Source organism: Oryctolagus cuniculus, chromosome 7 (genome assembly GCF_051225735.1).
Source record: "Oryctolagus cuniculus isolate XC-2025 breed Fujian yellow rabbit chromosome 7, ASM5122573v1, whole genome shotgun sequence".
In the NCBI taxonomy this organism is placed as follows: domain Eukaryota; kingdom Metazoa; phylum Chordata; class Mammalia; order Lagomorpha; family Leporidae; genus Oryctolagus; species Oryctolagus cuniculus.
The window spans coordinates 160,514,301-160,583,329 of record NC_142873.1 but is presented as its reverse complement, the minus strand read 5'-3'; the positions used below and the strand labels follow the sequence as shown (position 1 = coordinate 160,583,329).

General features: G+C 51.4%; 1 protein-coding gene and 1 long non-coding RNA gene across 5 annotated transcripts; both read right to left on the bottom strand.

The window, feature by feature from the left end:
• Positions 1-16,373: 16,373 nt before the first annotated feature.
• ERRFI1 (ERBB receptor feedback inhibitor 1) lies at positions 16,374-31,887 on the bottom strand. Of its 3 annotated transcripts, XM_089299327.1 has the most exons (5): positions 29,947-30,086; positions 20,426-20,643; positions 19,783-19,970; positions 19,600-19,676; positions 16,374-18,729 (listed from the first exon to the last, which is right to left on the bottom strand). In XM_089299327.1, exons 3-5 carry the CDS (start codon positions 19,902-19,904, stop codon positions 17,549-17,551), a joined length of 1,380 nt encoding a protein of 459 aa, XP_089155453.1. In that variant the 5' UTR covers positions 19,905-19,970; positions 20,426-20,643; positions 29,947-30,086; the 3' UTR covers positions 16,374-17,548. The 3 variants fall into 3 exon arrangements, with proteins under 3 accessions (XP_089155453.1, XP_089155454.1, XP_051712843.1); XM_089299328.1 differs by lacking the exons at positions 20,426-20,643; positions 29,947-30,086 and adding an exon at positions 31,254-31,887; XM_051856883.3 differs by lacking the exon at positions 20,426-20,643.
• Positions 31,888-50,029: 18,142 nt separating this feature from the next.
• LOC149125852 (uncharacterized) lies at positions 50,030-57,793 on the bottom strand. Of its 2 annotated transcripts, none has more exons than XR_016236787.1 (4): positions 55,520-57,793; positions 51,572-51,636; positions 50,987-51,186; positions 50,030-50,361 (listed from the first exon to the last, which is right to left on the bottom strand). It is a non-coding gene; the product is annotated as an uncharacterized LOC149125852 (long non-coding RNA). The 2 variants fall into 2 exon arrangements; XR_016236788.1 differs by lacking the exon at positions 55,520-57,793 and adding an exon at positions 53,998-54,133.
• Positions 57,794-69,029: the final 11,236 nt, after the last annotated feature.

Here is a 69,029-nt window from a genome sequence, read left to right as displayed (position 1 = left end):
CCGATCCCGGAGACAGTCAGACGCAGCAGGGAGTCAAGTCAGGCAAGCAAGAACTCCGTTTATTGCATGTGTAGCAAAGCCTTTTAAAGCACAAGACCGCAGGATTAGTGGGGCAGGGCATAAGGACCAACCAATTACTTAAAAGGTCATTTTACAGGGTGATTTTTTACAGGACCAGCCATATGTCTGTACACTCGTCATCAGTTGTCACCTCCCCTGATGCTGCGCGGCCAATCAGCTTTGGTGGTAAATGACTTTGGGCACCATCTTTGAATTGCCATGTGTGCCTGATTTCCCTGCAGGCACCATCTTTGAATTGCCTCCTGTGCCTAATTTCCCCACATCCCCCTCTCATTTTGTACTCTGCCTTTCAAATCAATCAATAAATAAAGCTTTTATTAAAAATTTCATGGAAAATGGAATTGAAAGTGTGAGTTTGGGGCTGGTGCTCTGGCGTAGCAGGTAAAGCCACCACCCGCAGTGCTGGCATCCCCTATGGGAGTCCCAGCTGCTCCAATTCGGATCCAGCTCCCTGCTATGGGGTGGGAAAGCAGTGGAAGGTGGCCCAAGTCCTTGAGCCTCTGCACTCACGTGGGAGACCTGGAAGAAGTTCCTGGCTCCTGGCTTCGGATTGGCCCAGCTCCAGTTGCATCCATTTAGGGAGTGAGCCAGCAGATGGAAGACCTCTCTCTCTGCCTCTGCCTCTTTGTAACTCTGCCTTTCAAATAATAATAAATAAATCTTTTTTATTTAAAAAAAGGTACGACGTTATAGGTGCAAATTTTTTTTGATGCAAAACTTTTTTTCATAGCATAAAAACATGGCATGTAAGAACTATGCATGGATTTCAAAATTGTTTTTGCACCAGAATTTATATTTTTAAAAGAGATTTATTTATTTGGAAGAGAAAGAGGGTCTTCCATCTACTGGTTCACTCCCCATGGTTGCAACAGCTAGGTCTGTGCCAGACCAAAGCCAGGAACTCCATCCTGGTCTCACATGTGGGTGGCAGTCACCAAGTATCTGGCTCATCCACCGCCTTCCTGGCACATTAGTGGGGAACTGGGTCAGCAGTAGAGCAGCCAGGACTTAAACTGGTGCTCCGACATGGGATGCTGGCGTTCCAAGCAGCAGGTCCACCCACTGTGCCATAACACCTGCCCCTAATTTATAATTTTTATTTATTTGAGAGCCAGAGAGAGAAACAGACAAAGCTCACATCCATAGATTCAGTCTCCAAAAGCCTGCAGTGGCCAGGGCTGGGCCAGACCAAAGCTAGGAACCAGGGATGTCATCTGGGTCTCCCAGGTAGGTAGCAGGGACCTAGGTCCTTGAGCCTCCCAAGGTGTACATTAGCAGGAAGCCAGAAAAGAGAGTGGAGCCAGGATGTGGACCCAGGGACTCCGTTATGGCATGCAGGCCTCCCCAGATGGCCACAACAGCTGGATAATATTACCAGGAGGCTGGGACAGGAAACAGAGCCAGGACTTGAACCCAGGCACTCTGAGGTGGGTGCAGGTGTCCCCAGGTGGTGGTGATGTTGTTGTTTTGACAGGCAGAGTTAGACAATGAGAGAGAGAGACAGAGAGAAAGGTCTTCCATTGGTTCACCCCCCAAATGGCCGCTACGGCCGGCGTGCTGCGCCGATCAGAAGCCAGGAGCCAGGTACTTCCTCCTGGTCTGCCATGGGGTGCAGGGCCCAAGCACTTGGGCCATCCTCCATTGCACTCCCTGGCCACAGCAGAGAGCTGGCCTGAAAGAGGAGCAACCGGGACAGAATCCGGCACCCCGACCGGGACTAGAACCCGGGGTGCGGCGCCACAGGTGGAGGATTAGCCTAGTGAGCCGCGGCACTGGCCCCTAGGTAGTGTTTTAACCACTGTACCGAGTTTGTCTTTTCCATCCTCTTATTTTCCACCTGGGGGAGATACTACTCCCTGGCTACTGACTACTCATTGCTAATATTCTTTCTTGTCTACTTTAAAAAAATAAAATAATTTGAGAGTGAGAGAAAGGAGAGTGACAGATACCGCTCCATGCACTGCTTCATTCCAAAGGGGCCTGCAGTAGGCGGGGCTGGGACTCCAGCCAGGTCTCCCACACAGGGGCCGAAACCCAAGCCCTGGAGCCATCGCAGCTGCCCTGGGGTCCGCCGCAGCAGGGGCTGGAAACCGGAGCCCAGCAGCACACCGCGGTGCTCTGAAGGGGCATGTGGGCGGCTCCACCAGCCTCTGGGCGCTGGCCAGCCGCCTGCCCCCTCTCGTCTCCTGCTCCTCCGCAGACGAGGAGCCACGTCGCAGCCTCGCGCGCGTGGCAGACACAGTTTTGACGACGAAACAGAAGTAGACTGTGGAGAGGTCTGCGGAAGTTCTTCCCTGCCTCGGCAAGGCCCAGGTGTGGCTTCTTGCTCCTCGCTGGCTTCGGTGCGGATGCAAGGCCCGCAGGCTTGGCGTCCGCCGGGGACCCTCAGAGGAGGCCGGGAGACGGGCAGGGACACGGTCCCGCCCCTGCAGAGCCAGCACCAGCAGCTGCACAACAAGGGAAATCAAGACAGCGAAGGCAGGGCTGGGTCTGTGACTTGCACTCCAGGGCGGTCTCCACACACAGGCTGCCCGGGTCCTTTGTATATGGACTTGTTAGCGTCTCTGGATACCTCTTTTTAAATAGGAATTGAATTCATCCCCCCCACCCCACCCGTCTGCTTCTTGGTCTTGGTTTTCTTTTCAGTTTATGTTAAATTTTCATTTTTTTTTTTTTCCATTGGCCATTTAACATTTGTTTGCAAGTGGCTCGGAGGCTGTGTGTCCGGCTTCTGCAAGCCTGGGTAACGTCCCAGTCATTTCTCTGTGCGGTGTTCTGCTTTCTGCCTGAAGTCCACCGATCCTTCTGTTTACAGCGACCAGTGTGTCGACAACCCCATAAACCACACCTTTTCCCCAGATACTATATTTTTCAGTTCTAGGGTTTCTACCTTTTTAGTGGTTTTACATCACTCCTGAAAATGTCCTACATCTTCACCTTTGTATCCAGCTTTTCCCATAAACTGTTTAGTGTATTTATAATTATTTTAGAGTCTTTGATAATGAATTCTAGTTGGGTTCCCTGTGGGTCTGTTTCTTTTCTTTCTTTTTTTAAAAATTTGTTTATTTGAAAGAGGGGAGAGAGAGAGAGGGAGAGAGAGAGATAACTTTCATCCACCGGCTCACTCTACAAATAGCTCTAATACCCAGGACTGGGCCAGGCTGAAGCCAGGAGCCTGGAACTCCATCCGGGTCTCCCACATGGGTGGCAGGGGCCCAAAGACTTGGGCCATCTTCCATGCATTAACAGGGGGCTGAATCGGAAGCGGAGTAGCTGGGACTCAAACTAGAACCCATATGGGATGCTAGCACTACAGGTGGTGGCTTTACCCACCGTGCTACAACACCTGTCCCTTTAAAATCACTTTTTCTTTCTTTTTTGTGTGAGTCGGTTTGCTTTTTCTCCTTGATTATTGGATGCATATCCCTGCTCTTTGCACGTCTTGCAAATTGTGGTCACAGAGCGAACAGTGTGGAAGTAGTACAGCAGCCTCTGCCACTCACTTCTGTCTGGAAGTGAGTTCACCTTGACCTTGGGGCTTCGCTTCCTGGCTGTAGGACGACAGGTGCATGTCCTTTTCCTCCAGTTTGGGCTGGGGCCGTGGCTTCTCAAACACCGCCTTTTCGAAGCCTCTCTCTGCATTGCCGGGCGATGGGCAGCCCTGAAACCTCCGCTCAGTTTCTGGAATGTTCTTGCAGTCACTGGGCCCCTTGGAGTCTTGACCGCGCCGCACAGCTGGCGACTCAGCCAAATGTCCCGGGGCTCTCTGTGCCGGGCGCTGGGCTGCCCCTCCCCCAACTTCCAGCCCCCCCCCCCCCCCCGGCAGCCCTGAAATCCCACTGTCCGTTTGGTTGAAGGCTCGCTCTCCCCCCAACCCCCCAGAGGGTCAGGGAGCCGGTGCAGGAGGCTGGCCATGCACGGAGAGCCCCTCGTTTGTTTTCCTTCTTCTGAGGGCACTGTCTGCTTTCCAGAACCTTCCGACAGATGTGCTTCTAAAATATTCTGTCCCGAGTTTGTAATTGTCGTAGGCAAGATGGGTCATCGGATGCCAGTTTCTCTGCTATTACTCGAAGTGGAATTTGGCTTCTCAATTTTTAATATGCACTTAATAAAATTCAATAATGTCCCCAATTAATCAGTTCTTTTTCTTGAGAAAGGCAAGCCTGTCTTTGGTCTGCTTTCACTTCACTTCTCAGTCTCCTTCCTGATTTAATCTGGGATCCTGGTTCTTCTGTTATTCATTTTTTCTTTTAAGATTTATTTATTTATTGAAAGTTAGAGTTAGAGAGAGGAAGAGAGAGAGAATATGAATCTTCCATCTGCTGGTTCACATCTGATGGCCACATTGGGCTGGGGCTGGGCCAGGCAAAAGCCAGGAACCAGGAGCTTCCTCCTGGTCTCCTGCGTGGGTTAGGGGCCCAGGTCCTTGGGCCGTCTTCCGCTGCTTTCCCAGGCCATTAGCAGGGAGCTGGATCAGAAGTGGAGCAGCCGGGACTTGAATTGGCGCCCAGATGGGATGCTGGTGTCAGAAGTAGCAGCCTTACCTGCTGCGCCACAGCGCTGGCCCGTCTTATTCATGTTTTAGTGCTGCACAGTCACTTAAACTCAACCAGGGGTACTCACCAGTGCCCTGGACTGCCTGTCTCCCGCTTCTGGGAATGTTACTTGTGGGGCCAGGGGTGGTCTGAGGCGCCCTTTACAGAGGAGACCTGAGGGATAGGCTCTCCGGGGGTTGGGGTCTCCAGGGGTCGGGGTCTCCAGGGGTTGTGGTCTCCGGGGGACAGGATCTCCGGGGGTCGGGGTCTCTGGGGGTCAGGGTCTCCAAGGGACGGGCTGTCTGAGGGTTGCGGTTTCCAGGGGTCGCGGCGTCTCCGAGGGTCGTGGTCTCTGGGGGACGGGATCTCCAGGGGTCGGGGTCTCTGAGGGACGGGCTCTCCGAGAGTTAGGGTCTCCGGTGGTTGGGGTCTCCGAGGGTCGCGGTCTCCGGGGGACGGGATCTCCGGGGATCGGGGTCTCCGAGGGTCAGGGTCTCTGGGGGACGGAATCTCCAGGGGTCGGGGTCTCTGAGGGTAGCTGTCTCTGGGGAATGGGGTCTCTGAGGAACAGGGTCTCCGGGGGACGGGGTCTCCGAGAGTCGGGGTCTCAGGGTCGCGCTCTCTGTAGGACTCACTGTTCACCTGCGGTGCTCTGAGGTGTGAAGTGCGTGGCTGCGTGGCCCTGTCTCCCAGTGCCCTTTGGGGACCTGCGTGCGCCCTCTTGTTGTCCGGAAGGTTCTGGCTTTCACGGAGCTCCCCCCACGGGAAGGCCTTTGCCCTTCTGCAGGGCTGGGACGTTCCTTCTGTTATGTTCTGGTTTCTTCTATGCCGCCCCATTTCTTTCCCAAATCCTAAATGTCTCGGAACTTCGTCCCGCTCCGTCATTCGGTGCTTAGACACCCCCGCAGCTGTTCCTGTTTCCTGGACATACTATTCTGTCCACTGCCCGGGAACGGTTGTAAGAGGTTTGCTTGTGAAATGCTCCGTGGGCTTACTCTTCATTTGTTGAGTTTCAGGCCTTTTTGATACTAATTTTCCTCAAATGCTCGCTGTTTGGGAAAAGACCTATTTCTTTGAAAGGCAGAGTAACAGAGAGGAGGGGCGCGCGCGCACACACACACACACACACACACCCCTTCATCCTCTGGTCTACTCAAATTCCTGCCACAGCCGAGCCTGGGCCAGGCCAAAGCCAGGAGCAAGGAACTGCATCGGATCTCCCACATGGATGGCAGGAACCCAGGCACTTGAGCCGTCCCTGCTGCCTCCCAGGGTCCAAATGAGCAGGAAGCTGGATGGAGGGAGAGCTGGGCTCCAACCCAGGCTCTGCAATGTGCGATGTGGGGGTCCCAACCGGCAGCTCCCCCTGCTGTGCCGCGACACCACCCCTTCATTTTTTATGTAACAGTTTATTTATTTGGACAATGTCCCCCAAGTACTTTTTTTAAGAAAAGATTTGTTTATTTATTTATTTGAAAAGGAGAGTTACGGGGCACAGGGATGGGCAGGGGGCGGGCCAGAGAGAAAGAGATCGGAAGTGGAGCAGCTGTGACTCAAACTTGAGCTCATCTGGGTCGGCGGCATCACAGGCGGCGGCTTAACCCACTCTGCCACAATGCCGGCCTCGCCCCTTAGTTCTTTTTGAAATACTTTTATTAATCTGAGGGACACAGATGGAGAGACAGACAGAGGACTCGCATCCCCTGGTTCACTCCCCAGATGCCCACACTGGCCAGGGCTACGCCAGGAGATAGGAACTCAAAGCGAATGACAGGGACCCGAGCACTTGAGTCATCTGCTGTCTCCCAGGACCTGCATTAGCAGGAAGCTGGAATCAGAAGCAGAGCCAGGACTCGAACCCGGGCCCTCTGCTCCAGGTGCCAGCTTCCCAGGCAGTGTCTCATCTGCTAAGCCAAACACCTACTCCTCCCGAATTCGGAACTTGAGTGAAATCCCTACCTGGAGCCCATCATGGAGAAGTGAGGCGATGAACACCGCCAGCACGTTTACGTAGATGTCTTCTACGTCCGCCACAGCCTGATCAGCGCAGCTGGTGTGTACACGACACAGCAGCGTTTTATGTGCGACGGAGGGTGTGGCCTTTATGTATGATTCAGAAAGAATCATGGAGTTTGTATGGCTGGAATTGGGCACTTGGGTGGGGACCAAGCAAGGACAGGATTATAATGTGTCCTCAGAGGACGGGGGCACCTCTCCTTGCCCGTGCCACAGCTGTTCAGGGAAAACCCGAAGTCCACAAAACCAGTCGAGTGTGGCTACTGGCTCACATGGGCTTTCAGCAAGCAACTTAAGAAAAAAAAAAAAAAATTCCTGTAAGTAGGAGTTGTCCACGGATGCCGGCTGCAGGTTTTAGGGGAGGAAACTGGAGGCGAAGGTTCAGTTGAGCGACTCGGTTTCTGTGTGTTTCTGAGCGGCGTCCCGGGGGCCAGATGCCACGGGCAGTCCACCCTTGCTCAAGTCGCAGATTCTTGCAAAAAGGAACAATTGCACTGATTCAGCATCAACAAGTCTTGGAAGGGGAGAAAAATGTGGCTTCAAAAACAAAAACAAAAACAGATTTCTGGCTGCGGGCCTCCGAAGCCTCCCACACAGCTGGAGTTCCCGACAGGATCAACAGATGTGGTATCTGTCCACAGAGCAGCCGCGGCAGGAAGCTGCAGCCTGGAGATGCCCGCGTCCCTCGCGGGAGGGCCCGGGCTCCAGTCACCACTCTGCTCCTGACTCTAGCTCCCCGCTCCTGTGGACCCAGGGAGGCAGCGGGTGACGGCTCAAGGACTCGGGGCCCAGCCACCCACATGGAAGACCCGGACTGAGTTCCCGTTTGCTGGCTTCAGTCTGGCCTGGGCCGGCCCTTGCAGGCATTGGAGGAGCGAGCCACAGATGGAAGATCTCGGTGTGTCTCTCTGTCTCTCTGCTTCTCTAATCAACGTATAATGCACTAAAGAAGCTTAACTGAAGGGGAAGAAAGCAGCAGGCCTGAACGGCCGAGGCAGCTTTGATCCTAGTGGGAGTGACCGTGTTGCTGTGCTCCGTCCAAGGGGCCTTTCTGCGACACTGGCTCTCTTGGTTCCAGGGCTGGTCCTGACACCATGGTACGATGTGATTCGTGTACCCGGTGCCGTGCCTGGCAGTCTGCAGGCTCCTGACAAGTGTCAAGGCCATCTGCCCCCGAGTGCTAGCCGCTGGACTCCCCGTGTGATGGGACAGCTGGCGAGACACAGCCACACTGTGTGGACACAGAGCCGCCACCCTGCGGCCCCATGTGGGCCGGGCCACAGAGGCGACAGCAAAACCGAGAGGCAAGGGCACAGATCAGGGCTTGAAACTCACACAGGAAGCTCCGGTTGGGTCAACACGTGTGTTATCTCCTGAACGTGGGCCTTCAGGTTTGGATCTGAAGCTCGGAGGGGCCTGCCCCAGGCCGGCCCCCGTGCCGGTGGTGACACCGGGCCCTGCTATCTTCAAGCTCCCAGCCTGGGCGAGCGCAGGCACCTGGGCTCCTGCAAACACCAGACGTGTAATTAGAGGCCCGGGGCGGGCCGAGGCGGGGCGCAGGCAAGTCTCATCCTGCGCGTGAGCTGCTGTGGGCGCTCGCAGTCGCCCCTGCAGCCGGCAGCTGGCAGGCAGAGGCACCCATTACTCAGCCAGCGGCAGAAACCGTCCACCGGCTCCTGCTCCGCCAAGAACTCCCATCAATTACTGAGTAGAAACACTGTGTACAAGGACGCTGGTTCAGCCAAGAACATCAGGACAGCCAGGAATTCAAAATATACAAAATACAGCTTCCTGTGTGTTGCGCCCGAGGCAGCTCCAGGGCCCCAGCCAGGAAGACACGACTCATTCCGACTTGCACAAGAGGGGCGGGCCCCACAGGCGGGCAGTCCCAGGGGAAGGCGCTGGGCTAAACCCTCATGACTGCAAAATGAAGAAACACGCATGAGGCATGCGATTACGATGTTTATTTGACGCAGATCCAGAATTATTTCCAAGGAATGAAGGTGCTGGCTTCCTCCAGAGAGGGGACCGGTTCCTGGGGGCCAGTGAGTTTTCTCTTTGGTGTGCGTGGGGTCCAGGGAGGGGGTGGGGAACTGTGGATTTATGTGCCTTTGTGGGTGTGCTAGGGGTCTACCTGCTTGGGGTGCCTGGCAGGATCCTGGAATCACAGGGTCAGGGATGATGGCATGAGAGAAGCTGCCAAGCCAACAGCCCGCCGGCAGCACCTTTGCCAAGACAGGTGCAGACCAGGACTTGGAAGGGAGTGCTTCCTGTCCACACCTGAGCCCCTCCCCACACTCAAGCCCCACCTACTGCCGTGTGACAGAGGATGCTGGAGAGTGAGTGACAGTTACAGGGCTTCTCTATGCAAATGATTTCCACAGGGATAGATAAACATCCACACCAAGTATGTTTGCCACTCAGGATTCCGGGCCGATAACGTGAAAGCAGAGGCGCGTGTGTTTAAACATGCTCTCATAACAGATTCTTAGTGCTTAGGTAGAGGGATCGTGAAGTTCCATGCACTCAAGTGAAAAGCAAGCATGAAAATTCACACCCTTGCGACAATCAGATCGCATGAAACATGGCTGAGTCTTATTGGTTCACAGAGTTACAGCCAAGTTTGCGTGCATAAGTCCGTTGGTTCACAGATACAACCAAATTTGCATGCCTAAATCCTACTGGTTCACAGTTGCAACCAAAGTTTGGACAAGTTTTAATTTTCTCTGTTCTCTCCTACTCACCTCCCCCCTCACCCAACCCCCGATACACACACAAAAACCAAAACTTCTCTTAAAAGTTGTATGATTCCCATGTGGCCAGGAAAAGGGTCAGTGTTTGCCAAATGACCTCATCTGCAAGGAAAAGCAGTCCCCAAGTGTATTTCAGTTTCAACAAAACTTCTTTGCTTAAGGACAAGACTATCTCAAAGCTTTAGCCCTAGAGTAGAATTTATACTTCACCTCTGACGTGCTACACATTTCAGATTTTAAACACATGAAACCTCGAGGTTGTGCGTATCCAGAGGCCTCAAAGGAAACAGCATGGATGAGTTTTCCAGGCTGAGTGTCCCGAGTGGAGCCCAGCAGATCAGTCCTGCCGGAGGTCCCGGCGGGTCCCAGTGGCCCTGGGTCACTGTGTCCTCCGATACAGTGGCCACCATGTATTTCTGCATGGCATTCTATTTTTGAAGTTCTCTTAGGTTTTTAGCAAACAGAATGCAAAACCATCTTTTTTAAAGATTTATTTATTTATTTGAAAGTCAGAGTTACAGAGAGAGAGAAGGAGAGGCAGAGAGAGAGGGAGAGGCAGAGAGAGGGGGAAAGAAAGAGAGAGAGAGAGAGGTCTCCCATCCGATGGTTCACTCCCCAACTGGCTGCAATGGCTGGAGCTGCTCCAATCCAAAGCCAGAAGCCAGAAGCTTCTTCCGGGTCTCCCACACGGGTGCAGGGGCCCAAGGAGTTGGGCCATTTTCTATTGCTTTCCCAGGCCACAGCAGAGAGTTGGATGGAAGTGGAGCAGCCAAACTCAAACCGGCGCCCATATGAGATGCCGGCACTGCAGGTGGTGGCTTTACCCGCTACGCTACAGCACCGGCCCCAAAACTAATTTTTTAAAAGATTTATTTTATTGGCTGGCGCCGCGGCTCACTTGGCTAATCCTCCACCTGCGGCGCTGGCACCCCGGGTTCTAGTCCCGGTTGCTCCTCTTCCAGTCCAGCTCTCTGCTGTGGCCCGGGGAAGGCAGTGGAGGATGGCCCAGGACCTTGGGCCCTGTACCTGCATGGGAGACCAGGAGGAAGCACCTGGCTCCTGGCTTCAGATCGGCACAGCGCTGGCCGTAGCGGCCATTTGGGGGGTGAACCAACGGAAGGAAGACCTTTCTCTCTGTTTCTCCTCACTGTCTAACTCTGCCTGTCAAAAAAAAAAAAAAGATTTATTTTATTTATTTGAAAGGCAGAGTTAGAGAGAGAGAGGGAGAGGCAGAGAGAGAGAGAAATTTCCCATCCACTGGTTCACTCCCCAGATGACTGCAAAGGCCAGGGCTGGGTCAGACTGCAGCCAGGAGCCAGGAGCTTTTTTCAGGTTTCCTACATGGGCGCAGAGGTCCAAGCACGTGGGCCATCTTCCACTGCTTTCCCAGGCACACTGGCAAGGAGCTGGGTCAGGAGAGGAGCAGCCAGGACCCAAAGCGGCCCCAGTGCAGAATATGAGCTTTGTAGGCAGCAGCTTTAACCACTATGCCAGGACGCCAGCCCCCAAAACTAACTTCTCACTCATTTTTTAAAAAAAATATTTATTTATTTGAAAGGCAGAGATAGAGAGAGAGCGGGAGATACACAACACACACACACACACACACACATACACAGAGAGAGAGAAACAGACCTTCCATCTGTTGGTTCGTTCTCTAAATGTCTACAACAGCCCAGGCTGGGCTGGGCAGGGCCGGAGCCAGGAACCAGGAACTTCTTCTGAGTCTCCCATGTGGGTGAGGGACCCAAGCACTTGGGCCATCTTCCTCTGCTTTCCCAGGCACATTAGTAGAGAGTATTGGAAGTGGAGCAGCCAGGACTCGATCCGGCACCCATGTGGGATGCTGGTGTCACAGGCCATGGCTTTACCAGCCATGCCACAAGGCAGGTCCTCTAAATTCATTTTAAAAAGCAGGACCTAAGTTCATTTATTACAGGAGTGTGAGTGACGGAGAGTGAGCCTTCCCATCCACTGGTCCACTCCTCAAATGACCAGAGCAGCGGAGGCTGCACCAGGGCGGAAGCCGGAGCCAGGAGCGCACTCCAGGTCTCCTGTGGGGGTGACAGGAACTGAACTGCTTGAGACACCTGAACTGCTGCTCCCCCGCATCTGCAGGAGTCAGGAGGAGCCGGGACTCAAACACGGGTGCCCCGCGTGGGCACGGGAGTCTGACCGCCAAGCCACACACTCACTCCCCTCTAACAGTTTTGATAGTCATGATTTCTACAGGAAACGAGTATTATGTCAGTGCCAATTTCCTGGCTTTGATAATCAGATGTTATCACTGGGGGATGGTGGTAACAGGTGCAGGGAACTTCTATTTTTGAAATTTCCTGTGAGCTTATAATTATGTCAAGATAAAGGTAAAAAACAGAAACTGTGTGTGACGCAACTGTGCTGGGGAACTTGTTTATTTTTAAGATGAAGTTCCATCTACTCCCAAACAATCGTGCAGCGAAATAATCCAATCAGAGAATAGCTCATTATATTAATATTCTTGAACTAGTAGATATCTGGATATGGGTCTCCCGCTAGTCAACTATGACTGGATCCGGAAGACTATTGGGCCGGGATTGGGTGCAATGGTTAAAATGGCACTTGGGATGCCCACATCCCATATCGGAGTGCATGAGTTCAAGTCTCGCTTCAGCTCCTGAGTCCAGCTTCCCGCTGGTGTGCAGCCTTAGAGACAGCAGGGGATGGCTCAAGTACTTGGGTCCCTGCCACCCACGTGGATTGAGTTCTCGGCTTCTGGCTCGGGCCTGGCCCAGCCCAAGGTGTTGCAGGCGTTGAGGGGATGAACCAACGGATGGGAGGCCTCTGTCTCTCAAATAATAATAATAATAATAATAATAATAATAAAAGCCTCTAATGGTCTTTTAAAAATAAGGCTGTCTCTGTGAGAAAGCATTCTCTCAAAACTAGCTATTTCTTAAGAAGACATATGTATTTATTTGAAAGGCAGAGCTACAGAGAGAGAGGGAGAGAGAGGGGGAGAGAGGGGGAGAGATATCTTTCATCTTCCGGGTCACTTCCCAAATGGCAGCAACAGCCACGGCTCAGTCAGGCTGAAGCCAGGAGCCTGGAACTCCATCCGGGTCTCCCATGTGAGTGGCAGGGGCCCAAGTACTTGGGTCATCGTCCACTGACTTCCCAGGTGCATTGGTAAGGAGCTGGATCGGAAGTGGAGCAGCTGGGACCCAAACTGTCACATGCAACGCTGGTGTTGCAGGCTCTGGCTTGCCTGCTGTGCCACGACGCTGGGCCAGGTTCTTAGTTCTCAAAACATAGTTGAAGACATCCCTTGAGACCCAGAGAAATAAGCAACGAGCATTAAACTTCCACTAACATGTTTTTGGGGAATGTAATAAAAATAGAGGACAGGCAACAGATATTTGATTGTTGCAGCTTAGAAACGGGCAAGTTTTACTGCCAATGTCGACGCGATGGACAGGAGAGCCTCCCGGCCTCAGCTTCTGCTTCCGGCCACAAAGCAGCACCCCGTCGTCCACCCGTCAGGTGCCACGCAGAGAGCTGCTGTGGCAGTCACCTGTGTGCTGATGAGGACCTGGGAGGCTGAGTGACTCCTCCACCTGGGAAGAGACGCCTCCCCTGGACCGCCGGGACAGCAGTGCAGGAGGGGCAGCTGTCCCTGTCTCTGCAGCAGCTCAGAGTGCCGGAAGGGCTGGGGTTGGCGCATGCCACGGAGCCTGTGGACTCAACTTGCTGGCTGAAACCTAAGTTGGCAAATGGCGCTCTGGAGTGTGTGCTAATGGGCTGGCGTCGGCGTGGTGGCGGGCACACTGGCTTGGCCAGGCACAATGAAGGCAACAGGTACATTCTTGCAAGATCAAGGGAAAACTCAGGTAAGAGGGAGGCAAACGTGGAACGAACGAACAATGCGATGGGCTTTCAAAAGGTTCGTGGGAAAAGCGTGAGATGAAGCAGCTCTGCATGGTTTCACCACTGTTGAGGACCAGAATGAACGCACACGGGCCCGGTACAACACCCCCGGGACGTGACCTGGCTTGAGGCACCAAGGATAAGACATCAGTTGGAAAAGAGCCCCGCCAAAGCAGCCCAGGTTCTGTTGAAACTGGAGCAAGAACAAGCATCCAGTCCATGCTGATGGTTGGGTGGAAGGATGCTGAAATCCCTGGCGCTTTACTAAAAGTTAATGGTGGGGGCAGTGTTGTGGCACAGCAGGTTAGGCCACCCCCTGCATGCCGTATCACAGTGCTGGCTCGAGTCCCGGCTGCTCTGCTTACAAACCAGTTCCCTGCTAATGCACTTGGGAAGCGGCAGGTGATGGCTCAAGCACGAGTCCTTCCTACGTAGGAGACCTGGTTGGAGTTCCTGGCCCCTGACTTTGTCCTGGTCCAGCCCCAACTGTCGGGGTCCCTTGGGCAGTGAATCAAGGGATGGAAGATGGGGCCACCGCCTATAGTGTCAGCATCCCATATGGATGCCAGTTCCAGTGCCGGCTGCTCCACTTCTGATCCAGCTCTCTGCTAACGCGCCTGGGAGAGCAGCAGAGGACGGCCTAAGTGCTTGGGCCCCTGCACCCACATGGGGGACACGGATGAAGCTCCTGGCTTTGGCCTGGCCCAGCTTCGGCCACTGAGTCATTTGGAGAGTGAACCAGTGGATGAAGACCTCTCTCTGTAACTCTGCCTCTCAAATTAATAAATAAATCTTTAAAATAGTAAAAAAGGAATGAGACAGCACTGAAGATGAAGCCCACAGAGGCAGACCGTGCACACCCACTTGCAAGGAAAAAAATCCCTCGTTAGTGCCCGAATTAAAGAGGAACGGTGATTAACAGCTGAAATAGCCAAGACCACAGGCATCTCAGCTGGTTCTGCATAAAGGAGTCTGACGGAAAAATCAAGTCGAGCCACATCTCTGCCAACACTGTTGTGCCCAGATGGGATGCAGACAAGAGTGGAGCGCTCCACAGAAACCGTCAACTGGGACCAAGATCCTACAGTGTTTCTCAAAGCATTGTAACAGGAGATTACAACAGCCCCCCCCCCCGCCCCCCCGCCCCCGGTGTGATCCCGAAGACAAAGCTCAGGCAAAGCAATGGCTGCCAGGAGGTGGAAGCGGTCCACAGGAACAGCAAGGGCAAGCGTCTTGGCAGGGTTGGGGGATGCTCACTGCACTTTGCTTGTTGACCTTCTGGAGGGCCAAATGGTGCCATCTGCTTGTTAGGGGGTGTCTGGAGGGAGAAAGACAGGCAGGGGCCGGCGCTGTGGCACACTGTGTGGAGCCACTGCCCGCGATGCCGGCACCCCCATCCGAGTGCCAGTTCGTCCTGGCTGCTCCACTTCCAATCCAGTTCCCTGCTGATGTGCCTAGGGAAGAGGCAGAAGATGGCCCAAGTGCCTGGGCCTCTGCCACCCACGTGGGAGACCCGGATGGAGTTCCAGCCGCCTGGCTTTGGCCCCGCCCAGCCCTGGTTGTTACAGCCATTTGAGGAGTGAACCAGAGGATGGAAGATCTCCCTTTCTTTCTGACTCTAACTCTGCCTTTCAAATAAATAAATCTAAAAAAAAAAAAAAAAAAAAAAAAAACAGGAAAATGTCACCCAAATCCTTCTCTGCCACCAAGCTTCTGCTCGCTGTCATCACACAAGGGTGACTGCGCAAGTTTTGGGGAACTCCCTGGGCATCCACCTAGCAGGCCTGGGTGGTTTCTTTTTATTTCTTAATCTAAGACATCTCCGAAGGGTTGAAGGTGCCCATTTTTCTTCAGATAGAAACACACAAAACGCTGTGCTGACAAGGGTTAAACTCCCAGGACCCACAGTTCTTTGGGGATGGGTTAAGTGGCCGGCACCACTTTGAATCCTGAACTTCAATGGAATTTAAGTTGAGATAAAGCTTTTTATTTTTTAAATCTCATTTTACAAGAACGTGTGAAGCCCCATCTGTTGACCACAAAACAAAGAAAAGGTAGTGGGGGCACAGGAAGAGGCAAAACAAAAAAACAAAACAAAACAAAACACCTACAGAAGACGGCAGAGCAGTAAGTACCGCCATCAGTGAACAAGTGCCTGCCTGCGCCTGCGCCCCGCGGTGAGCAGAGGATGGGGGTGTGCCCCGCATGCCACCTCGGTGGTCTAGGGCCTGCCGCTATCATCTCCCAAGTATCCTTACAGCCAGCCCTGGGCTGAGGACTGCGACTGCCCCAGCACCCGAGCCGGCGCCCTGTCTCCTTTTGCTCTTCTCCCATCTGTTGCCCCCCGCAGCCACTGTCATCTTAAAAACAAACAAAAAATAACCATGGCTCTTTTGAGTGGCAGCCACTTCGCCCCCTATGCCTGCCGGGCCGTCAGCTTCTCAACACACCAGCCTCTTCCCCGGCCAGGGTCCCGAGAAACCCACCGCTGAAAATGGACATCAGGGCCAGTGTGCCACTCCTCTCCCCACGCCCACGGAGTCGTCCTGGGAGCTCACACCAGATCCGAGGTCACTCTCTTAATTGTTAGAGGTAAATACTAAGTTATTTTCGCTTTTGTAATATTTTGAATAAAGTTGCTCAAATTATTTGTCATTTCACAGAATTTCAAGTTTCACGTGTATATTGACTCCTCTTGCAGGTAAAAATGGCTAATGCTGGGCAGGTGTGGCGGGGCCCTGGGTGACGCTCTGCTTAGGAGGCCCTCATCCTGTGTCTGAGCACCAGGTCCGGTCCTGGCTGCTCTGCTTCCCACTCGGCTTCCTGCTACTGCTCCCGGGAAAAAGCTGGTGACGGCTCTAGCACCCGAGCGCCTGCACCCACGCGGGAGATCCCGACACAGCTTCTGTTCCTAGGCTTTCGCTTGCCCCAGCCCTGGCTGACTGGGGAGTGAACCAGTGGATGGAATATCTTTTCTCGCTCACTCAAAATAAACAAATCTAACAACAACAACAAAAGATAAGGCTATCAAATTGCTTGAGACATTTTATAAGAGTTTAGGCAAGAAACAGTATCAACGGTGTCATAAATAAGTATTATAACTTTATTAAAATGAAAAGACAATATTCAAAATAATGCAACAAAATGAATAAAATCCTTTGTCCAATACTGTACACATAATGCGGAAATCAGTGCATTTTCTAAAGCATGTTTTAACCTTCATTTAGTTCATACTAAAATATAATAAGCTTTAAATAGCTCAAATGTCACTCAGCAGTTGAAACTGTAAACGGCTTGTTTGACTGTTAAGAGAACATCGTGATCACGGACCTGTTAGGGAGCACCTTGTCTCTGCGCTTGCCTACACAAGATACATGCACGGCAGGAGGTGAGGACAGGACTGCAGCTCTGGGGCTCAGAGTCAGGGAGGCAGCGAGGCAGCCAGTGGGAGTTTCTAAGCAGAAAGACGGCTGATGTGACCTCTGGTATTAAGACATACTGCACTACTGGTCAGAAGTGTTTTACTTAACAAGCAAACAATCCCCAGCAAATACTGAATAGGAACCAGCAACACAAGGCCAGCTTGTGTTGTACTTGTTTATTAATACAGTCTAAAAAAAACCTACAAACAAAAACATATAGCACACGCCCCCACGCAGTGACTCTCCATCGCATAGCCTGTAAACTGACATCCTGAAGCCCACTGGCCCAGCAGGCTTTCCCGCCTGTCTGGGGGAAGAACGCGGGACTGAGCAGTGTGGACGAATTCTCTCGGCTGCTCACTCTGAGATGTGAGACACGCACAGGTGATCACATGGTTGCCAAGTAAGACTGCTTGCAAGATAAATGACAGAACAGAACTGGCTTGAGCCAGATATCTTCAAACTTAACAAAAATAATCTTTCTACGATTTTGATCTGAACAACACTGTTTCTCCTTTGATTGCTCGACTTTCAGTCTCAGGAGTCGTTTCTCCAGCTTGAGTTCTTACTACTCCAAGAGAGCCTAACTGGCTGACCTGCAACTACGGCTCGGGCTGGGCCACGACGTGTACACAGGCGTGTGGTGCACGCAGAGGAGCCGCCCCGCCCTCCCGCTCGAGTCGCCGACCTGAACTCGCTTCTCTCCAGCGCCGACAGTCAGGGACGCGGGCTCACAGCTGCCCCGAACCTTTCCGTTACGACACAGTTCACCGTACAGATCCTGCTGTGACCCTCAAAACTGGCAAGGCGAGAGCCACGGCTCCCAGGCGACGGGCTACGGGGACACCACGTAGGAGAGGTGTTTGCGCTTCACGTGGCCGCCCAGATCCACTCGTGTTTTTGAGTCCAGCTTTTCCACGGCTGAAACCACCGCGCAGTCAGCAGGGAGTGGCTGGAGGTGGGCGCTTGTGCTCGTTTCTTCCGCTTCCCTAAAAAACTTCTCAAACTTGTCCAGGTAGGACGGTTTCTCAGGTAGCAGGTAATAATGTGTGGAGCTCACCTTCTTCCCATTCTCAATGATGGGCAGGATGCAAGGCGCCTTGTTAGCGGAGCCCTCGCTGTGCTGTCTCTGCAGGGCCTTGCTGCTGACGTACTTGGGGTCAGGGGCAAAGCTCTGGGTCGGGGGCATGACCCCGTTGAGGTACGACGGAAGGCTCTTAGGACTCGGGGTGCGGGAGCTGCTCTGGGATAGAGGCTCTCTGGGGGGTACCTTGGGAGGCCTGTCCTCATCACTGTACGTGCTGGACGTCACCTCTGCCGACCACCTTCTATAATCGGGCTTCACTGGCCTGGGAGGTATGGGAACCCTGGGGGGAACCTCAGGTTTGTCTTCATCGGAGTTGGGAGACGCTCTGTGTGTGTAGCTGGATATCCTTATGGCTGGCTTGTGAAAGGAGCCAGCCGGTCCCGAATGAGACCTTCTTAACCTTCGGTGGGCTTGAGGGGGAGGTGGATTTGGATGTGGGACACTTCCGTTTTGGTCCGACGCGTAGCTGAGATCTGTGGCAGAAACAGCCGGGGTGTCAAAATACGCATAGTTGATCTGTCCACAGCCACGGAAGCTTCGCCTGCCAGGGACGTCGTATCTGAAGTCAGAAAGTGTACAGTCTTCTAGAAGGAAGTCTGTGTCCGAGCTGGTGAGAAACTCAACCTCACAGTCTGTCTCATCGAGAGAGAGGTCTTCGGAGAGCGGCAGCGGTGGAAGGGGCCTCGAACCCCGTTCCCCAAGAGCTGCGCCGGGGAAGAGGGAAGGGGGGTTTTTCATGGGTGTAAGTGGAGGCGTGGAAGCACAAACGCCATTCACCGAGAGCTTCTTAACTCCACACACAACCTGATCCTCTTCACGCTGCCCCACGCCTTCACTTGGGGGAATAATGAGAGGGGGCAGGCTGGGTCTTGCAGAGGGACCGTTTTCTGCAAAGTAGTGGCCATTCACCGGAGATTTCGAAGTGTGCCCTAGAATGAACACGAGATGTCAATGAAAGATCAACCCTCGCTCCACCTGTGCGACACAGCCCCTAGCTTTCCACCCGAATTACTGGTGAAACACCCGACTGCTGCAACCCTGAGAACACCCATGCAACAGCCACAGGTGTAATTAGAGACCAGGAGGTTGTTAATGCACGTGATCCGGTTCAAAGAACAAATTCTCTCTCGTGTCTTCTCTGGACGTGTGCACAGCGGACACCCACACATCTCAGGCAAGTTTGTGACGTGTGCAAAATTCACAGAGGATGAACAGCATATAATTTACGTGAACACCACAGGACATCGGCCTTGCCGTTTAAGACATGCGACCATACAAGGCACGAGGACACAAATGAGCTCAGACAAGGTCCTTACTGCCAGCCCATCACAACAGTGCCAGTGAATGGACTCGCTTGCACCACGCTCAACTGACAAGCAGCTCTTGACAAAAATCTAAGGAACAGAATGTTCACATTAAAAGTCCTATCTGCACACAATTTGCCAAGTTTTGATTAGCATTTGTACTACTTTCACCTACCGCTTTCGGCAGACAGACAGTGCTAGTAAGAAAGGGGAGATCTTGTCCAAGGTTTCTAAAAGGGAGGAATCCTCAGAGCTGGGATGAGTGTTCTCCATTTCAGAAACATTACCAGGGTGCTCATGAGCGAGCAGCAACCCAGGATAAAGATGGCAGAGTACCACAGTCTGATCCTCCGAACCTACAGCCACTAGGGTCACACTGTTGTTGGACATAGTTCAGCTTTCCTCGTTTGAAAGATAATGGAGAAAAGCCAACGTTAACCCAGCCTGCCGCTTCCTCTCCAAGGCTAGCTTCACGTAAACGTTCAGCATACATACCGAGAGCTGTCAGGTGCCCCTGAGCAGGCGAGTTCAGTCTGTAGGCCATCGTTATTGGGTCGATATTTAAGAAGTTACTGAAAGGAGAGGAGAACATCTTGGTCATAAAACAAGTATCTCTCGCATTCTCACCTTAACACAACGTACCGATACAGGTGCAGCTGTCAGTACTTCTGCACTTACTTCTCAAGCTCTCTCCGGCGGCCCCAGCAGGTCCTCACGCTCCCCATGGCCGGGCCATTATGCAGAAGCGCAGTCTTCAGCGGGCCCCGAATCTCCTGGGCAGCAACTCCCGCTGTTGACATTGTGCCTCACTCGGACGTCTGCAGTGCGTGACGCCAGGATCCGAGTCAGCCAGCAGCTCCCACACCCTGGGGTGGGGACACAGGGGAGAGAAGGGAATAAAAGAAAGCAGTCAGCAACGCCTGTTAGTACAGTCTAAATAAATGACCACGTAAACAGCTAACAGAGAACTGGGGAGGGGAGGGGAGAACAGAAAAGCTTGATCCGTGGACTCACTAATTCAGGACTCACAACGGTTCAGCAAAACGAGAGTCCACTGCCAGCAAAGGCAGCTCGCTGGGGCCCGACAGTGGCCCAGCCAGCGCAGCCGGGTGCGGAGGCCCACCGGCCTCCCGCTAGCCCAGTGAGCCAGCTCTGCAGGCGCGGCTGTCCTTGTGGGTGAAGCACAAGCGATCGTGCTTGCTGTTCCTAAGCTGCATGGCGATTTCTGCAATGACTGCATCCCACACTGCAGAGCTCTCGTCGACAACCCCACAGACAGAGTCCAGTGCTGGGCCAGACCATCCCGTAACCCAGCTCTTACTGTATTCTGTAGTTCACTCAGGCTTGGCCAAGGTTAGATATTCTCCAGGTACTCCTTGTGTAAGAAACAGTTACGTATATGAAGATACTAATTTCCATTATCCGCTAACAATGGGTCCTACAGGGTCAGTGGCCTCGGTGCCAGCGTGGGACAGCCGCCTCGCTCTCTCCCAAGACAAACTCGAAGGTGCATTCTTGACACTCTCCTCCGTGCAGGGGCTGCAAGGCATGGGGCACAGGGCTAGGCACAGCTCGGCAGGCATGGGGCACAGGGCTAGGCACAGCTCAGCAGGCATGGGGCACAGGGCTAGGCACAGCTCGGCAGGCATGGGGCACAGGGCTAGGCACAGCTCGGCAGGCATGGGGCACAGGGCTAGGCACAGCTCGGCAGGCATGGGGCACAGGGCTAGGCACAGCTCGGCAGGCATGGGGCACAGGGCTAGGCACAGCTCGGCAGGCATGGGGCACAGGGCTAGGCACAGCTCAGCGGGCATGGGGCACAGGGCTAGGCACAGCTCGGCAGGCATGGGGCACAGGGCTAGGCACAGCTTGGCAGGCATGGGGCAGCAGGCATGGGGCACAGGGCTAGGCACAGCTCGGCAGGCATGGGGCGCAGGGCTAGGCACAGCTCGGCAGGCATGGGGCACAGGGCTAGGCACAGCTCGGCAGGCATGGGGCTCAGGGCTAGGCACAGCTCGGCAGGCATGGGGCGCAGGGCTAAGCTCAGCTCGGCAGGCATGGGGCTCAGGGCTAGGCACAGCTCAGCAGGCATGGGGCTCAAGGGCTAGGCACAGCTCAGCAGCTCCTCAGCTTTAGGAAGTCCCTCCCCTGTCAGACGTTCTAAGTCTGCAGTCTCCATGGCTTCTTTTTAATGCCACCCTCTATTATTTCTTCTACAAGTGTCAATTATCATCAACGCCTGCTGCCTTCAGAGACACGTTTACTTACAATAAACCCAGGCTCCTCCCTCAGGTTCAATGAACTACGTGTTCAGCCGTGACCTTCCACTCTACAAGACCTTCCTATCTTCCACCACACATCTGCACAGCCACCAGGCGCCAGGCACCGCTCACAACCGAGGGTGTCATGAAGATGACTCTGACAGTGCGCTGGGTGGGGGGACAGCGGATTTTATCTGTAATTGCTCAGCAACTTCAACACTATTATTTACAAATCTGCTGCCTGTTGATTATGACCACAGGACAAAGGCTGTACCCCAGTGACTGCACTCATCGTCAGCTGGATCAGCAGCAGGTGCTAAGTGAACGCTGCTGCCTGCCTGCCTAACGCCGCCTGCTCATCAACGCCAACTAAACGTACACAAAGGCGTAAGGCACAGGGACCTACAGAAACACTCTGCATGTATCGATTACCTTTCACACTGCAGAGGAATGTAAAATCAGTGACGTTCTACAGGCTAAGACTCCAGTGACTGAGTAAGGAGTACGGGCCCGTTACCGATTCTCGCCACTCACCACTGCAAGGGCAGCTGTTCTCACAGAGCAGGCAGAGATTTTACAATAGGGCAAAAATAATATTTCAAATATTTTTATACCAGTCTCCCAAAGATACAGGATTAAAAAAAAGTCATTTAAGAAATCTACATTGTTGGGAGGTCTTTTTGAGAGTTTTAGATGACTAAGACTTACCATCAAGTAAAGCTAGACAAAATTTTAAAACCAGTTTAAAAAAACAAACACACACTGCTAACTCCCCCCTGGTGCACTGAGCCCAGTGGGTCACTGTGCTCCTCCCAAGCATCCTACAAGCACTGGCAAGACGATGGGGAACGGCTGTGGTAACAAAAATGAAAGGCAAGACAGGAAGAAGAGGAATTGCAGTAGCTGGACAGCACACGTGTGAAGACTGTGCATCCAGATTACGCAAAATGCTGTGGGGGATTCTGGAGGCCCAACCCCCACCTGTGTGCAGGCCAGCGAGCACTACCAGCAATGACCAAGCGTCAGCCTCCTATGCCATCTGAACCGTAGCTTTCAACAGAATGATTGTGCAACTATCGCCTCTTCTGAAATGGCTTTGGAATTCTAAACTTACATTTCAATGGTCATTTAAAATTATTTATATGTTCTAGAAAAAGTTATTTTTTATTCATTGTTTCCATCACCTACTTGTTAGCTTTCTTAAGAAAAAAATTTTTTTAGTATAAAAAGAATTGTGTTCACTAAGCCAGCTCACTTCTGACCACAATAGTGTCTTTGTGTATTCATAGAAGGTGACCTGCCTCTAAATTTCAATGGGGAATTGTGAATGGGCCATGTTATGAAACTGTCCCAACTTCCTACTGCTTGCATGGGAGAAGCGAGGAGGGCAATATGAGTGCCATGTTCTCTATTTTTTGGAAAATAATTTCAAACTGCAGACTCAAAAAGCACCGCGCACCACGGGTTCAGAGCAAAGTTTCAGAAACCTGCTCTTCAGACTGCAAACAGGGTGTGAAACCACCTGAAACTCTCCTCCACCCCCAACACCTCCCAGCATTCAGTGCACAGCACTCCGGGTGCCGAGGGGGTGTCAATCAATTTGGCCAACCTTGAGCTGAAAAGAAACAAACTCTGCTGAAATGAAAATCATTTAACGCTGCATTGTTTCATTTCAAGTTTTTTTTTTTTTTAAATCTGCCTCCTTATAACTGTGAAACTAATTCTGCTTTAAAATTCATTAAAACAAAACATTAAAGCAAAAACACCCCGAGGTGGGAAGATCAGCATCTAACAGGACAAGCGAGTGTTCACCTGTGCCGCGTGGCGCAGACCAGGATCCAAATACCCCGGGAATGGTAAGGTTCCTCAAGTTCACACACTAGCCTTTTTAGTGTGTCAGAGAGAGTTAAATACCGATCCTAGATGAGAACTATCTTTTCCTGTTAAGTACCACTTGATTTTTTTGTTTGCTTGTTTGTTGAATTCAAGAGGGGAAAAACCCTAAAATAATTTGCATCTTGAGGTTATCATCTTTCTATTTTCTACCCTTTCTGCCACCTCCGGCCCCCACCCAGCTCACTCCCAAAGCTTCCGTTCCCCACAGACAGCTCTGAATTGATGACTCCAGCCTGGCGCAGGCTTCAGCTGTGTGCCTCCTATTGTCTGGAGGGGAGGTTTCCACGTGGATAGTCCCCTGGCATCCCAAACTCTAAGTCAAACTTCTTTCACTCCGCTGCAGAGCCTGCTCCCCGTCCCCCCAGCAGTTCAGGGTCTTGGAGCATCACACTCCTGCAGGCACCCGTTTTTAACCCAAGTTCTGGCTGGTATACACCCAACTGGCAAGTTCCATAAACTATTTCTACACTTTCTCAAATCCATCCACCTACCACCCACTGGCACCCTCCTGCCAGGAACCCGGAAACACCCAAGCGCACTCCCCACCAGGGCCTGTCAGTGCTCCTCACCTATGTTCACACTAAGTCGGGCCACTGCTCCGAACTCTTCAAAGACTCCCAAACAAAGCCTCCTCGGCCGCTCAACATGACCCGAATCCATCTTTCTCAATGCCTAGAAGTAACACCCTTCAGGGCGACCCCTCTGGCACCACCTCCTGAACCCCCTGCCTTTTAAGGGAAACCAGAGCAGTCTCTGTTCTTGGGCGACTTCGTGCTGGTCCCAACTCCCTCCCATCTGAACACCTTCCAGGACCGACCAGTGACCAGCGTCCAACTCCGCGTTTCTCTCTGCAGATCACAGGGTCACTGCCTTCGTGGGGAAGTGCCCATCTCCCTTCTCCAATATGACACAAAGACTCAGTTACACGTAGGCCAGTGGAGCAAGGCACAGTGAACTCACCCAGTGCCCGGGCGGGCGAGACACAGACGACAGCAACAATGTAGTGAGTTTAGAGCATGTACCAGGAAGGCATTTTTATTAAATTCAGTTCCAAATTCCCCAGCGGACAATCCGCAGGGTGAGCAGAACTGTAGACGCACACCGTGAACAGAGTAGCTTTCCAACCTGGTTTCTCACCGCATCTTCACTCACAGCAGCTGGGGGAGCAGCGCTTTCGGAAAACAACTAGTTTTTCCTTACAGATTATAACGCACCTACTGTTTTTCTGCCTCTAAATTTAAGGTCACTTTCCTAAAAAAAGAAAGTTATACCAAAAGGCACTGCACTTTCTTCATTAAGGTGAAATCACATGCCTTTAGCTTAAGGATAATCTCTCTGAAACTGCCAAAAGGAAAGAAAAAGGAAAAGAAACACAACACAACACAGCAGGCTACCTTAAGGCAGTAACCCAGATACGCTTACCTTGCCACCAGATCTCATTAGCAAATCTCAGAAGCAATCCACAAGAGGAGGAGGGGCACATTTTTGTCATACAACTCATCTCGTTCTGCCCAGTGCTTCCTTATTTAAGAGTGTGATGTAATTTCCTTCTTTGAATCTGGTTCTAGAACCTGATTTCTGTTTATGCAGAGTGAGAAATGGTCTCCCAGCCACATCTGACAGTCACCCTCCCAGTGCGTCTGTGCTCAGAGAAGACGCAAGGTTCACTCAAGAACTCAGGAGCGTGACAGAGTCCATGAGTGGATGCTCCCCGAATACACCAACGTCTGCATGTTCATATCCACGTAAAAATGAAAACTCGGAGAGAGGGGGACAGTCATTGATTTCATTTTGGTTAGTGTCTAAAGCACTTCTAGCCAGGCTAGTCGCCCCTCTGAACATTCAGTGTAGCTGTTTTAAAAAACATTTTACTAATAATCTGAGAAAATTTACTGCCTTGATGCTCATCCACACATTCTGAGTTCAGGGTATGTTGTGTGACCCGGTTTATTTACAAAAAGCGAAAGTACAGTTTGCACAGATTCTTCCGAAACAAAGGCCTCAATTCAGAGTTTTTCAGATTTCATTCTAACAGGCTCCGATTTGGGGGTAGGACGAGAAAGGGAAAGTCGAGTTAAGAAAATCTCCTTCGCCATACTCTGCTGCCAAGAAAGCAGGATCACCTTTCAGTGAGATGCGTGTGAACGACTCTAGAATAAGGCGTCATAAAAACAGTGCATAAACGCAGCAAAAGTCTGATCTCCGTTAACAGTCAAAGGTAGCTGGATGTGGTGAAAATGAACCAGCACGCGGCAGCGCTGTTCCCCAGGGGCCTCTGCCCAGCACATAATGGCCCAGTTGTAGGAGGTGAAAATGGAGGCACCAAGGAAAATAATTTATCTTCAGACTGTCAAAATCAAAATGAAATGACATAATTTCTTCAATAATTTGGAATACTCTCCAGCTAAGTATTTTAAGGAACAGCAAGCTAACAAAAACCCCATTCGTTCGCCCACCATAACCCAGAGCCTTCCCCAGGATCTCAGTGATGGCAGAGGGCAGGGAGCAGGAACGGAGCCGTGTGTCCTTTGTCCTTTCCTGCAGCCCTAGAATCCGGAGCAATCCACACATGCGTGCACACAGACACAGAGGAAGGTCGGAGGAGTATTCCTCTTCAACAGACTGATAACTGAACTCTAATCTCAGTGAGAGCGACCACAGAGGCCTAACCATGGGACGGGCAACCCTGGATCACACCATGAACACAAAGCCACCCACCATGGGACGGGCAACCCTGGATCACACCATGAACACAAAGCCACCCACCATGGGACGGGCAACCCTGGATCACACCATGAACACAAAGCCACCCACCATGGGACGGGCAACCCTGGATCACACCATGAACACAAAGCCACCATCAGCACTAACTTCCACTGCACCCTCACTCGCCAGACCTTGTTCTGAGTGGTTTATGTGCCTTAATTAATTTAATCCTCAACAATCCAGGGAGATGTCACTGTTACTACTCTCATTTTCAGATGAGGAACGTGAGGCCAGACCTGCTGAGTGGCAGCACCAGGGCCTGAACACCGGCCTGCCCTCCGAGTCCGGGCTCTGGACCGCCCGCTGCCCCGGCTCTTCGAGACCGTGGGCTCCTGAAACTAGCAGAGTGTGACCTGGCCTGACACAGCGGTTGGCTTTTAAGGGCAGCGGATATATACCTTTTGGGGGATTTATGGGTTGTTAATATTTATTGGGTAATCTGCAGCTTACGAAAGTCCCTGTTTTACTTCAACTACCTCAAATTCTATTAAGTTATTAATTAATTGTACATGTGGCCTGTATAGATCTTCTCAATGAGTAAGATCTATTTGACCACTCTAGGACCATTTTATATGATCATTTTTAAGCCTTCTATCTGAAATGACTCGCTGATGCCCCACCATAGTACAACTCACCACAACACGCATCTGATCCCATGCAGGCCTGTCCTCACTCATAAAAGGGGTTACTGCATATACCCAAGGGCCTTCTTTTAATACACTCTCCCTGCATGGATCCCAATGATGGCATTGTAACCAAGCCCTACTGTAAAACCTGGAATTTAATAAAATATATTTTAAAGCACTTTCCTAGACATCACCTCACCTGATCCTCACCACATCCCTGTGAAGACGAGGCAGGGGTTATCAACTCCATTTTGCAAATGAGGAGATGGCCGCGAGCTTAAACATCTTGCTGTAAGCAGAAAGGGTACGGGGCTCTTCCGCGGTCTAATCTGGTACTTTTCCCATGGAGCCTTCAGGACATATCCTTGCTATCACAGCTTCATTTTAGGCAAACTCAGTGCTCCTCCTGACCTTCTTGTCCAGCAAGGGGGAACTGAAACCCAGGACTGCTGGGTGCCACGCTCAAGACCTCGGAGCCAGGCAACTGCAGAGCCCGGAGCAGCCACCAACTCAGCGCTCAGCTCACAAATGCACAGAGGGCGCGTGTCCATCTGCCCACAACACCTACAAATGCCTGCCGTGCACCCCACACTATGCGACCTCGGAGTCGCGGCTGCTGCCCCGTGATGTCTTCAAGCTAACACGGGAGGGGATCAGAGCGAGGGGACAGTAACAGCGAGGGGACAGTAACAGACCAAGGAGGCAGAGAACGTGTTACACGGGTGGTTACGATGTTCTGAATAAGTGACTTCTTAAGCTGCAATCTAAAGGATGAAGAGGAGGCAGCTACAGGCACTGGGGGAAGCCGACCACACCGGTTTCCTGCGCTGTCCTTAGCAACCCTGGACTGCGCCCTCCTACCTTCCAATTGTCCCCAAGTTGAAAAGGCCTCCCACCCACGCAGCCAGAGCCCACATTCTGAAGAGGTACTCACTGAGGTCTCAGAGATGGGGGTCTTGAGAGACCAATACTGCCCAATTTCAGGAACTGTCAATTTTCAGGAACACTGGACTAAAGTATCAATAGGTAAAAACTCCCAACCTCAGAATCCTCCCCGCCCTCTGACAAAGAATCCTGCTCTATCACCCACCGCAAGCCAAGCTCCCTCTTAAGCCAACGGCTTCATTTAGGACCCCGAAACTTGCCATCTTGCCCACCTACACAAAGCATGTCGCTACCACAAATGACGCCACACCACCGCCACTGCTTGTGTCTGCCACTGAGCCGCCCGCTCACCGGCTTTCACACCGCGCGGCCCAGCACGCGGGAGGGTGCCGAGTGGATCCTGACCGCGGAGGGGCTGACGCGAACGCGCACCGACTAGGGCCCAGCCGCTGCGCTGGTGGAGGGAGTCCGAGACATGCAAACGCCGGGCTCACCCTGGCACCACCTGCCCCTGCTCTGCTCGCCGCCACGGCAGCCTCCCGGCATGCAGACAGGTCGGTCTGAAGCGCGTCAGACTGTACCTGTAATTGAGGCACCTTGACAGAAGCATCACCAGGTCCGCTTCTGAGAAGCGGCTGTCAACAGTCGTTTTCCCACAAACACTGCAGTCTCCAGTGCAGCTGGCCTTCCCAGGAGTGGCCAGCATCTGCTGTGAACTATCTACTGAGGAGTAGGAAAAACCAGTCACTGGAAATGACTTTACCTGTCAAAAACGAGCAGACATTTCATAACAGCCATAAAGAAATGACAACAGACTTGCTTTCCAACCCTTATCAGTGACTGGGTCCCATCTCACCGAGCCTCAGCAAGAGAACATGCTCCTCTGAGTTTATCTACCCACATCGCCTGCGTCCAAGGCTGTGTAGACAGAGCGGCACGCGGCGGAGACCCGGCCCTGGAAGGGTTTGCAGTCTCAGACACCTGTCAGTGTCCGCCCGGCCAAGTTCTGGCCCTCTACCGCCCATCAGCCAGCGCCGGCCGGACACACAGCTTGCGACGCGAAGGCGGCGGCAGCCTGAAGTGCACGCTGGGACCTCTACGCCCCGCGTTTCCCTTCAGACCTGCTGGTGGCTGGCACAGACCCTGGCCGCCGGCGTCCCTGCACCAGCACCGCCCGTGGGGAAGAAGCCCGCTTCTTCTGTCTGGACTTTGCAAAATCGGGTCTTGTGCTCAAACAGGCAGCCAGTCCGCCTTCAGCCTGTGTTTAGGTAAGATTTCACTCCAAAGTACGTACTTACAGAAATGCAATGAAAATAAAAATGCGCTTTCCAAAAGCAAGGCCAGGCTCTGGGAACTCAGGCTCCCGGACACTATCCGCCCACGGCAGCCTCACAGCTTTGCAAAAGCTTACAACTTTGCAAACACCCGTTCTCTTGAAGAAGAAGAAGAAAAAAAAAACACATTTAAACCTCACCTTTCTTCACCCCGGACAGTTGCCTGGAAACCAGTCCTGCCCTACCTGTGCTGCAGGTGGACCTCAATCACCAACACATCGCTTTGAAAGCCACGGGCGCTCTTCTGCCTGCACTTAAGTTTATGACTAACAATCGATTCACGTTTTTATCGGCTAAGAGGCTGGTTTCTTTCAAGCAATGATGAAATCCCAATAAAGACGGAGCCAGCACCAATACAGCACCAATCATGGTTAAGGAGTCATCTAATTTGCACCAGGATACGATACACATATAAATACACCAAATTCCCAACCAGCCTGCAGCCCACTCCTACTGTCCGCAAACCGGCCCGGAGGAACTCAGGTTGAATTAAAAGCGCGCATCTGGGAACGACCCTCGCCGCTGAGGCCGGGCGGAGGGGCCGAGGCTGACCGCCCACGAGGACCGGTGCCAGCCTCGGGCCAGCGGCTGCCGAGCCCACCGCAGCCTCCCCCCAAAAAGCCTCGGCTCCCCGGGCGCAAGGTGTCCCGCAGGATAACGCGGCTGCGATTCCGACACGGCGGCGGGGGGCCACGCAAGACCCCCCAGGCCCCGGGGAGGACCCCGGGGCTCACCGCCCCGGAAGCCCGGTCCGCAGGCCGGTGCGCGGGGCTGCGGGGACGTGTCCCCAGCGCGCGGGTGCACGGCCCGGCGAGGCGGGGGGCCGCGCGGCGTCCACGCTCCGCCGAGCCGGGACGGCGGCGGGCCCCGGACGCCCCCAGCCCCGGCCGCGCCGCGCGGGGAGGGTCCCGGGTCCCGCCCTCCGCACCTCGGCGCGGGCCGGCCCCAGTCGGCGTCGCGGCGCCCTCCACGCCCCCACCCTGGCTCCGGGGAGCCGCCCGGCGCCGAGGGCCCCGCGGGACCGGGGCTGCGCACCGCCCTCCCCGCCCCCTCGCGGCGCGCCGGGCCCCTTACCCCGCAGGAGCGGCGACTGCCCCTCGGCGCCCTCCCGCGCATGTCCGTCCCGGCTGGCTCCGCGCCTCGGGCTCAGGGGCCCGGACACCGCGCAGGCGCCTTGCCCGCCGCCGCTCGCGCGCTCTGCCTCGCACTCGGCCGCCGTCGCCGCGGCCGCCGCCTGCATTTATAGCGTGTGCGCGGGCGGTGACGTCGACGCTCGCCGCCCCGCCCACCGCGTGCAGCCAATCAGGACGGCGGTCCTCTTAAAGGGGTGATGCGGCGGCTGGAGCGTTTGCGTGGGGCCCACCGGGGCGTCGCGCGCGCGCGCGCTGGGCAGCCGCCGGCTTTGTCCCTCGAGCCGGGCGAGAGGGCCGCGCTGCTCACCCCTGCGGGATCCGGGCGGCGGCTGCCGATCCCGAGAGCCCCGTGACAGCGAGTCCTCAGAAATCTGCGGGCAGCAGTGCCTCGCGCGGAATTTCCCATCGATTTCGGCCCCGCGGAGGACACTTGCGCGATTTTTTTCCTAAGGAAACCCGGGAGTGGACGAGGCGCGGGGCAGGGGTGCAGTGGGACGGTGCGTGGGGGGACAGGGCCGTCGGGACGGAGTGAGGGGGCAGAATGGGACGGCGAGGACGGTGCTGGCCGCAGAGGGGCCGTGGGGACAGTGAGGGCCTCGGGGCCGCGGGGACAGTGAGGGCCTCGGGGCCGTGGGGACAGTGAGGGCCTCGGGGCCGTGGGGACAGCGAGTCCTTGGGGGACCTTGGGGACAGTGAGGGCCTCGGGGCCGTGGGGACAGTGAGGTCCTCGGGGCCGTGGGGACAGCGAGTCCTTGGGGGACCTTGGGGACTGTGAGGGTGGCTGGGCCCGCGGGGCCACGGGGCCGGCCTCGGGAGGAGCCCCTTGGAGCCCAGGGTCGCGGGGACGCGGGAGCCCGGGCCGGCCTGGACATTTGGCACCCTGGCGGCCCGGGAGGAGGTCTCTCAGGGCGCTGGTGATGCAACGCGGGCTTATAGTTTAACCGTAAAATAAATAACACAAATGATAGCAAACCGAGGGTAACTCAAGTAAGAAAAAGAGCAAACAGACGGAAACCCTCCAGCTGCAGCTAGAACAAATTCCCCGAGTGGCGCGGCTGCGGGAGGCCGGGCGCGGCTGACCCCTGGTCTCCGGGAGCCCCTCTGGGCCGCGATGTGTGCGGGTGCGAGGCGCAGCCGCGCGGCAGGTGCCTTCGCGGAGGGAGTGAGGTTCGGCCTCGCCATCCCGTTAACCATTAACCCGGCACCCCCGCAAACCGATTTGCCTTTTCTCCAGTGCCACTTACTTACATTCTTTCTAATTGATTCGAAGGCCCAATTTTGAATCCGCGGTCTCCAGCACACCTCCCACCCGCGTCTGGAGTAGTCCCCCTCCTCTGCGTTGCAAGGGAGGCGTTGACTCCATCCTCCGTCCCGTGGCCCCTTCTGGCCTTCAGGGGCTACGGGGTCGCTTTTGCGCCGGACCTGCTAACAGCTTACTGGTCCACCTGCCTGTGAACTTCCACTGACCGCCGCTGATTTTGCATTATTTGAGGAGGATGGGAAGTAGTCCCAGCTAACCGCTGATTTTCTTACCAAATTAACTAGGTTTTTTCGATCTGCAGAAAATCTGTGCGGGTTTTTCCCCGTGTTGCCGTCACGGGTGTTCCAGGCGAACCCACATGCTGCTGTCAGGGTAAAAAAAGGTGGGCCCGAGACTTGCCAGAGAGCGCCTTCTCATACTTCACTCACAGCGCAGCTTCCATTGAGTGGGAGCCCAGATGGGCTCAGGTTTCTGAAAGACGCCCCAGTCACACTATTTCAGGCACCACAATGCGGTTGTGATTTTGCTTTGGCCTTATTGGCTTGCTTTGACATTCACCTATTCACAAAGCCGCGATAGTCACCAGAGCAACCAGCCAGCACGGCCCTTTAGAGAAAGAAGATCAACAGGATACTTGCTGTGTGATGTGCTAATGTTTTGGTAAATTATAAAAATAAAATCACATGAGGAGTACTTGAATAGTCTTTTCTTCTGATCTATTTTAAACTGACGAAATAAATATGTGATGTATTTGTTTTTGGAAAAACCCAGTTTTAGCTGCTAATTTACTGAGTTTAGTTGACAATTATATTCCTATATCACTTTCTCAGCTGTGGAGGAATTACATGACACACCCCACAAATGTTTCATCTAATAGTCTGCTTAATGATATTTTGTAATCACATTATGTCACCAATATTATCGAATATTTTGGGAAGAGTTTAAAAGGAAAATGCTAGGCAACTTGAAGTAATATTTGCATATTTTGTCAAGTGATCAATCATCAACTTTTAACAGATTAGATTAACAGACTAGAGATTTAGAGAAAATGGTCTCTATTTCCTGAACCTAACTTGTTTTAAATTGTCTTCAGCAAGAAAGAAATTTAAGCCAAACTTTTCTAAAACTCTCGCAGTCCATCTAATTTTGAGGCCGTTTACCAAAGAATGTGTATTAGCTGGTTTTTCAAAGATGTATTTAATGGGGCCGGCGCCGCAAGGTGGAGGATTAGCCTAGTGAGCCGTGGCGCCGGCACACCGGGTTCTAGTCCCGGTCGGGGCACCGGATTCTGTCCCGGTTGCCCCTCTTCCAGGCCAGCTCTCTGCTGTGGCCCGGGAGTGCAGTGGAGGATGGCCCAAGTGCTTGGGCCCTGCACCCCAGGGGAGACCAGGATAAGTACCTGGCTCCTGCCATCGGATCAGCGCGGTGCGCCGGCCGCGGCAGCCATTGGAGGGTGAACCAACAGCAAAGGAAGACCTTTCTCTCTGTCTCTCTCTGTCACTGTCCACTCTGCCTGTCAAAATAATAATAATAATAAAAAGATGTATTTAATGGAAAGGCAGAGTAATGGACCTTCCTTCCACCGCAACTTCAGGGCCTGGGCCCGGCCAAAGCCAGGAGCCTAACACTCAATCCAGGTCTCCCACGTGGAGGCGGGGACCCAAGTACGTGGCCATCATGTGCTGCAGGTGCAGTTAACAGGGAGCTGGATAGGAAGCAGAGGAGCCAGGAATCAAACCAGGCACTCTGGTGTGGGGTGCGGGCACCCTAGGAACATAAGCGTAACATTTAGGACGTTCGATCTGCATCATGGTGACCCAAGTTGTCACTTTGCACTTCCCCGTCTTTCAGAAAAGAGGAATCACAGGCCCTGCTTTCCTGACGTCATTGCTGGTCACAAGTTGTGTGTCATCAGAAACCTGCTGTCCAGGGGTCTTGTCAAATATGTATTTCTGTTTTGATATTTAATCCTGTGGAGGAGTCTCTTGGTATTTCTTCTGATGTCAGCTTTCTGCTAATGTGCACCTGTGAGGCAGCAGTCGATGTCCTAAGCCGTGCCACTCCCGTGGGAGACCTAGGCTGGGCTCCCCGCTCCAGCTCACTGCAGCCGTCCCGTAGGTGAGCCAGCACAAGGGAGTGCTTTCTGTCTCCCCACTTCTTAAATTAAAAAAAAATGACCAATGAAAGCATTGCATTTCTTTCTTAGAGGTCACTTGTTAAGTGTCCCGTGTTATGTTTTAGAAACAGCTGTGCATGGGTACATTTTACATACAGTGACTTCTGTGGCTTGCTTTAAAGCAGACGTGCTGAGAAGTGCGCAGGATTCCCCCGCGAGGGAGGCCACCTCGCAACAGAGGGTTCTGCTGCGCGTTCAGCCTCGGCAGCCATTTGAAAACCAGCACATAAATATGTCTGTGCGACGTTCCGTGTTTCCCCTATGTGAGTGGGGTACTACGTTCTCCAAGATTTTCCTGTGAAAGTGTATATGTGCAGTATACTTGGCCTGTAACAGAGCGGGCTGGTTTCCATTTTTTAGTCTGTTGTTTCAAGTGTTAGTGCCAGGGCTAAACTACTTTTTCTAAGTGTGCGTTTTAGGCTGTTGTTTAGCCATTTTGTTTTTTTGAAAGATGATTTTTATTTATTTGAAAGATTTAGAGAGAGAGAGAAAGGGAGAGTGACACAGAGAGATCTTCCATCTGCTGGTTCATTCCCCAAATGACTGCAATGGCCAGGGCTGGGCCAGGCTAAAACCAGAAGTCTGGAGCTTCTCCCTAGTCTTCAGTGTGGGTGCAGGGCCCAAGCACTTGGGCCGTCCTCTGCTGCCTTCCCTGGCGTTTCATCAGGGAGCTGGATTGGAAGTGGAACAGCCTGGACGTGGGGCATCCGTGGGGGATGGCCGCACTGCAGATGGTGGCCTACCCGCTGCACTGCCTCGCTGGCCCTGAGTTTATCTTTAATGGCTTTCCCTTTGCCTAGCTCCCTCAGCAGTGCTCATGCTGTTGGTGGTTCCTGCACTTCTAATTCTATCCATCTCTATAATTTATAGCTCTTAGAAGTATTTGAGTGTCCTACAGTTACACTGCTCAGGTATGTAATCTAGATGCTTGCAAGACAATTTTTTTCAAGTTTCTTTTAGGTCTTAATCTGACTTCATCTTTAAGCAGTTAGCATTTTCTCCCAAGTACATGCTGTATTTCCTATTAGCTGACCAGTAGGGTGTGCTCTAGGCCCTTACCAAATTAATTAATTAATTAATTAAAAATATTAATGTAAACTCTTCATTAAAAGAGTTTAGGGCTATATTTCACTTCTTTATTACCATTATTATATATGAGATAAGGTTACATAGATACAAGCTACAGATGCCTATGCAGCATATATGGAAAGTAAAATCATGTTGAAAGAAGAGACATTTTGGGGACAGCACTGTGGTATAGGTTAAGCCACTGTGTATGGTACCAGCATCCCATATGGGTGCTGGTTTGAGTCCTGGCTGCTCCACTTCCAATCCAGCTCTGTGGTAGTGCACCTGGGAAAGCAGAGGAAGATGGCTCAAGTTCTTGGACCTCTGTACCAACGTGGGAAACCTGGAGGAAGATACTGGCTCCTGGCTTTGGATGGGTACAGCTCCAGCCATTGTGGCCATTTGGGGAGGGGACCAGCAGATGGAAGGCCTCTCTCTCTCTCTCTCTCTCTCTCTCTAACTCTGCCTTTCAAATAAATTTTTTAAAGATTTTATGTTTTTATTTGAGAAGTAGAGTTATAGACAGTGAGAGGGAAAAACAAGAGAGAAACGTCTTCCATCCATTGGTTCACTCCCCAAATGGCCACAATAGCCAGAGCTTCACTGATCCGAAGTCAGGAGCCAGGAGCTTCTTCCAAGTCTCTCATGCGGGTGTAGGGGCCCAAGCACTTGGGCCATCTTCTGCTTTCCCAGGCCACAGCAGAGAGCTGGATTGGAAGAGGAGCAGCCGGGACTAGAACCAGCACTCATATGGGATGCCAGCGCTGCAGGCGGAGGATTAACCTACTGCACCACAGCACCAGCACCAAATAAATCTTTTTTTAAAAAAAGAAGAAATATTTTAGATACTTCTTTGGTTTAATTATAAAATAATTTGGCACTATTTTTCCAGATTTGTCCCTCCATAACTGATACATTATTTTATTCTGGATGAAGAACAATGGGTTGCAATGAAGAACACTGGCTCTGGAGTCGGAAGGTTTGGTTTTGAATCTGGACTCCGATACTCACTGGCAGTATGACTTTGGGCGAGTTACTTGGCCTCCTGATGCCTGGTACTACTCCATGGGATTATAGGGCAGATAAATGAGATCATGCATGTAAAAGCACTTACAGTGCTGTCGGGACCAAAATCTACTTGTATTTTGTAAATGCTAGCTGTTTTTATTATTATTCCCATCGTTTTATGTACTCTATGAGAGATTTTGAACATCTTTTATTGCAAGATTCCAAAATTCTCAATTGTTCATTATCATCCATGATTTACTATGTCCAGGGAATTGCTTCACTAAATCCCGGGAGTATCCATAAGAGATTCAGAAGGTAAAACGTCTTACTTGACTCTGCTGTATTCCTGCTGCAGAGGCTATGAAGCCTCCAGCAAAGGAAAGCCTCTGAAATGGTGGAGTTTTAGGCACCAGTGATCTGTGGGGAGACAGGGTGCTAAGGGCAGGGAAAATCTTAGCTTCTCTGAAGGCAAGCAAGCTAACAAGCTCATGAGCGTTCACCTCTAAGCCCTTGATCAGGAAGATCAATAGGCATGGTTCCTTAAGGAAAAATACGGTGTGTACATAAAATCCCTGCAGAACATTTTTTTAAAAAGAAATCTTTTAATTTCATTTTGTTTTTTAGAAATTAGTTATTTGAAAATCAGAAAGACCAAAAGATATTATCCATCTGCTGGCTCATTCCCCAGATGCCCTCAACAGTTGGGGCTGGGCCAGACTGAAGTGAGGAGCCTAGAACTCAGTCCCAGGCGCCCATGTGGAGTGGTAGGGACCCAAGTACTTGAGCCATCACCTAACGCTGTCCCAGCTGTGCATGAAGCAGGAAACTGGACTTGGAAGTGGAACCAGACCGTGAGCCCAGGCGCTCTGGTGGGAGATGCAGACGCCCCAGACGTCACCCCAAGCACACCAAGCACGGCACAACTCTCTGATAGGAACAGCTCAAGAATTCTCTCTGGAGTGCAAGGACAAGACACATACTCAACCGTCACTTTGAAAAGACTTTTCAAAATCCACGTCACAGAATAATGATGTTATGATGAGTTAGTTTTTAGTTAATGTAGTTGATCTCCTGGTTTTCCTTTAGTTTTCCGTCCGTATAGCCCCCCCAAGTCACTTTCCTTGTGCTGTGCTCACCCCAAGGAGGTTCTGGAGTCAGCGTCCCCGAGGCCTGAGGGGAGAAGGAACTGCTTTAACTCAAGAGACTTCCAGAGGAGCCGGAAGAGCAGGCTAGGAGGGGTGGGTGTTTGGCCTCACACGTAAGCTGCCAGCTGGGACACCGGCGTCCTGTTTCTAGGGCCTGGATTCAGGTCCTGGGTCCACTCCCAAGTCCAGCTTTCTACTGAGGTGCATCCCGGGGGGACAGCAGCCGGCGGCTCAACTATGTGGGTCTTAGATTGTGTTCCAGGTTCTTCAGCCTGGCCCAGCCCTATCAAAGGCCTTGGGAAAGGAGCTAGCAGACAAGAGCTCTCCGTCTCTCTCAGATAAATAAGAATTTAACAGATAATGAGACAGACAGACAGACAGAGGGAGAGAGAGAGAGAGAGAGAGAGAGAGAGAGAGAGAGAGAGATGGGGTATGGAGTATGGGGGGAGACAGTGGGTGGAGGAAGGGAGTGTTTGGTGAAGAAGTTGTGAATGTAGAGAATTTGTTGTGTTTGTGGCATATGGTAATCTCTAGCTTCTAGTAGAAAAAACAGAATTAGAGGACTTAATTTTGAGAAAGAGGAACCATAAAGAACTCATTCATTTATTCAATCAGTGTTCAGTAAGTTGCCTGCTGCATGTCAGTCACCGTCCTAGCACGGGTGTGCACTGGCGAGCACACTGCGGATAATTCTTGCCCTCATGAAACCTTAGTCTCCTGGGGAAGAGAGATGATGGATAGCTGGCAGATACAGAAGTCATGACAGGCAGGGTGCTGTCAGAGAGTGCTGAGGCGGGACAATTGGACGGCGGCTGGAGGCAAGCGGTTTCATTGATCAGAGAGGCAGAGGCAGATTTTCTGTCTGCTGGGTCACTCCCCAAATGCCCTCAAGAGCTGAGGCTGGGCCAGGCCAAAGCCAGGAGTCTCTCGTGTGGGTAATGGGGACCCAAACACTTAGGCTATAATGAGGTCGTGGCCAGCAGCCGTGTTGGACAGTTTCAGCTGGCGCCAGTTCTGGGTGGCAGTATTCTGCTTTTGTGCGGCAAAAGGTTGGGTGGAGTAGGCGGGGTTGAAGGGAGAGGCTGGTGACCTCAGCTCTGTCCTTGCCGCTTCGCTGGTGGCAGTGGGAATGGAGCAAAGCAAAAAGATCGCAGAGATGGTTCTAGGTCTATATTTGGATCTAGACTTGACAGGACTTAATGACATCTTGCACATGAGCAATGGAAAAAAGAGGAAATCAAGAATGATTCTGACTTCCTGGACTAAAACTGGAAGAAGGATAGTGCAGTTTATTAACCCATGAAGTCCCAAGTTTTTAATTTTGTGGATGTTTCAACACAATTGACACAGGTGCATTATAATATGTTGGAAATCGTAATCAAGAGCTTATCTATCCTTTATTGCCATTAAAAATGAGAATACAGGTTGTCCTATAAATAGGACACTAGGCCAATATGTTATCTTTTATATTTATAAGCCGTCCTATGAATAGGGCATTGGGCAAACATGATTATCTTTTACGTGTTACACAATGCACTAGAAGGTGACTCTCATGACCTGCTCAGCAATTATTTTTGGTGAAAGGAGAAGAACAGCAAAGCGTGCTGTGATATTTTCGACAATATGCTGTCAGTGTCACACGACAAGGCTTCTTCTGACGCACCCTTGTTCTTGCCGTCTGAGAATACTACGGCTTCTCGTGTCGAATCTAGTACCCGCTTGGCAGCAGTAGGCCTGGGAGCACTACACCTGCTTCCTCCTGACGGCTTCTCCTTGCATCATTTTAGAAGCACTCAGCAGATGTCTCTTGAAATCCAACACACTTAGCAGAGCTTACTTCTTCGTTCACAGATTTATGACTAGTCCACGCATTCATGATGTATCAGTTATTTGAGAGAACAAAGGTCACTACCACTGTTTACCTCCCATAACGAGTGCAACATTGTTTACCTCTAGTAACTAGTATAAGAAGTGTTCAGGAAAAGTATGAAACACAGGTCGCAACTTGCCAGCAAGCAACCAGGAGCAGCAGTGTCAGAGCTCATCAGGCCTCAGTGGGGCACACCGCGTGCTTCTGTGCAGGCCACAGCGCGCCCCTAGTAAAAGGACTGCTGGATTTGAACACTGATGATCTGAAGCACAGCACATTCTCGGATGGGATGGCAACCTAGTTCCAGAACGCACGTCCATGAATGCGTTTCTGATATCTCATTATCAGTTATGTATATAATTTTGCTCAGTTGAACACTTAGTAACGTTTGCAGTAGAGTTATGCCATTTTCAAGCCAAATTTAAGTGTGTTCAAACACTTTAATCATTCACCTATTACTTTTCTCAAAAGAATAGAACTCCGAAAATCTTTGTTTCTAAGTTATGCAAGTGGTATATTTCTTGCTGTTTAAGTTTTTTTTTTTTTTAAAGATTTATTTGAAAGTCAGAGTTACACACACACACACACACACACACAGAGGTCTTCTATCTGCTGGTTCACTCCCCAATTGGCTGCAATGGCCGGAGCTGCGTCGATCCAAAGCCAGGAGCTTCCTCTGGGTCTCCCACGTGGGTGCAGGGACCCAAGGACTTGGCCATCTTCCACTGCTTTCCAAGGCCATAGCAGAGAGCTGGATCGGAAGTGGAGCAGCAGGGTCTTGAACCGGCGCCCATATGGGATGCCAGCGCTTCAGACCAGGGCTGCGCCACAGTACCGGCCCCTCTGTTAAAGTTTTTATAGGTGTCGTATATAGGACGACGGGACATAATGGGTTCAGAAGGAGATGGAGGGAGAAACAGAGCAGTTTGGGAAGCAGAGTAAGGAGAAAGCGCTGCTGATAAACAGAAGGACTTAGGCCAAGTGCTGGTGTAAGGACCAGAGAGAGAGGAGGCCAGGTGTGTGTTCCTGTTCAAAGCTTTTCAGGATGCTCGGCTTCCGCAGCGCAGGACGGGGGCGGGCCGAGGTCAGCTAGCCGGGGCGAGGACAGTTTGTGCAGGCGTCCCCCGGGGCTCCAGGGACTGTGGTCACTCAGACAGAGGCTTGACTGCCTGCTCTTTAGACACTCAAAAGTCACAGGAATGGGGTCTGCCTGGCAGCCTCATTTGGGGAGAGACGGACTGATACTACCTTCTGCCTCAAATCCCTTGTCTTCTACCACGTTGCAGAAGCCACCCATTTCTAGTGGAGACACCTCTGGAACTTGGAACAGGGTCCAATATTGCTTTTGTAAGAAAGGATATTAATTTCAAATGAATTACAAAGGACCAATGAATATTGATTGATACTTGAGTTAGATTTGCCAATGTATCTGTTAACATAATTTTTAAAATTTGTTGATTTTTTTTTAGAGGCAGAGAGACAGACAAAAAAGAAAACCACTGGTTCACTCAGTGACTGCGGGCCAGGCTGGAGCCAAAGTCAGGAGCCGGGAACCCAGCCTTGGGATCCATTCCACGCCCATCAGCACTGCCTACCAGGGTTTGCGGGAAGCTGGCGTCAGAGACTGAAGGCGGTATTGAACCCGCACTCTTAACCACTAGCCTAAAGGCCCATTCTATAATTTCTTTTGAGTTGTTTCTGACCCCTTTCTTAGTCTAAGATTGTAGAGTTGAAGCCATCTTTTTTTCCCGATTGCACTTTAAAAATAATGGCTATGAATGCCTGCTATCGTAAAGGTGGCAGATTTTGCTTTATAAAAGGGGCATGTTTGTGTAATCTAGATAGATGACCATGCCTTTGTTGCTTCTGTTGTAAAACAGGTGTGACCAATCATTAACCTCAGGGAGCTGTGATTAGCGCAAGCCGTCGGGAAATATGGGACAAACACTTAGTTTTCACTGACTTAGGAATCCTGATGCATGAGAAGGCAGTTCAGGACACTTCTTACGTGCATTCATTCAATACATAGTGAGCATCTGTCCCACGCATTTCTGTCTTCTTCTTCTTCTTCTTTTTTTTTTTTTTTTTGACAGGCAGAGTGGACAGTGAGAGAGAGAGACAGAGAGAAAGGTCTTCCTTTGCTGTTGGTTCACCCTCTAATGGTCGGCGCGCGCAGCCGGCACACTGTGCTGATCCGATGGCAGGAGCCAGGAGCCAGGTGCTTCTCCTGGTCTCCCATGGGGTGCAGGGCCCAAGCACTTGGGCCATCCTCCACTGCACTCCTTGGCCACAGCAGAGGGCTGGCCTGGAAGAGGGGCAACCGGGACAGAATCCAGCGCCCCAACCAGGACTAGAACCCGGTGTGCCGGCGCCGCTAGGCGGAGGATTAGCCTAGTGAGCCAGGGTGCTGGCCTCCATGTATTTCTGATTTTTCAAAGTAAAAGTTTGAAAAATGTCCAGTCATTTCAGGCTTCTAGTTGCTTCTAAGTTTTCTTTAATACTTCATATACATTTGCCCTATCTCACTGATTAATATAGGATCTCAGGAAAGACTATCACTTCTTTTGTATCTCTCGTAGGACTATCTTGGCCATAGATACAAACTTAAATTATGGGACATAATATTTAGATGGAGACAAGCAGTTTGACATGAAAAACACGGAGGAATACTCTTCAGAGAAAGTCTAGCTTCTACCTCCTAGGGAGTGGGCTTTTAGCTTAGAGGTTAGGAGCCTGTGCCCCACGTTGGAGTACCTGGGCTGGATTCCAGCTCAGCTCCGGACTCCACTGTCCTGCAAATGCAGACCCTGGCGAGCAGCAGGAGGAGCTTACGTCGCTGGTTCCTGCCACCCACCTGGGAGACCGCGGAGCGCGCCCAGCCGTAGCACAGCTCCTGCGGGAATTTGTGGAGTTTGCCAGTAGATGGGAGTTCTTTCTGTTTACCTGTCTCCCTCTGTCCTTCTGCTTCTAAAATTAATAAAAATTTCAGAAACTTTAAGAATCAGATAGACTATTTAAAAAAAAACTGAAAGAACGACAGAAAGAGAAGGGGAGACAGAGAAAGAGAGAGAGAAACAGAGCTTCCCTTTGCTGGCTCCCAGGCTGAGGCAAGGAGCCAAGAACTCCATCCTCAGGTGGGACCTGAGCAGCTTCCACTGCTTTCCCAGGTGCACTAGCAGGGAGCTGGAACGGAAGCAGGGCAGAGGAACTTGACTGGTGCTCCAATGTGGGATGCCGACTTCGCAGGTGGCTGCTTAACTCGCTGCACCACAACGCTGGCCCCCGAATAGACTCTTTGGATCATTATTTTCACTAGCACTCTAAGGAAAGGAAATAATCATAATACAAAAAAACTATAGCCAAAGATGTTCAATATGGTATGATTTATAATTGTGAAAAACTGGCCTGTTAGTAATAAAATATGGGATATTCTTATAAGAATAATATATATCTATGAAGCTTCTATGATTAGGAATAATAGCTAATACTTTTATATTATTAACTAAGAACTAAGTACTGATCCATAAGTTTACATTTATTAATCTTTCACAACAATCCTTGAGGTACATGCTATTTTTTTTAAAGATTTTATTTATTTGAGGCAGAGTTAAAGAGAGGGAGGGAGGGAATGAAGGAGGGAGAGAGAGAGAAAGAGAGAGACAGAGAGAGAGAGAGTCTTTCATCAACTGGTTCACTCCCCAAATGGCCACAACAGCCAGAGCTGGGCCAATCCTAAGCCGGAAGCTTCTTTCAGGTCTCCCACGCGGGTGCAGGGTCCCAAGTACCTGGGCCATCTACTGCTTTCCCAACCCATAGCAGAGAGCTGGATCGGAAGAGGGGCAGGCAGGACTTGAACCAGTGCCCATATAGGATGCCAGTGCCACAGGTGGAGGCTTAGCCCACTAAGCTACAGTGTCGGCCCCAAGTACATGCTATTTTTATACCAAGTTTATGAGGTGAGGTTATGTTATGTGTCCAAGGTTACATAGCCAGTTACTGCGGCTTCAGACCTGGGGAATTCTACTTAACTTTTAACCATCACAGCAGAATATAAAATTGAATAGGAATTCATCATCAGTTTTTTTATATAGAAACAGAAACCTAATTCAAAGTAGATAAATAAAAGGAGAAATTCAGTGGCTCAGTACCAGCAAAACCTAAGGGTGTGGCTACAGGCCTGCTCTAGTCAGGTGTTCAGATGATGTCATCCAGGTCAGGACCTGCTCTATCTTTTTTGTGTTGACCTCGTTTTGAGATTCCTCGGTGGCGTGATGACAGGCATGAAATCTTAGGATCATTCAGGCTTTTAAAAAGTGTGTTTAATGGCTAACACAGAAGCCCTGTGCCTAATTCTCACTAGTCCAGACTGTAGGGTAGGAACCTGCAGAACCTTGGCTAGAATCAGCTCCATCTGAAGTAAATGCAGGAGCAGAGGAAGTGAGTTAGCTGGGGTGAAACTGAAGAATGGAGTGAGCTATGGTCTGGGTACAGTTTGAGCATGTCCCCCAAAGGGTTCATGTGCTGGAGTTTTGGCCTTGCATGTGGCAATGTTGGGAGATGGTGACACCTTTAAGAGGTGGGACCTAAGGGCTAGAGCAGGATCGTATTAGGCTAAGCCTCCACCTGCGGCGCCAGCATCCCATATGGGTGCCAGTTCCTGTCTTGGCTGCTCCACTTCCAATCCAGCTCTCTTCTGATGGTCTGGGAAAGCAGCAGAAGATGGCCCAAGTCCTTGGGCCCCTGCACCCGTGTGGGAAACCCAGAAGAAGCTCCTGGCTCCTGGCTTCAGATGGCCTCAGCTCCGGCCATTGTGGCCATTTGGAGAGTGAACTAGCAGATGGACGATTTCTCTGTCTCGCCCTCTCTCTCAAATAAATTTCAAAAATCTTAAAAAAAAAAAAAAAAAAGACGTGTGACCTAGGGCAAAGTAGTTAGGTCATTGGGGGCACTACCCTTGGGCGGAGAGAGTTCTCGTTAGACCCTGCTTAGTTCTCACAAGTGGGTTGTATAAGAGAATGAGACTGGCTCCTGATTGCGTTTGGGCATCCTCTCTTGCCACGTGACCCTGCTCAGAGTTACTGCTGCCATGGTAACATCTACCCCGTGATGCACCCTCACCAGAGCCCAGCCAATGCTGGTGCCATGCCCTGAACCTCATAGCAACAGAGAAGGAAGTATTACAGAGTAGAAATAAAGGGACACGGATGTTGTTAGTACACGTTCATGTCCCCAACAGAATTTCCTTATCTACAGCAGTTCACTTGCAAATTTTTTGACATTTTCTATTTGGCCTCAATGACATGCCATGGTTATACCTTTTCGATGCTTCGCTTCAGTTCTTCCCAGAATTCTGTTCTTCTCTGTGCTGACCTGTAGGCATCTTTGAGGTTATCTTTATCTGTTTCGTAGCCATCTCATTCAAATCCTAAGTTTTTATTGTGACCTCTCTATGAGCTAGACCAAAATCTAATTGTATTGTTACCTTCTCTCTTGGTGTTTAATCTCACATGTCCAGTTTCTTATCAGTGCATCTATCCTGGGTATCTGTTACAGACTGGCTTCCTTGGGAAGCTGTCTTGGAAACAGAGGCTAGCGTGGAGCACATTATTATAGAGTGCTGAGGGGAAGAAGAGGAGGAATCAAGAAGAGGAGAAAGTTGAGTTGTGATACAGGTGCAACAAAGACCTCAGCTGACTCTGTGAGAAATTCTGGAACAAAATGGGCTCTTTAGAGCTGTCCCTGAATCTAAAAAAAAAAAAAAAAAGAGGTGGGGAGGAGAGGCTGGAGTTGTGGCATAGCAGATAAAGCTGCTGCCTGCAGTGCCGCCATCCCATAGGGGTGCTAGTTCGAGTTCCGGCTGCTTCATTTCCAATCCAGCTCCCTGGTAGTGTGCCTGGGAAAGCAGCAGAAGTTAACCCAAGTGCTTGGACCCTGCACCCACATGGGAGACCTGGATGAAGCTCCTGGCTCCTGGTTTTGGCCTGGCCCAGCGCTGACTTTGGCAGCCGTTTGGGGAGTGAACTGGTGGCTGGAAGATCTGTCTCTCTACCTCTGCCTGTCCTTCTCTGTAACTCTGGGCACCGGTTCGAGTCCCAGCTGCTCTATTTCTGGTCTAGCTCCCTGCTAATGTGCCTGGGAAAAACACCAGAAAATGGCCCAGGTGTTGGGGCCTGCCACCCACGTGGGAGATCCAAACGATGCTCTTGTCCCCTGACTTCTGGCTGACCCAGCTCCAGCCTTTGCTGCCATTTGGGAAGTGAATTTGTGGATGGAAGATCTCTCTCTGTCTCTCCCTCTCTCTCTAACTCTTGTCTTTCAAATAAACTAATAAATCTTTTAAAAATGCTAGAAATTATAAACTGCTTCATATAGGAAAGTCTAAAGTTAAGATCTTTTATTCTCTTGAAAAATAAAAGGAACACTTAAGAACATGTTTACTCACATCCACCTCCCAATTTCCATGTTCTTGTTTAGAAGGTAAACCTCTTGTTGTTTTGTATCAATAATGAGACATTGCTGCTATTTATTTAGTTAATATTTAGATTTAACTGTATGTCATTTTCGTTCACTATTTTTGTCTCTCAGATGTTATTTTAGTTTAGTTTTCTAGATTCCTACAATATATTTCTTTTAAAAATTCCTTTAGGAACAATATTTGGTTGAATGCTATCGGTTTTTTTCTTGCTTGAAACATCTGTTTTCATTCTCATTGTTGGAAGACAGTTTCCTGTGTATACAACTCCAGATTGACAATTTTTTCCCAAACTTTTCAAAAACTTTATTTTCAATTATTTAAAAGGCAGAAAGAGAGATCTTTCATCTACTGGCTCACTCTCCAAATGGCTGCAACTGCCAGGGCAGGTTACCACAGCCAGCAGCCTGCGGCTCAATCCAGGTCTCCTTTGTGAGTGACAAGGACCCAAGTACTTGAGCAATTACCTGATGCTCCTTGGGAATGTGTTAGCAGAAGCTGGAAATGGAAACAGAGCCAGAACTTGAACCCTGACACTTTGATATTGTATATGGGTGTTCCAAGCAGCATGGTTTTTTGTTGTCGTAAATTAATTAATTTTCATGTTATTTGAAAGGCAGAGAGATGCATCAGGGACAGAAAGAGTACTTCTATCCACTGGGTCACTTCCCTAAGTGCACATAACAGCCAGAGCTTGGCAAGATCAAACCCAGGAATCCAGAACTCACTCTGGGCCTCCTTCATAGGTGGCAGGACTCAACTACTAGAACCATTGCCTGTGGTGGAATGAGAAGGCCATGGCAATATGGCTGCTGGCAAGCCAGCGTTAGTTACTCAGAATGGCTCCGGAAACCACCTGGGAAACCACCTGGCAACAGAGCCTGCCTGGCAACGGGCTGTGATTGGTTAGGGCATAAACTGCCCCTTGACCGGATTGGCTGCCTTGGCTATATAAGCTGCTGTACCAACTGAAATAAGCGAGTCTGCGGGCTGCTCGCCTCTGGCCTGCTTTCACCCAGCTCCAGGGGTCTGTGTGGTGACTCTGCACCTCTTGCCCCCGCTACGCTCCTCCTCTCAGAATGAATCCACAGGAGCCATCGCCTGCTGCCACCCATGATGCACGGACTGGAAGTGGAGCTGGAACTTGGACACAGGCACTTAGTTGATACGGGATGCGGGCATCCCAAATGGTCCGCAATCACTGCAAGAAATGCCTGCCCCCCTCAGAACTTGAAAAAAAAGTTTTAAAAAATGTATTGGAGAAGGAGAGAGAGAATGAGCAAGTGCACAAGTTCCTGTCCTCTGGCTCACTCCCCAAATGTTTGCAACAGCAGGAGTTGGGCCAGGCTGAAGCCAGGAGTCAGGTGCTCAACCCAGGTCTCTCATACGGGTGGCAGTTACCAAACAACGTGAGCCATTACTGCTGCCTCCCAAGGTCTGCACCAGCAGGAAGCTGGAGTCAGGGGCTGGGTGTGAGCATCTAGCCCAGGTGTTCCAGTGCGGGACACGGTGTCTCAACAAGCGTCTTAACTGCTAGGCTAAATGCTCGATCACTTTCTCTAAGATTTACTTGAGAGGCAGAGTTACAGGCACAGAGAGGGAGAGACAGAGAGAGGTCTTTCACTGGTTTACTCCCCAGATGGCTGAAACAGCTGGAGCTGGGTGGAGCTTCCTCTGGGTCCCTGATGCAGGTACAGGGGCCCAAGCACTTGAGCCATCTTCTGCTTCTTTCCTAGGTCATCAGCAGGGAGCTGGATTGGAAGTGGAGCAGCCGGGATTTGAACTGGTGCCCATGTGGGATGCTGGCACTGCAGGCGGATGTTTAAATCAGTATACCACCACACCAACCCCAGATCATTTTTTAAAAAAATATTTACCTATTTGAAAGAGAGAGAGAGAGGGAGAGAGAGAGAGAGGGAGAGAGAGAGAATCTTACATTAACTCTTTTACTCCCCAAGTGGCCACAATACCTTAAACTGGGCCAGTCAAAGCCAGAAGCCAGGAGCTTCACCTGGGTCTCCCTTGTGGGTGCATGGGTCCAAGTACTTGGGTCATCTTCTGCCTCATCTAAGGCCACACGAGCAGCAGGGATCTGGATTGGAAGTGGAGCATGCGGGACTCTCACGGCTGCACACACGGGATAACAGTATCGTAGGCAGCAGCCCCGCCTGCGGTGCCATAACAGCAGCGCCCACTTGATCATTTTTCATACTCTCCTCTTTTCATACTCTTCTCTGATATGTTGTTTCATTTCTTTAATCATAATAAATGTGATATTTTGGGCTGGCGCCGTGGCGCAGTAGGTTAATCCTCCACCTTCAGCGCCGGCATCCTATATGGGCGCCGGTTCTAGTCCTGGCTGCTCCTCTTCCCATCCAGCTCTCTGCTGTGGCCTGGGAAGGCAGTGGAAGATGGCCCAAGTCCTTGGGCCCCTGCACCCACGTGGGAGACCCGGCAGAAGCTCCTGGCTCCTGGCTTCAGATTGCCTCAGCTCCGGCCGTTGTGGCCATTTGGGGAGTGAAACCAACGGAAGACCATTCTCTCTGTCTCTCCCTCTCACTGTCTGTAACTCTACCTCTCAAATAAATAAATCAAATCTTTAAAAAATGTGATATTTTATATTTAATATCTAGTAACTCTAATATCTGCAATCTTTGTGGTTTTACCTATGAAGTCTTTCTGCTTAGTTATACTTTTAGTAACTTATTTTCTCGTATGTTTTGTGCTTTTTGATTCAAACCTTATGTACTTTGCAAGCTTAAAATTCAAGGATTGGTGCTGATTTATGCTGGACACCTGGAGGCACTGCTTGCCAGTGGACAGAAGTTTTGGCTGGAGGTTCCTCTGGGTCACCACGCAGATGATTTGGGGGCTGGGAATGGGCTTGTGTAGGGAGTTCTCTGGGGAGAAGATTTCTTCCCCCGCAGCCAAGATGTGAACAAACAAGTGTTCCCTCGCCGCCTTCTTCAGGGCAGGCCTTTTCCTACTCCATCTGCTGAAGCTCTCGCCGGTCGGACTCTCAGCGTGGTGCATGGTCTTCCACACGGCACCCACGGCAGGCAGGTCCCAGGCTGTGTCTCCCAAACCCCCAGACTCAGCCCACTAACACTCAAGGCCAGCCATCAGCAAGAGGGTTTTTTTTTTTTTTTTTCTGGATAGGACCAGAGAGCAACATTTTGGGCTGTGCAGGCCGTGCGGTCTCTGATGCAGCCGCTCATCTCTGCCACTGTAGTGTGAGAGCAGCCATAGACAGTCTAGGAACGAATGAGCACGGTTCTGCTACAAAAAACTGGGTGGTAAATTCCTGATATCCAAAATCCCTGGCTCTGGAGTGAGTGTTTGGCCTAGCAGCGAAGCTACTGGCGGGGATGCTGGCGTCCCATCTCAGAGTGCCTGGCTTTGAGGCCCTGCTCCAGCTTCCTGTGAACACAGACTCTGGCATCACAGCAGATGGTGACTCAAACAAAACACAGAGGCAGAGACTAGGACCGCGGGGGGCGGGGGATCGCCTGGACAGGGCCAGCTGACGTCAGGAGCCTGGACTCAACCCAAGTCTCCGCGTCCAGGAGATTCCCCCATCCCCGCTGTCTTGCTCTCTGTCTCTGTGTCTTGTCCTATCTATCTCCTTGCCTCTAAATAAATAGCCCCAAATGTGCTCAGCATTTAGGAGAGACTCCTTCATGAGCCCCCTTTTCCCTGTCGCTTCTCAGGTTGCAATAATAATCAGGCCTTGAATTCAACTGTGTGGGATAGAAACCCACCCGGTTTGGCGCGAGCAAGCCAGGAGCAGTGTTAGACCCTGAAGTTGTGGTGTGGGAAGCGCAGGGCTGGCGCACTGGCCCTAGGTACTGTCAGCACCTCTGATGCTTCTCTCTTGATGCACTGGTCCTAGGTACTATCAACACCTCTGGTGTACTGGTCCTAGGTACTGTCAGCACCTCTGGTGTACTGGTCCTAGGTACTGTCAGCACCTCTGATGCTTCTCTCTTGGCGCACTGGTCCTAGGTACGATCAGCACCTCTGACACTTCTCTCTTGGCTGTGCCACCCTCGGCATGACGTCAGTCCCCCTGGTCACCATCTGTGACCACATCTTATCTGACAAGAAGTAGGAGCAGGAATTGTGGATGAAGAGGGCCCTGGATCAGGACCTCCCACTCCCACAGCTCATCAGTGAAGACAATGGCAGGGACAACACGTTGCTGATCCAAACGAAATTGGGATTCTGTTAGTAACGAAAAAGGGAAGAATGGCTGCTGGGGCGACAACCAGCAAAGTCTTCCCTGACCCCCATCACTGGCTCAGGTCCCGCTGTACCATCACAACGTCCAGGCGGCTGCTCTGTGCGTCAGTAACGCAGTCATGGCTTAGGGAAATAGCTTTTCAGCTGCGGTCTCCCAACAGAACGTGAACTCTAGGGAGGGAGGGACTGGGTCTATCCTGCTCGAGTGTCCTCAGTGTCCCTAGACCTAATCAAATGCCTTGTACACAGTAATCAAAATTGGTGAATAAACCGCTTAATCAAAGCTATTGATTGGGGCTGGCACTGTGGCACAGTAGGCCAAGCCTCTGCCTGCAGTACCGGCATCCCATATGGGCACTGGTTCCTGTCCCAGCTGCTTCTCTTCTGATCCAGCTCTCTGCTATGACCTGGGAAAGCAGCAGAAGATGGCCCAAGTCCTTGGGCCCCTCTACCTGTGTGGGAGACCTGGAAGAAGCTCCTGGCTCCTGGCTTCTATTGGCCCAGCTCCGGCCATTGCAGCCATTTGGGGAGTGAATCAGCAGACAGAAGACCTCTCTCTCTCTGTCTCCCTCTCTCTGTCTGTGACTCTGCCTCTCAAATAAATAAATAAAATCGTTTTTTTTAAGCTTTTGATCTGCATCTTGGCTGTAGACAGTTCACTTTTTCCTTGCTTAAATGCAGACTAGAAATATTTGTATGCCTTATAAGGTTAATGTTATGGAGAATATGTGGAAAAAATTGAGGACACACTGGGAAACTGTGCTGGGTAAGAACTTGATATATGTGATAACAGAAGTAGCAGAGCTGTAGGGATACACTTTAAGGTCATGGGATAAAAAATATCAAGAGGGGAATCCCAGGAACACCAACCATATTATTTGGTAACAAACATGGGAAGTGGAGTTAATGAGATGGGAGGGAGGGGCATACTGGGTCATGGCTGCCTTTTCCTTTTCTTCTATCTTCTCTCATTAAGAAAGAGGTGGTTTCCTTCTTTCTTGGGCCTGGCACTGTGGCACGGTGGGCTAATCTTCTGCCTGCAGCACTAGTATCCCATATGGGTGCCAGTTCTTGTCCCAGCTGCTCCTCTTCCAATCCAGCTCTCTGCTATGGCCTGGGAAAGCAGTAGAAGATGGCCCAAGTGCTTGGGCCCCTGCACCCGTGTGGGAGACCCGAAAGAACCTCCTGGCTCCTGGCTTCAGATCGGCACAGCTCTGGCCATTGCAGCCATTTGGGGAGTGAACCAGTGGAAGGAAGACCTTTCTCTCTCTGTCTTTCGCTCTCACTGTCTGTAACTCTACCTCTCAAATAAATAAATAAAATCTTTAAAAGCAAATGAAAGAAGTGGGGTTTTTTCTTTTTTTTAAGAGTTATTTTATTTACCTGAAAGCTAGAGTTAGAGAGCAAGAGTGGGAGCGAGAGCGAGAGCGAGAGAGAGCGAGAGAGAGAGAGAGATCTCCCATCTACTGGCTCACTCCCCAAATGGCCACAACATCCATGGCCGAGGAGACCCAAGCACTTGGGCCATCTTCAGCTGCTCTCGCAGGGGCGTTAACAGTGATCTGGATCCAAAATGGAGCAACTGGGACCTGAACCAGCACTCATATGGGATGGCAGCATCGTAGGCTGCAGCTTAACCCTCTGCCACAACCCTGGCCCCCAAAGACATGTTTTTATACATGGAATTGAACTACGTGGGGAAACTGCTTGACCAGTGAAGGTTGTCTTAGCTCACTCACCTGACACTCGCTGTGTCCCAGGCCCTGTGTTGGCACTAGGAGTGCATGGTGATCAAGCATGGCTGCGTCCCACGTGGCACCTATGGCTGGCTGGGGTGGTGGGGCAGGTGACACAGAGGTAAACAGATCTGTTGCCAGTGATAAGTGTTAGGAGTTGCTGTGACCAGGAGAACAAGGCGAGGTGATGCGCAGGCCACCACCTGGGAGGGAGGGGGTAATTACGAGAGGATGCTGAAAGTGCAGAAGTTGTGAGGCAGCAGAGACAGGTGTGCTCCAGGACCAGGGCCGCTCCCCCAGGTGGACAGGGGACAGCCGCTTGACATGGCCCGTCTGTCTGATGGCTTCTCCTACCTCCCGCCCTCGCCCCCAGCCCACCTCCCTGGGACTTGGCGAAGCACACTCTGACCTCAGCACGTTGCCCGTCCTTAGCCACTCTTCCCACGTCTTCTCAATGTTGACTGCACTTCGAATCTCTGTCCCTCACTCCCTCTCAGTGACCATTCCATGGACTCGTGGACATCAGCCTCTTGTGTCCCACTCTGCCCCTCCCTGACTTCCCATCGTGCCCATACACAGGTTTGTTACCTGGCTCTGGAATGGGCGTTCCCAGGGAGCAGGAACTGGGTTGGTCCCTGAGGTGTCTCCAACTCCTGGAAAAGGACGTGGAACAGAGCAGCTTTGCTTTTATTTGTTTGTTTGTTTTTAAAGATTTATTTTTATTTATTTGAGGGGGGGGGTCTTCCAGCCACTGGTTTGCTCCCCAATTGACTGCAACGGCCAGAGCTGCACTGATCTGAAACCAGGAGTCAGGAGCCTCTTCCGGGTCTCCCATGTGGGTGTAGGGGCCCAAGGACTTGGGCCATCTTCCACTGCTTTCCCAGGTCATAGCAGAGAGAGCTGGATTAGAAGTGGTGCAGCCGGGACTCGAACCGGCGCCCACGTGGGATGCCTGCACCTCAGGCTGCGACTTGACCTGCTATGCCACAGCACCGGCCCCTATACAAAGCATTTAAAATTGTACCCCCAACAAAACTGAAAATAGCAAAGTGAAACAAGGAGCAAAGGATCAGCTTTGCTGCATACGCAGCAAATCCAAACTCTTGGCAAATCAGACAACTAAGCCATAACAAGGGGAGAGATCCTGGAAGACGAAGAGAGTGCGTTACAGCAGCCCACTTGGGTAAGACAGAGGTCCTGGGGAAGCGCGGAAGGACCAGCAGTGCGGGCACTGAGGAAGCAAGGGCACGCAACGTGCTTCTAAACAAAGGAGAGCCCAGTGTCGCTCGCGGGCTCCAGAGCCTCTTCCCAGGAGCCCTCTGAGAAACAAACAAAATCCAGGCGCTACACAGCCGCACACCTACGTTAAGTTTCCAACCAAAACTTAACCAAAAATGTCCAAATTAAAAAAAGATACTTCAATCTCAGAGTTATGAATCCACAGGTTCCGTGTGCTGGGCTGTCGCTTCTCTTCAAAGGCCAGTGCAAACACGGTGACATAACCGGTGAAGACAGTGGCAGCTCTGATCTCAGTCGGAATCAGCTCAAAGCACGTGAAACTGCAAAGTGGTAAGCAGATCAATGCAGCAAGCCAAAGCCAGTGAGCAACAGCCGGTTTCTCATCAGTGGACAGCAAAAGCTACAAAACTGGCCTCGGTTTCAGAAAGAATGTTAGGTTACTGAGGATTAGCTGAGGGGCAGGCGTCGTGACTCTGTGGGTGAAGCCACCACTTGGGATGCCCACATCCCACACTGGAGTGACAGTTTGAGGCCCAGTTACTCCATTTCCAATCCACATTCCTGCTAATGCACCTGGGAGGAGGCAGATGGTGGCTCAAGTACTTGAGTTACTGCACCCCCACGGCAGACCCAGAAAGAGCTCCTGGCTCCTGGCTTCAGCCTGGCCCAGCCCTGGCCATTGCAGCCTTTTGGGAAGTGGGCCAGCAGATGAAAGATCTCTCTCTCTCTCTCTCTCTCTCTCTCCTTTTCAAATAAATAAATAAATCTTTTTTTAAAAAGGTAGATTAATAATATGTAAATTATACCTCCGTAAAGCTGTTTAGAACATTTTAAAAACAGAGAAAGTGAGAGAGCAAGGTGAGGGGTCGGGGTACCACGCGCTGGGGCCAAGGGGAGCAGCTTCAGCTGAGCTCTGATGGTCACGGTGGGCTACAGGAGGGCTTTAGCAGAGAAGTGGCTCTGGAAGAATCTCTGACTGCTAGACTGGAATTGCAAGCACATTCTTAGCCAGTGTAGGAGCAAGGAAGCCACACAGGAAGTTACTAAGTACTTCAAAAAAGAAAGGAAAGGGTCAAGGTCCTTTAGCCAGGGTCAGAGCAATGCAGGGGTGAAAACCAGGGAGACTGGGAAGATGTATGGGATGTATGCCACCACAACAAATATGAGCAGATAAGACTACCATACAACAGCAGGACATTCAACAATAAACCATCACTCCATGCTGCAATTGCTATAATAAAATTATCTCAAACGGTGAAAATGCGGCGGATAGACGTATGCCATGGTGGCCTCAATAATTATGAAAAGTGACAGAATTAAATCTCAAAGAATCTGACGTAGGTCGCCGGGAGTGTTTCAGTACAGTGAGATCAGCTGGTTTACGGGCAGGCACCTGCAGCTTGGCTGGGAGGGCTGGTGGTGCTGAGGGTTGAGCTGCAGCGTACAGTGCTGGCATCCCACAGCCAAGCGTCAGTGTGAGTCCCAGGTGCTCCACTCTGCTAATGTGCCTGGGAAGGCAAGAAGACGGCCCAAGAACCCGGACCCCTGCCAGCCATGTGGGAGACCCAGATGGGGTTCCAGGCTCTTAGCTTTGGCTTAATCCCGCCCCAACCATGGTGGCCATTTGGGAAGTGAGCCAACAGATAGAAGATCTCTCTCTCTCTCTCTCTGTGTCATTCTACATTTCAAATAAAAAAGAAGAAGAAGAAGAAGAAAAGAAAAAAGACAGCACGTGGGACACCTGCACCCTGTATCAGAGTCCTGGCTCCACTTACGATTCTGGTTTCCTGCTGATGCACACCCTGGAGGCAGCAGGTGACGGCTCAAGCACTTGTTTCCCTACCACCCATAGGGAGAGCCAGGCCAAGTTCTGAGCTCCTGTTTTTGGCCTGGCCCAGCTGCTGTGGGCACTGGGGAATAAGTTAGCAGATGGGAGATCTCTCTCTTTCTCTCTCTTTCTGCCTGTCCATCTGTCCCTGTCTCTCTGCCTTTCAAATTAAATGAAAACAAATGAATAAAAATTTATTTTAAAAATTAGCCAGTGTAAATAGAAAAAAGCAAAGTTTAACAATAGACTTCATTTTCTAGTATACATGTTTCTCTAACAAATCACCAAACTCTGTCCCAGAATTCTTAGATCAAAACCACAATAAAAACAAAACAAGAACACAGGAAAAGATACCTTGAAGTAATTAAAACTTACCAGCTATTAAATAGCATCCAGGATGGGATGAAATTCAGAACATGTCGAGTTTGCAGACATAAAGATCACTATTCCATTTTACATAATGCTGTCTTTTTTTTTTTTTTAAGATTTTACTTATTTATTTGAGAGGTAGAGACAAAGAGAAAGGTCTTCCACCTGCTAGTTCACTCCCTAAATGGCCACAATGGCTACAGCTGCGCTGATCCAAAGCCAGGAGCCGGGAGCTTCTTCTGGGTCTCCCACGCTGGTGCAGGGGCCCAAGGACTTGAGCCATCTTTCACTGCTTTCCCAGGCCATAGCAGAGAACTGGATCAGAAGAGGAGCAGCCGGGACTCAAACCGGCGCCCATATGGGATGCTGGCACTGAAGGTGGAGGATCAATCTACTGTGCCATATTGCCGAACCCCCACAATGCTGTCTTAAATCAAAAATTATGTCCTTTGGGTTTTTGGGTGTGAGGGAAGCATGGTGAGAAACCCCCATCCCACAGGCCCCTCGGCCGATTGGGCCGTCGGCCAGGCTGAGCGTGTGCTTCCTGAAGCTCGGCCCCGTCCTCACGGAGCTGGACTGTCCCTCGAAGGAAGACCCCTTACACGAACCTTGCAAGGCTCCCTTTTCATTTTTCCCCCTAAAAATTCCCATCAGGCCCATTTTTAGAGAAGTCTCAGTGTGTTTAAACTTCAGGTCCAAATTTTTATTCCAGCAGGCTCGCCAAATTAGAAACTGTGTAGAATCCATTTTTTCCCAAACGACGGTCCTGAGACGCAAGTGAGCTTCAGTGGGTGTTTGGCAGTGTCCGGGATTTCCTGCCTCCCCCGTCTGATGAAATCTGTAGCTATAATGTTGTTATGTCACCAGGACTCAGGCCTCGGCGCTTGCCAGACCTCAGCTCGGACATTCATGTGGGTTTTCCCGAATACCCTGCAGCAACTTAAATCTCAGATGTTATTGCCAGCTACCAGGGGAATTAAATGGAGAATCAGGAAATATAAAGTGACTAACAGTTACCCATTGCACAACTTTTTCCCATGGGCATTTCCATGGCTTGGAAACAAACTTGAGGGCACCACGGTCCACGGTAAAATGCTCACCGACATCCTGAGATTCCAGGTCTGCAGACACATTTCTGGAGAAATTTCTGGTTCTGTTCCTGGAAGGGCTGAATGTTTCAGTGGTAAACGGCTGCGCCTGGGGCTTGTTCAGTTACATCCGAGTCGCGGTGATTAGACGCAGCTGGAATTGTGTGTGAGCAAAGGGCAACGCTGAGACGTTTTATAGGTATGCAATCACCTTTCTCTCATAAAGGTAATGAATTCATAATCACCTGGAATCAAGCAGCACTGGCGCAAGGACCGCGTCTACACCTTCCTGCTCGAACCCAGTCTACACCTCCCTGCTCGAACCCAGCATCCACAGCCGCTCGCGACTGCGTGGTACCTGCACCGGAAGCAGAAAGCCCAAATCACAGAAGAGGAAGAAGTACAGCAGAGGAAGGACGTCAGGAGAGCAAGCATGGACATTGCTCACGGGCGTGACACAATGCCTGGGAATGAGGGAGCCTGGGAGGCAGCTCACCCCCAGGGAGGGGGACAGCAGGATGGTGCTGGCGTCCCGCTCACACGCACGCCGGGACAGCAGCGGAAGGTGCACTCGCTGATAGCGCACTGGAAAGAGGCATTCCACGAATCGGAAAACGGGGTTTCTGGTTCAGCCCTCTTACATCTGGAATCCCCTCTGCTTTCGGATACAACAGGAGTCGAAGCCTCCAGCGAAAACCGTCTCTTTTATAATGGGCTTATTTTTTCTTGGGTTTTTAATTTTGTCTGTGCTGGTTGAATGTGGTTATCAGTTTCCACACTAGTGTGTAAATGCACCAACACGGGCACGTTTTCAAAGCTGGACGGATCATTCCCGCCCTCTGCCTCCTCATGTGCCAGATTCCCACAGGGCTACCAATTTCCAGTTTTTCCAGGAGAGAGTTCGCTTCGCCATCGATTTCGGTGAAGCTCCTTGCTTTAAGCTGTCTGTAACAAAGTGTTTAGTCCCAGAGTGAGTGACGTACATTCTCTCTGTCCCTGTCCACGCTGCAAGAGAAAAAAGTGGGGGGAAGCCCTCTGAGAGGGGACCAAATCCTCCGTGCGTCCTTGGCCAACGCTGTCTCACGCCCCGTCACATCATTTAGCTCTGTTCTCGTCCACCCTCCAGAAGACCCGTGACAGCCGGATGGAAAACCCACTGACTAAATTAAAACCTACTAATTGGGCTTCAAATTTCTTCTGAAAATTTTCTTTCCCAGCGTCACAGATGAGGTACCGTGTGGGTGTCGGATGTACGAGTCAGAGGAAATTCGTTCTCTCTGCACAAATAAGTCGTTTACTAAGCTTGCTCCTCGGGTCCTGGCGATGATGAAACGCAGGCTGTGGTGGCCTCAGAGCTCCCGAGGCTTTTCGGGTGGATGGAACCAGGAGGTCGCAGCCTCGCGTGGCTCGGTCGTCTGCACACAAGACGGGTCCCTTGGCTAAACAAGTGAGGGAATCAAAGGCTACACTGGCACATGGGACATGTAGCTGTCCTCGCTCCGTGTGACGTGTGCACCCTTCTTTGCTATTCAGACATTGTGCTCAGTGGTTGAAAGGACAACCGTGCGACTTTGCGTTGTCACCTGAATTCCTAGTTCGCAGCATCGACAGAGATGCGTCACACACCACTGACCTCGCACCTAGGGGATTCCCATCCATGTACGGGTGTGTGGACGTGGGTCGCAGGAATACGATCGTTTCCTGCTTTTGTCAGAATTTGCATGATGCTCTGAGCTGAGCCTCCAAACTGTGTTCAGAATTTTGTTTTCCTGAGAGCCACGGATTACGGGCCTTAGAAGGCTGTGATTTCTCAGCAAGGGGGCCAAGGTCAACATCAGCTGTGACAGAAGGTGTTCTAGCACGTCCCCTCGACAGGGGACAGACTCGCCACTGCGCTGGTCTTCCTTCCAGACACCAGCAGCTCCGGTCAGATAACGAGAAAAGTTTCAGATAAATCCCAGTAGCGAGACTGTCTTAGTGCATCCGGGCTCCTATAACCAAATACCAGAGCTTGTGAACAAAGCAGAAACTTCCTTTCTCACGGTTCGGGGCGCTGGGAGGTCCGAGATGAAGGCGCAGCAAACCCAGTGCCCGGTGAAGGCCCGTCTCATCGTGTTCACGGCCCCTCGTAAGGCACTAACCTTGTTTGTGAGGGCTCCACGCACAGACAACAGCCACAGGGTCAGCATGCAGATGGTGGTGGGGACACAAGCACTCAGCTCACAGGAGGAATAGAATATTCTACAGTGGACCTGGCAGTCCTGCTCAAAGTCGTCAGATCATTAAAAGCAAGGGAGTCCAAGAGGCTGTCACAGCCAAGAGGAGAAGAAGGAGGCGTTGTGTGGCATCCTGGATGGGATGCTGGGTGGGATGCTGGGTGGGATCCTGGATGGGATCCTGGGTGGGATGCTGGGTGGGATCCTGGATGGGAGCCTGGGTGGGATCCTGGGTGGGATGTTGGGTGGGATGCTGGGTGGGAGCCTGGGTGGGATCCTGGGTGGGATGCTGGGTGGGATGCTGGGTGGGATCCTGGGTGGGATCCTGGGTGGGAGCCTGGGTGGGATCCTGGTTGGGATGCTGGGTGGGAGCCTGGGTGGGAGCCTGGGTGGGATCTGGGGCAGGAAAAGAACATTGGGTTAAAACTGAGAAAACTGAAAGGATTATGAACTTTATTTCTTTAAAAAATAATGTATCTGTGGTGGTTCACTAGTTAGACCAAATGTACCGTACTAATGTAAGAGACGAATAATGGGGCAGAAGCGGTGTGTGGTGTGTGGGGTTCTCTGTACTATCTTCTAAGTTCTCTGTGAATCTGAAATGGTTCTAAAAAATGAAGTACATTTTAAAATCTACGCAGCTTTTTTTTTAACTTTTATTTAATGAATATAAATTTCCAAAGTACAACTTATGGATTACAATGCCCCCCCCATAACTTCCCTCCAAGATTTATTTATTTATTTGAAAGTCAGAGTTACAGAGAAAGGGAAGGAGAGGCAGAGAGAGAGAGAGAGAGAGAGAGAGAGAGAGGTCTTCCGTCCACTGGTTCACTCCCCAATTGGCTGCAACAGCTGGAGCTGCACAGATCTGAAGCCAGGAGCCAGGAGTTTCTTCTTCCAGGTTTCCCACAAGGGTGCAGGGGCCCAAGGACTTGGGCCATCTTCCACTGCTTTCCCAGGCCACAGCAGAGAGCTGAATCGGAAGTGGAGCAGCCGGGACTTGAACCAGCGCCCATATGGGATGCTGGCACTGGAGACAGCAGCTTTATCTGCTACACCACAGTGCTGGCCCCTACGTAGCTGTTTTTTTTTTTTTTTTTTTAATTGTATTTATTTATTGAGAGGCAGAGCTACAGAGAAAGAGGAAAAGACAGACACCGAGAGATCTTCCATTCACTGCAATTCTCCAAATAGCCAGGACTGGGCCAGGCTAAAGCCAGGAGCCAGGAGCCAGGAGCTTCTTCCAGGTCTCCCAAATGGATATAGGAAACCAAGCACTTAGGCCATTTTTTTTTTCTGATTTCCCAGGCCATTTGGAACAGCCAGGACTTGAACCGGTGCCCATGTGGGATTCTGGCTTTGCCAGCCATGGCTTAACCTGCCACACAACAATGCTGGCCCTGTGACAGCTAGGTCATGAATTCAGTTCCTTTGTATGTTACCTCTTGCCTTGCAGAATTTATCCTAAGGAAATAAGCAGAAAAGTGGAAAATTATGTACAGCACGGTTCATTAGACCTTTATCATCATTATGGCACAGTGGGTGATGTTGGAAGTTGCTACTCGGGATACCGTATCCCGTATGAGAATGCCATTTCGAGCCCCAGTACTCCATTCAGGATCCAGCTTCCTGCCAGCCATCTCAGGAGCAGCAGACGACGGCTGCAGTGCTGGGCCCCTGCCAGCTACGTGGGAGACATGGATGGGGTTCCAGGCTCCTGGCTCAGCCAGCCCTAGCCCTAGCTGTTGTGAGTATTCGGGGAGTAAATCAGCAGATAAAGGATCTCTGGGTCGCTCTGCCTCTCTGTCGACTTCTCTCTCTCTCTCTCTCTCTCTCTCTCTCTCTCTGTTGTTCAAAGAGATGAAAAAGAAATAAACATTTTTTTATGTTATGTTATGAAAATAAATATTAGGGGCTGGCGTTGTGGCATAGTGGGTAAAGCCACTGCCAACTGGCTGTTCCACTTCGGATCCAGCTCCCTGCTAATGTTCCTGGGAAAGCAGTGGAAGATGGCCCAAGTCCTTGGCCCCTGCACCCGCGTGGGAGACCCGGAAGAAGCTCCTGGCTCCTGGCTTCAGCCTGGCCCAGCCCTGGCTGTTGTGACCATTTTGGGGAGTGAACCAGTGGAAGATCTCTCCCTCTCTCTCTGTTTCTTCCTCTCTCTGTGTAACTCTGACTTTCAAATAAATAAATAAATAAATAAATAAATAATCGAGAAGCATTAAAAAAATCATATTGTGGAAGAGTGTTCACTGGCAGTGAGAAACCTTAGCACTGTGTATACTATTCATGGCAGTGCCCTCTGGGTGGTGTCACCTCTGACACCATGGAGCGGAGGTCTCCATAGGATGCGGAATACCAGCCTGGTGGTGGCTCTCTCGGAAGGAGCACCATGGTTGCCTCAGCCACCATTAGTGTTAGGAAAAGCCAAAGGCCCACCTTTAAAAAGTGACCTGGGTTTTATAATAAAATACAGTTGTCCCAACTTAAACAAATGGCTATGTATCTATTCATCTTGCATATTTGCTTTTCTTTAAAAAAGATTTATTTATTTATTTGGAAGCCAGAGTTACACACAGAGAGAGGGAGATACAGAAAGTTCTCCCATCTGCTGGTTCACTCCCTAAATGGCTACAACAGCAGAGGCTGGGCCAAGCTGAAAACAGGAGCCAGGAGCTTCCTCTGGGCCTCCCACGTGGGTGCAGGGGCCCAAGCACTTGGGCCGTCGTCCTTGTTTTCCCAGGTGCGTTCACAGGGCGCGGGGGCAGCAGGGACTCTCAGCAGTGCTCACATGAAATGCTGGCGTCAGCAGCTTAACCACACGGCAGCCACCACAACGCCGGCTTCCATCTTGCAGATTAGGGAGCGCTTGCCATATTCAAAATATTATGGCAGGTGCTCTGAGAGTGAAAGAGAGAAGTCCACAAAGTTGGTAATGAGCTTAGAATTTAGCAGGAGTGATCAAAACAAATTTATAAAAAATTCTATACTGTGAGGGAAAACACTGGAGGAGGGAAAGAGAACATCCAATGGAAATGAAAATAAAGAAGTTATCTGAGAAGAGATATGAAGATAGAAGAATTTTAAACTGGCTGCGTTGCCATGGGAAACGCTGGGAATAAACATGTAAGGGTGGTACAGGGAACAGCGTGAAAACGGGAGAAGGGTGAAAAACAGAAGGCTGATTCAGGAAAGCCCAAGTGTTTGCGTCTGGCTGAACACATACACAGTACTGTGGGACGGCAGGAGGCCCTGAGAACTGGGGCGGGGGGGGGGGGTGGGAGGCTAAAGTCGGAAAAGAGAGACGCTTAGTTGTGGCTCAGCGAGGGAAGCCGCCTCCTGCCACGCCAGCATCCCCTAAGAGCCCAGAGGCCCGGTTGCTCCACTTCCAGCCCAACTCCCTGCTAATGTGCCTGGGAAAGCAGTGGAGGATGGCCCGAGTGCTTGGGCCCCTGCACCCGTGTGGGAGACCCGGATGGAGCTCTGGATTCCTGGCTTTGGCCCGGCCCAGCCCTGGCCCAGCCCTGGCCCAGCCCTGGCCATTGTGGCCATTTGGGGACTGAACCAACTGATGCAAGATCTCTCTCTCCCTCTAACTCTGCCTTTCAAGTAAATAAATGAAATCTAAAAAGGAAGCGTCAGTGCCCATCTGGCAAGTTGGTACTTCATGTGTGCGGTGAGTGTGGTTCATCAAGGTTGCTAGGCAGCTTGAGAGCCCGACAGCACCTGCGCTGGTGAGATGAGCCTGGCTGTAGACAGGACCACCAGGGAAACTGCCGGCACGGACACCTCCGCCACACTCAGAGCATTTCAGCACGTCTTCCCAAGTGCAAGGTTGGACCCGGAAGGCAAGGGAAACCCTCAGAGACCCAGCCCAGGGAGGAAGCGTGGCTTCAAACCGGCGGGAAGAGTACGATGCCCCAGGGCATCTGTCCATTCCTGCCGGCCCAGGCCCTTGGACCAGGACTTCCCCAAACCTCCGAAGTTGGAGGAGAAACAAGAATCATGGTAGGAGCTCTAGCAATAGTAATGGACGCTAATGCTTCCAAGTGCCAGGCACTGTCCTGAGGGCTTGGCAGTGTCCCTTAGTCCCCGCGACACCCCTCGGAGGAAGGTGCACCGTTCCCACTTCACAGGGGAGGAGGCCGAAGCACGGCCGCCCAGCAGCCCGAGAGCCGGGCCCACGCAGAGCTCGCCCAAACCTCGCGGTCCTTGGCCCAAGAGGATTCCTGAGCTGCGTGCGCACACGGCGTGTTGACTGTTCTCCCTCAGGAGAGTGCTTCTCTCTGGCTCTAGGACTCAGCCGCTGATAAGCTGAGCCGCCAGGTACCTGCCCTTCCGACTGCTTCCAGGGCCCTGACGCCGTTCGTTGTCCCGTCTTGTGATGAGATGCCGCCGTGCCCGCCGTGCCTCTGCACACCCTGGCCCCACTCCTGCTCGTTTGTGCCAGGTGGTGACACGAAGAACGATCCCAGGGACACACGCGCTCTTTTCCAGCCTCTCCACCCTGGCTTTTTGCCCCGCCCCGTGCTCTTTTTGGGGGTGACCCTCTAACCCCCGAACCCGGCTCAGGACAAACTCACAGAGCAGCTCACGAGCTACTGGCTCCTAAGGCGTTCACAGCCTGCACGACAAGCTGAGTACAGGAACCCAGAGTCAGCAAAGGGAGACACTGCCCCTTCCCAGCGGGTGTAGGTGAGGGGCAGGGGCTAGCAGTGAGTGGCCCAGGGTCACCCTGGGTGACGTGGAGGCCTGTGCACCTGGGCTCGTCCCCCTTGCCAGCTTCACCTTGCACCTCTCTCTGGTCCGACGGAGGCTGTAACAGCCTCTCACCCCGGGGGTCGCACGCAGCCTGTGGAGAGACCGCGTGTGTTGCGACTCCGGGACCGCGTGGCTCCCCGGCGTGTCATCCGTGCTGCTTCAGCGTGGGGGTTTGAGCTGCTGCTTTCTGGTTCTTCAAGAATAATTGTTTTTCTGAATGTTTTTAGTAGTTGTCAAAATGCATGAGCATTAGCTCGTAATTTAATCAGCCCTTGAAAAATTATTTTAGCAGCTTGCTCTCCTGAGTTAGAATTGAGTTGCCATTTAGATAAGACAAAGGTACACTGTCTCTCTACCAAGACTCAACCTGCTAGTTAAATTATCCTTAGAACATCCATGTGGCAGGACTAGCTTCCCTTTGGATTTTTTTTGGACAGGCAGAGTGGACAGTGAGAGAGAGAGACAGAGAGAAAGGTCTTCCTTTTGCCGTTGGTTCACCCTCCAATGGCCGCCACGGCCGGCGCACCGCGCTGATCCGATGGCAGGAGCCAGGTGCTTCTCCTGGTCTCCCATGCGGGTGCAGGGCCCAAGCACTTGGGCCATCCTCCACGGCACTCCCGGGCCACAGCAGAGAGCTGGCCTGGAAGAGGGGCAACCGGGACAGAATCTGGAGCCCCGACCGGGACTAGAACCCGGTGTGCCGACGCCGCAGGCGGAGGATTAGCCTAGTGAGCCGCGGTGCCGGCCTGGATGTATTTTTAAACCCTGAGCTGCCTACTTGAGGATGGAAGTCCCAGGACAAAGGACCACTCCCCAGCAGCAGGAAACCCAGCTGCGCCTTCTCCTCCCTTGAAGGTAAGAACTAAGATCAGGTCTCGAAAGACGTAAATGGCAATTTTTATGGGGTTTACATTTCTGAATCAGAACCAAGTTTATGTTTGAAAACCTACTTTTATGTTAAAAAATAAGATTATAGAATTGTTTATATTCCTGCGAGTTCCTGGGCTCTTGACAAATTCCAAGGAAATCTGATTACGGAAAGGTAGTTGAAAAACAAATTCTCTGCCCTGCATATCTTGTTGACTCTGAGGTGACCTAATCACAGAGAGGGCAAGCAGAATACTCGAGAGTGGGAATGTTAGTATCAGGAAGGAAGACAGGCACCTCCTGCTCGGGAGCCCCGGGGGTCTGCTGAGAAGTGGTTTACTTAGCTGGGTTCCTCTGGAGCTTACACACTTGCATTTATGTTTCCAGTGTAGTCAGTCGTCTGTCACATCGCTGTCCCTTCAATTCCTCACATCTAACTGGCAATCAAAGCCCTGACTTCGACTGTCCCTTTTTTTCCAGCGCGGCCGCCCCGCAGCCGATGCACCTGTCACCTTTCACCTGGTCTCGCTCCCAGGATCTCCTGTCGGCCAGAGAGCAGAGTGGCTCTCTCCGCCACTTCATCTCGGCCCGAATGCACTTCTCTCAGGAGTAATAATACTACAAGAGTTGAGATAAAGCCAGGCACAGAGTAAAGACCACAGCTAACATGGAGCCCTTGCCTTCTCTTCCTGGCCCACCCTCCTTGACAAGCCCTGCACTGGGAGCCAAACCCTGCCCTTGGCCCAGAATGCTCTTCTCCAGCCAGCTCCCTGCTGCCCATCCGCAGCGTCACACCTCGGTGGTCATCTCTCCTTCCCCCCTCTGCTTCTGTTTAACCACAATTTTATGTATCAACCCAGATGACAGAAGTTTTCATGATGACAGTTGCATCTAATTACTGCATTTTATTTTTAAAAAAGATTTATTTATTTGAAAAGCAGAGCTAGAGAGAGAGAGAGAGAGTGCTTCCATCTGCTGGTTTACTCCCCAAATGGCCGCAATGGCCAGAGCTAGATCTATCTGAAGCCAGGAGCTTCTTCCAGGTCTCCCACATGGGTGCAGGGATCCTAGCACCTAGGCCATCTTCCACTGCTTTCCAGGCCATAGCAGAGAGCTGGATCAGAAGAGGAGCAGCTGGGACTTGAACTGGCGCCCATATGGGATGCTGGCTCTGCAGGCGGAGGCTTAGCCCACTACACCACAGTGCTGGCCCCTGCTTACTGCATTTTTGTAGCAGCGTGCACTGTGGCTCTGGATGCTGATGCCCAGACTCTGTGTTCTCGGGCCATTGACTGAATCTTCCGCTTTCCCCTCTGTACAGTGGAGACAATCATAGCACCCACTTCACAGCTGTGGTGAACAGTTAGTGAATCAGCGCACGCAGGAACCTGTGAGCCACGCCAGCCTCCTTTGTGGACACGGGTTCAATACCCGGCTGCTCCACTTCCCATCCAGCTCCCTGCTAATGCACCTGGGAAAGCAGCAGAAGATGGCCCAAGTGCTTGGACCCCTGCACCCACGTGGGAGACCTGGAAGAAGCTCCGGGCTCCCGGCTTCAGACTGACACAGCCCTGGATCATTTCAGTCATTTGGGGAGTGAAGCAGTGGATAGTTTGCTCGCTCGCTTGCTCTCTCTCTCTCTGTCTCAATTCTGACTTTCAAATAACTAAAAACAAAAAATGCCTTTAAGATATTTTATTTGTGATTGCTACACTTATTTACAAAACAAATACCTGGAAATGTAAAAACCTGTTGTAGCAAATTGCTGTTTCTTGATATCTCACTGGATCTGGAAGGTTTCAGGTGGTTCTTGGGTCTCGGCATCTTTGTCAGCGGCTTCACTGGTAGATTTCTACACTTTATTGGAGTGATCTGCTCTGCTTCTGGGGAGTCCAGTGCGTGCGCTTCCCATGAAGCCGCGTGGCGGCACACGCAGAACGGCAGTGAGAGAGGGAGACCTGGGCTGCCCAGTGCCTCAAGCTCATGAAACCAGGGACCTGCAGTCCCTTCTCTCGATCCTCGCAGACATGGCTGGTTCCACTCTTGCTGCTGAAACAAGTAACTGTTACCTAAAACTTGTTGCATGTCTTAAATTAGTTCCTTGCAATAAACTGGTCAGAATTATCATAGAAAATGATCCAATCTTTGGATTCTAATTGCCAAGTAAGTTGTTCTCGTTCACCCTCTTACTAACAGCATTTTGGCTCATTTCCTCCATATTCTGCTCTCCGTGAGCGTTAGCCTTGTCTTTGTCAATCTTCCTTCATGCCATAGGCAAAAGAGAGAGAGGAAGTATGTCCGTTAGTCTTTAATAAAATATTTCTGTTTCAGAGTCCACTGTGTTTCTGATCACAGGATTTTGAACCCAAAATTTTTCATATTGAATAAGCTTTTAAAAAGTTTTATTTGTTTGAGAGATAAACGGAGAAGGGGTGAAAGAGAGAGAGAGAGAGAGAGAGAGAGAGAGAGAGAGGGAGGATCTACCATCTGCTGGTTCATTCCCCAAATGGCTGCAACAGCCAGGGCTGGCCAGACTGAAGCGGGGAGCCAGGAACTAACTCCATCAGGGTCTCCCATGTGGGTGGCAGGGTCTCCAGTACTTGGGTGATCTTCCCACTGTTTTCCCAGCTCAGTGGCTAGAAGCTGGATAGAAGTGGAATAGCTGGGACTCCACTGATACGGGTAGTTGGCATCTCAAGAGGTGGCTTAACCTGCTGTACCACAACTCCCACCCCCTAATAAGCTCTAATTACATGTATCAAGTGTGATTAAGAAGAATCACGAGAACTTAAACTCTAGAATCTAAATACCGACTTTTACTTACTTACTTTAAAATGAATTTATTTGAAAGGCAGAACAACAAAAAGTGGGAGAGAGAGACAGAGAGGTCTCCCAGCCACCAGGTCATTCCCCGGGTGGCTGCAGCAGACCGGGCTGGGCCAAGCTGAAGCCAGGAGCCTGGAAGTCCATCCAGATCCCACTCACGGCTCACAGGAACCCAAGTACTTTGGCCAACGTCTGCCTCACAGGCACATTAGCAAGCAGTAGGAAAGGAGAGCTGGGGCGTGAATCCATGCTCTCTGACTTGGAGTGCAGTGCCCACAGCATTGCGCCTGTCCCCTCCCCCAACAGATTCTTAAAAGGACACTTGAATTGCAACAATGGGAATCAAATGAACTCTGCCTGGAACTTAACACTTTCCCCTCCTGAATGGGAGTGTGTCGGAGTTTAATGAGTAAATACAGAGATTTTAGGTAATTTGAGAGACATGTGATGTACCTTGGGAACCAACCAAGTGTCCCTGTGATGGACCTCTGAAAAATGATCAGAACCGCTGACTTAATTCCCCTTTTTATCTAGAAAGATCCATGCGTGAGAAAGGCTGGTCAATCAGGCGGGGGCCACAGGTGACGCTGTTTAGTTCTGCCTCACGGAGTTTTCTGTTCGGTTCTCGTCCAAAGGATGTGTGTGCATGGAGAGGAACGTTACATCTACGTACCTCTAACAAGCAGACACGAGGAATGTCATGATGTGAGCACTTCTTTCAAATTCAACGCATGTCTGTATTTCTATATAAATGAGTACATAGATATTTTTTAAAGAGTTTCTTGATCTCGAAGGCAGAGTCGTGTGGCCTGTGGGGAGGAAGGGGTTAAAGGTGGTGCTGAGGGGGTGGGGAGCCTGGGCAGACGCTCATTAGGAGCTGGAATTTCAGGTTGGACTGGGCTCTGGGAGGGGCTGCTCCTTTGTTCAAGAGAAAAAGTGTTTCAGATCTGGCCCCGCAGGCCCAGGTGCGAGTGTGAAGATGGATTGTAGACCTTTCTAGAAAGTGAGGGGGACCCTGCACTCCCTCAGAGAGAGGGCGTCAACCCAGGAACCGGAGACAGCAGGAGCCCTTCCCTATGGCATAATGACAGCCTTGGCCCCTGGCAGCTGCCCTGTGGACTGGGGGGGTCCCTATGGCATAATGACAGCCATGGCCCCAGGCAGCTGCCACGTGGACTGGGGGGTCCCTATGGCATAATGACAGCCATGGCCCCAGGCAGCTGCCACGTGGACTGGGGGGTCCCTATGGCACAATGACAGCCTTGGCCCCAGGCAGCTGCCACGTGGACTGGGGGTCCCTATGGCATACGACAGCCTTGGCCCCAGGCAGCTGCCCCGTGGACTGGGGGTCCCTATGGCATAATGACAGCCATGGCCCCAGGCAGCTGCCACGTGGACTGGGGTCCCCTATGGCATAATGACAGCCTTGGCCCCTGGCAGCTGCCCTGTGGACTGGGGGGTCCCTATGGCATAATGACAGCCTTGGCCCCAGGCAGCTGCCCCGTGGACTGGGGGGTCCCTATGGCATAATGACAGCCATGGCCCCAGGCAGCTGCCACGTGGACTGGGGGGTCCCTATGGCACAATGACAGCCTTGGCCCCTGGCAGCTGCCCTGTGGACTGGGGGGTTTGCAGGCCTCCTGCATGCCTCTGGTGTGCTGCACTTCCCCGGGCGTTCACTCTTGACAGCAGTGATCCTGAAGCCGCCATCTTCACTTGTGCTGACTTCGCTTCCCTCTCTGGAATTCTTCGCGTGCACCGTGTGGGGATTCCTCCTTGCAGCGCTGTTGTTTTTTCTTCTTCTTTTTTTTTTTTTTTTTTCCAGAAGTTGCTTCATGCAACCTGTGACTAACTGGTTAAATAAAAACACCATGTACTCCTGGTGTTTAGGAGTACTACTTTGTGCAAGAAAGCGATGAGGAGGGCTATTCTGATCTGCCCCAGTCCATGCACAATGCACAAAGTAGTAGGAGAAGGAAAGGGAGAAAGAGCAGTGAGGTTCATCCACCTGGAATACGAATTAAATCAGACATTTAATGGAAAGAGCCATGGGCCAGAAGTTTGTTTTTTTTTTTTAAGATTTATTTATTTATTTGAAAGTTAGAGTTACACATTGAGAGGAGAGACAGAGAGAGAGAGAGAGAGAGAGAGGTCTTCCGTCTGATGGTTCACTCCCCAGATGGCTGCAACAGCTGGAGCTGCGCCGATCCGAAGCCAGGAGCCAGGAGCTTCTTCCAGGTCTCCCACACGGGTGCAGGGGCCCAAGCACTTGGGCCATCTTCTGCTGCTTCCCCAGGCCATTGCAGAGAGCTAGATTGGAAGAGGAGCAGCCAGGACTAGAACCGGCGCCCATATGGGATGCTGACACTTCAGGCCAGGGCGTTAACCCACTCTGCCACAGCGCCAGCCCCCAGAAGTCTGTTTTTTTAAAAGATTTGTTTTATTATTTATTTGAAAGGCAGAGTTACAGAGAAGGGGGGAGGGGGAGAGAGGTCTTCCATTTACTGGTTCACTCCCTAGATGGCTGCAGCAGCCAGGGCTGGGCCACGCTGAAGCCAGGAGCCAGGAGTTTCCTCCAGGTCTCCCCCAAAGGTGTGGGGGCCCAAGCACCTGGGCCATCCTCTGCTGCCTTCCCAGGCACATTAGCAGGGAGCTGGATTGGAAGTGCAGCAGCCAGATCTCCAACTGGTGCCCATATGGGATGACCACATTGCAGGCAGAGGCTTAACCGGTTATGCCACAATGCCGGAACCTGGACGAAGGATCTAAAAGCATGGATTCTAGGTTCAATTCTTTCCCTGTTAGTTGTGCACGATTCCACGCTTCACATCACCTCTCTGAGACCCCGTTCT

Coding starts and splice junctions, on each gene's coding strand:
- ERRFI1 (XM_089299328.1), bottom strand. CDS start 19,904: ATGTCAACAGCGGGAGTTGCTGCCCAGGAGATTCGGGGCCCGCTGAAG. Junction 19,677..19,782: donor CGCCGGAGAGAGCTTGAGAA/GTAAGTGCAGAA, acceptor CTCTCCTTTCAG/TAACTTCTTAAATATCGACC. Junction 18,730..19,599: donor GGGGCACCTGACAGCTCTCG/GTATGTATGCTG, acceptor TGTTCATTCTAG/GGCACACTTCGAAATCTCCG.